The sequence below is a fragment of the Bufo gargarizans genome, chromosome 2, assembly GCF_014858855.1.
Source record: "Bufo gargarizans isolate SCDJY-AF-19 chromosome 2, ASM1485885v1, whole genome shotgun sequence".
Taxonomy (NCBI): domain Eukaryota; kingdom Metazoa; phylum Chordata; class Amphibia; order Anura; family Bufonidae; genus Bufo; species Bufo gargarizans.
The window spans coordinates 19,986,467-20,058,555 of NC_058081.1; the positions used below are offsets into that span (position 1 = coordinate 19,986,467).

Below are 72,089 nucleotides of genomic sequence, written 5' to 3' on the forward strand. Positions count from 1 at the left end.
TCTGTTACGGGACCTCTCTCCTTTGCCTGGGTGCTGGGCCTAAATATATGCCAATGGACTGTTGCAGTGGTGGCTGACGTGAAGCCTCATTCTCTGCTATGACATGCAGACTAATTCTCTGCTGACATGAAGCCAGATTCTCTGTTACGGGACCTCTCTCCTCTGCCTGGGTTCCGGGGCGTAAATATCTGAGAATGGACTGTTCCAGTGGTGGGTGACGGGAAGCCAGATTCTCTGCTATGGGACCTCTCTCCAATTGATTTTGGTTAATTTTTATTTATTTAATTTTAATTTTAATTCATTTCCCTATCCACATTTGTTTGCAGGGGATTTACCTACATGTTGCTGCCTTTTGCAGCCCTCTAGCCCTTTCCTGGGCTGTTTTACAGCCTTTTTAGTGCCGAAAAGTTCGGGTCCCCATTGACTTCAATGGGGTTCGGGTTCGGGACGAAGTTCGGATCGGGTTCGGATACCGAACCCGAACATTTTCGGGAAGTTCGCTCAACTCTACCCCTGAGTAAAATACATATTTTTTTGTGGGAATTTTTGCCATTGATCCCACTCTGGTATATCACTTTCCATGTTGTGGTGCTTTTTGTGTACTTCTAGTAAGTGTTTGCTGGCTGCAAATATGAGCTGAAGGTTTTTCAGGTTCGCCTGCCATTAAAGTGAATGGGGCCCGCCGCGAACACGTGGATCGCGAACATTTGGTCGCGTTTACGCTGAATCGTCCCAGACAATGTTTGTCCATCACTACCAATACTCCAGATGTTCAGTTCTTGCTCCTACTTCTTTTGGCACAGAGAATGAATATGAACTCAAGGACATTTTGGATATGAAGAAGGTCAGTGGTAGGATCTTCCTGGTGGATTGGCACTGAGGAAAGATCTTGGGAGCAGGCTGAAAACAATAATGCTCTTGTTCTTCTTTAGAGATTTTTTGCAGCAATCAGGACAAATAGGAAAGAGGGTTTAAGAAGGTATAGTGTTCTGGCGGTGGCCTGTTACCAGCTTCTGTGTTCTCACTCCTGGTGGCACAGAATCTCCTTCTGCTTTCCTTTTCTTCCTTGTGGGCCTAGTCCCCAGGGTTGGTAGTCCTGTTTCTCCATGCAGACTGTCGCCTGCTTGCCAACAAGGCCTCTCCTCCACCACACATTGGGCCAGCATACATGAACCCTAATTCACATCAGCCAATGGCTGCCCACCTTTGGGTGCTTAAGGCACATTCCCCTATGGGAAAGTAGCTGAGCAATAGGTTGTCTAGCTTGCTAGTTCTCTGCAAAGGTGCGCTGTATGTTGCCTGGCTATTGACTTCTGCGCATTTTCAAGATTTGACCATTGCTGCCTGACTTGACTTCTGCATGAGCTTGACTTGAACTTGACCTGCCTGAGCTCTATATTGACCATAAGCTGCCTGCACTGACCTCAGATTGTGTATCGGATAGCACATAATCTGCCTGCCTAGACCTTGGTCTGTCCCTGACAATGGTTTGGCCTAATCCCTCAGTGCTCTGCACCATTTTGTCTTGACCACATGGGTCAAAGACTACTCCAGCTGCTAACTCCCTGTTTTTCCCCAACAGTGAAGTAAGGGTGAAAACAAGGGAATGACAAAATAACGTAGGAGTTGACCCAAATTAAATATTGTTCAGTTGACAAAGAGGTTCCACACCCACTTCGTAAACATTATTTAATGTATGAAAGGCATTTAGTTGCTTAGAGGCTACCTTGGGTTCCTTTCTGACATAGACTAACACATGCCTTGCTCTTGGCATGATCTTCCCACTCTTGAGAAGGAGGATGTGTCAATGGCGTGAAATTCTCACAGACAGGACTTTTGTTCCCACCCAAAATAACGGAACCATGATGGATTGCTGGTTTCTGCTTTTTTTTTTTTTTGTCTATCCAACTCTGTTTGGAAGGATTAAAATTGAATGCCTTTTAAAGTTTTCCGTTTGGCTTCCCGTTATAGCAATTCCATTATTTTTGGTTTTAATCGCATTTGAACGGAGTGCTATAGAGAAAAGGTAAATGCTAATATGAATCCCTCTTAGGAGGTTTTAAGCAAGAGGATATAAAAGTGGGACATTACAACGTTCAGACTTGCTGACTAATAAAACAACTTACAACAATTTAAATCAACCTACAAGTGTTTTGAAGCACAACAATCAACTTCCACATGTTTAAAAAATAATACTTTTACAGTACTTACCTGTGTCGATGGACTTTGTTTAACCCAAAATTCTGCCTTAATGGAGGCAGATGCTTGATTACATTTACACAGACACAGATTTTGTCAGAAGAAATTGTGGTTTGTTATGAACCAGCCGTGAAAAATTCTCCCTTTTTGGCGGGGGAAGCAGCAGTTAGGTGTGGAAGTAGAAAGGATAAGGTGTGTAGGCAGGGCCTGCGTCATAACCCGGCATCCCCGGGCAAGTGCCGGGGCCCAATGCTCCTGGGGGGGCCCACTGAGCTGCTATGAGCACTTCCATCAATACAGATGGGAGCTCTCACTGCTGTCATTTACCTTACGCAGTACCCCCTGGTGGGCCCTCTGAGCTGCAGAGACTCAGACACGCCCCCTCTACACAGGACACATGCTGCCTGAGGAGAGAGACCGGAGGGCTGGAGGCTGGAGCTGGAGCTGGAGCAGAGAAGTGTGTAGACAGTCTGTGAGTGAGTCTGCACTGTGACTGTGTCTTGTCTGTGGGACAGAAGGGGGGGACTCTTCGATCGGCTGCTTCTTCATTCTATTTAGTTGTGTTACTGTTTCATTAAGCAGTTTGTCTCCATGACACCTGCCCGCCCCCCCACATATCCTGTCCTATCTCATCCTCATGGGGCCCCTGCTGTCTCCTTTCCTCCCTCGTGTATCCAGAGCTCCTGTTCTACCTTCCTGTCTCCTATTGCTGCCCTACACAGACCTCCTGCCCCTACTTCTTGTATGAATCCCCCTCAGAGCCCCTTCCACCTACTTGCTGTGTCCACCCCTCCTGTCCATCCAGTGCTCCTGTTTCACCCTCCTATCTCCTATTGTCCTGGACAGACCTCCTGCCCCTACTTCTTGTATGAATTCCCCTCAGAGCCCCTTCCACCTACTTGCTGTGTCCACCCCTCCTGTCCATCCAGAGCTCCTGTTTCACCCTCCTATCTCCTATTGTCCTGGACAGACCTCCTGCCCCTACTTCTTGTATGAATCCCCCTTAGAGCCCCTTCCACCTACTTGCTGTGTCCACCCCTCCTGTCCATCCAGGGCCCTGTCTCACTCCTCTGCCTCTCATTATGGTGGCATCTGAACAGCATTCACCATAAGGACCTTCTAACGTCACAGGGTTATGTGACTGTGCCCCCCACCCCGTACTGTGCCCCTTTATACCCTGCATTGTGCCCTCTGACCACGCCTTGTGCAGTGCCCATAGTCATTCCCTGTACTGTGCCCTCTTATACCCTTTTATCCGGTCACTGTATGGTGGTTTTATCATTGTATGGAGGTGTTATCACTATATGGCGGTGGTATCCAATAACTGCATGGCCATAACTGTATCCCTTTCCCTGCCCACACCACTTTTTTAGACCTGGCATGAGCGGGAAAAGATACAGATTGCGGTGCTAAGGACCTTTGCGCCACAATCTGTGTCAGAAATACGCCTAATATAGACGCATTTCTATATAATAAATGACCCCCTAATTGTATTATTATTTGGGGGTAGGGCTAATATCTTTATATTATATAGATTCAAGTGTATTATACTGTGCCCTGTATTTCCCAGTAGAAAATGATCCTTGGTAAACATAGTCCTCATCCCTGACCACCAGGACCAGGTAGCGCTCTGTCAGTACATGGCGGCCTCCCCTCTCCGCCACGCTGCTCCGCTGTGTACTGGGGCTTATTCTGACACTAGGGCTGGGTTCACATCCCATTTGTACCATCCATTTAAGGTATACCAAAAATGTATGCGTTAACACAAGGATGCTCAACCTGCGGCCCTCCAGCTGTTGCAAAACTACAACTCCCATCATGCCCGGACAGTCTACAGCTATCAGCCTACAGCAGGGCATGATGGGAGTTGTAGTTTCACAACAGCTGAAGGGCCGCAGGTTGAGCATCCCTGCGTTAACAGATGCCTCAGACTGATGCCGTACAGTGGCGTCCGTTCATCATACAATCCTCAGACTGATGCCGTACAGTGGCGTCCGTTCATCATACAATCCTCAGACTGATGCCATACAGTGGCGTCCGTTCACCATACAATCCTCAGACTGATGCCATACAGTGGCGTCCGTTCACCATACGGTTCCATTGTAAAAAAACATATACGTTAACGTATGCATTTTTTACTTGACTCTGCAGGATACAAAAACGTGGAGTGCTGCACATTTGTATACATCAAACCGATAGGAAAAACGTGATGTGAACACACATTGGGGGGAGGGGGCGTACTAAAATTTGCTGTGGGGCCCAGTCAGTTCTAGCTACATCACTGCACATCTCCTTCTCTCCTCCAGGCCGGGCTCACTGCTGCAGCGGGCCACCAGAGAGAAGGATGGACAGGACTGCCAGCTCCCCTGCAATGAAAGGTATGTGAGGGGGCCACTGAGGGGTCATTCATCACACTGTGAGGGCCCCTTACACAGTATAATGACTCCCAGTGCCCCCCATTTAGTATAATGATCCCCATTGACCCTCCATTTAGTATAATGACAACCAGAGCCCCCATTAAATATAATAACCCCTCCTGCCCCCTCCATACAGTATAACCCCCAGTGTGGGGGCGACTGAGGGTCATTATTCTGAATGGAGGGTCACTGTGGGGTCATTATACTGTGAGGGCCCTTTACATAGTATAATGACCCCAGTGTCCCCCATTTAGTATAATGATCACCAATAACCCTCCATTCAGTATAATGACCCCCAGAGCCCCCTCCATACAGTATCCCCCCAGTGTGGGGGCTACTGGGGGTCATTATTCTGAATGGGGGCGACTGGGGGTTATTATTCTGAATGCAGGGCCACAGGTGGTCATAATACAGTGGGGGGGGGATTGGGGGTTCATTATACTGTGTGAAGGGCCACTAGTAGTCATTATACTGTGTGAAGGGCCACTAGTAGTCATTATACTGTATAGGGGCCACTGGGGGTCATTATACCGTGTGGGAGCCACAGGGGGACATGTCAATGTAAAAAAATGCCTCATGGGGGCCCACTGGGATTTATCGCCCAAGGGCCCACATGATCCTGGAGCCGGCCCTGTGTGTAGGGATAATATTACCTTGGGGCAGCAATAGTAGCGGCTGCAGTAGCAGCATACCATGGAATAGACAAGACTATAAATGTGTGTGTGTAGTAGGAGGGGGAATTACGTAGGCATAATGGGAATGGCAGTACAAGGAATAACAGCATACGGTACAGAATGTGATGGTAGGCATAGAATGGCAGTGGTATGATGGGGATGGCGCTAAATAGCCACTGTCAGCAATGGCAGATCTATTCATTGGCCTCAGCCAGAGGTGGGTGAAAATCCCCACAGATCCTTGCTTCATTCACTTTTACAAAAGTGATGTTTTGTACACTAGAGGAAGACCACTTTATATGAGACGTCACCTGCTGCACTGAACATTCTCTGTGATATGACACTGGAGGCTGGGCAGGACAGTACAGCGAGAGCCAACTAGGCCTGTTCCAACCACTGTTCCAATGTGCTTCATAGGACGGAGCCGTCCCATAGAAGAGAATGGGATGACATACTTGTAATTACACCTGCTCACTGCTGCGGTTGCGAAGGCAAGCAGGTAAACAATGAAGGAAAAGCAGTGCTTGCACAGAACGCAGCCTTATGTTCAAACAGCTGATCTGCGAGGATGTTGGGAGTCGGACCCCCACCGGTCTTATATTGATGACCTATCCTAAAGATAAAAATAGAAATAAAGCGGACAACCCCTTTAATGAGAAGGTGTTACTCTCTGTACAATGTATATTAGCTATGAAAAACACATTCAACTCCAATATTTCAGTTTCTGATATAATATGTATTTTATTTGACATTTTCCTAGCAATAAAATTTACATTACATTATTACATTTTTATTGAATTTATAAAAAAAATATTCACATAATCATGATAGAATTTGATGCCTTATTGACTTCTGCCTTGAGCAGCATGCACCTGTGGAGGGTTTAGTAGGCCTCCTGCTCCTTCTCCTACTAGTCTAGAAGCATTGCATGGCTAGATATTGACTACAAGTCACACAAAGACTTTTTGAACACCCTCAATAGATGGAATATACATTTTTATTAGAACATGTAACCATCATAAATATAGCAGCAATCAAATTTGAAGAGTTTCGTTGAACATATAGGGTGCTATCTTAGTTTTTTCTCATTATATTTTCCTTGGAGTTTATATCAGGTCTAAATAGTATGAAAAAACACTTAGGAAAAAACATGCATAAAACCAAAGCCCAGCTGGATGCTAATATCGCAAAGATCTCCATAGCTACTGTGTACTTGCCCTGAGCACTGAGGGAGGCTGGGATATAAGACACCCAGACACTGAGGAAGGCCAACATGCTGAAGGTAATGAACTGGGCTTCATTAAAGCTGTCAGGAAGTCTCCGAGCCAGGAAGGCTACAATGAAACTAATGGTGGCCAGAAGAAAGAGATAACCCAACATGGTCCAGAAGGCAATAGGAGATCCTTCATTGCAATCAACAACGATGAGTTCAGGTCTAATGTTGGAGTTATATTGTGCAAAGGGAGGAGAAATGGACAACCAAGTGACACATAGAATGAACTGTAGCAGACAAAAAATGAATATAATAGAGTAAGAAACTCTGAATGTAGTCCATTTCCGTAGACTGCTCCCTGGTCTGGTGGCCATAAAAGCAAAAACCACCATGATTGTTTTGGCCAAAATGCATCCAACAGAGAGAGAGAAGACCAGACCGAAGGATGCTTGACGTAGGAGACATTTCTTGTGTTCTGGGTAACCAATAAATCCTAAGGAGCAGAGGAAGCAGAGACAAAGAGAGACCAACAGAAGGCAACTCAGGGAATAATTACTGGCTTTTACAATAGGGGTTTTTCTATTCTTTACAAAAAGTCTCAAAATAAGAAGAGGAACAATGGAAGAGATCAAGCTGCATGCAGCTAAGGAAGCTCCTAATGCTTCCTCATAAGACAGGAACTCGAAGGGTTTTGGGAGACATCTAGATTTTTCTTGATTTGGCCATTGGTCCCATGGACATTTGTAACAGTTAAAAGAATCTGCAAGACAATCAAGATTAAGTTTTTGTACAATAGTGCACATTTATTTTGGCTTAAATAATTTTGTATATAATGAGGGTTGGGTTTCTGACAGATACAGACATTTTGTTTTATAATTCATAACATTTTTATAAAAATACATGAAAAATACTAAATCTTAAAAATAATGGTGTGGGAGTTTTGTCTTTGGAGGTCCTATTGGAAGGATATATTTCAGCCTACGTTACAGGTATTCAAAATTCATATCCAGGTTGACCCCAAATAATGTTTCTTATGGATTTTGGATGGTAGGGATTTGGGGATGGCCCACTCTTACGAATTACTAGAATGTTAGACCAGGTTCTTAAGGTCATTGTCTTGCACTAGTTGCAAACGACTTCCCTAATCTGACCTGAATATATAGCCAGAATTAATAATTCCATTTGGTGGGAGAGGAAGGTCTATATGAAAAGCGGAACAGAGAAAAGATGTGAATCCATTTGTGTCCCATGGCTTGATACCTCAGGGCTGTCATCTACTTATCTCCATAAAAATATTGTTGGTGGTGCTTTTCCTTTTAAGCAGGGTACCTGATAGTATTATAGTAATATGTAATATGTCATTGCTTTCTCTTGCTGTTAATGTTTACTATTTGATTTCATGCTGTCCGTGTTAGGGGGTAAGGTTTGTTCTGGCATATAGTATGTTTAGAAAAGACTAAATTCAATAAAAATATTTAATAAAAAATTGCGTAAGCCAAAAAAGATCTTAGTAATAGTGCTTGCCTGTCTGATTGGAGATCTCTCCTTGTAGGCAGGGAACGCACTCAAAGCAGCAGGAAGGTTGACCTTGGATGGCTGATTTCCTAAATCCTAGATGACAGCTCTTACTACAGACAGAACGTGGAACCTGTTATTTAATAAAATATATTTTATTATACAAAGAATGATTAACATGTTAAATACACAGCTCAGAGTGGCATCTGTGCGTGGGAATATACATTTTGCTTAATAGAGAAGTAAATATCGTCCCTACTGATTGGCTGTAAGGATGACTACAAGGCATTTTGGACAAGCCTGCCAACAAGGGCTCTACCTAAGGCCACATGATCCTTCGTATTTATATCCCCTGCCTTTTTCCCCTCACTAGAGTATGGAAGTTGATATGCAAAATGGTGGGTGCTGATTTATATGTCTTCATGCCAAAGACAGAGTTATAATTGTGGGGGAGGGGAACACAGGCGCATGTGCCTCAGAAGGGTCACAAATAAGCCAATCCGGCATGCCCAGGAAACTACACTATATAGAGTCAGGTCCATAAATATTGGGACATCAACACAATTCTAACATTTTTGGCTCTATACACCACCACAATGGATTTGAAATGAAACAAACAAGATGTGCTTTACCTGCAGACTGTCAGCTGTAATTTGAGGGTATTTACATCCAAATCAGGTGAACGGTGCAGGAATTACAACAGTTTGCATAAGTGCCTCCCACTTGTTAAGGGACCAAAAGTAATGGGACAATTGGCTTCTCAGCTGTTCCATGGCCAGGTGTGTGTTATTCTTTGTCTGCGCGTATTGTATGGCATGGAGAATTCTGTATATATTATCTTTAGATTCCCTACCATCTGTAAAGCCGACTTGGTCGTTATGGATGATATTTGGGATCAAATTCTTTAGTCTGTTCGCCAGGGCTTTCGCATAAATTTTAATATCCACATTTAAAAGGGAAATTGGTCTGTAGTTGGAGCATAATGTTGTGTCTTTGTCTTCCTTGGGTATTAATGTGATATGGGCGCTGAGGGATTCTGGACGGAATGAGTCATTTATAGCAATATTATTAAAATAGGTGCACGTGGGGGGAGTTAGAGACGATTGGAATTTCTTGTAGTAACTTGCGGTCAGCCCGTCTGGGCCAGGGCTTTTACCATTGGGGAGATATTTTAGAACCGACTCTAACTCAGCTTGTGAGAAGGGGGTTAGTAGCTTCGATTGCTGATCCGTGGTCAATTTGGGTATTTCTACTGAGTTTAGAAACTCTCTGATTTTGGTTCTCATTTCTGCTTGGTCAGGGGTATATTTATTTATATTGTACAGTTTTTCGTAAAAGGATCTAAACGCGTTCGTAATACTCGTTGAGGTGCTACATAGGGAGTTGGTCTGGTCTCTGATTCTAGTTATATTTGACCTATTTCTTTGTTTCTGTAGGATTCTGGCTAGTCTTTTGTTGCAACCATTGTCTTCTAAATATTTTTTATATCTGATAATATATAAATACTTTTGGTTTTTCTGGTCCATTAACTCCAGGAGTTTGGTCCGCAAGATTGTGAGGTCTTTTATCACTTTTTTCTCCATTGATAATTTGTGGACTGTTTCCAGTCGTTTTATTTGGGAGAGGATGTCATTCATTTCCCTTTCTCTAAGTTTCTTTTTGTATGAGCCTAGCCTAATCAGTCTACCCTTGATCACTGCCTTATGCGTTTCCCATTCCAGAGAAGTGCAGGTTCTCCCCTGTAGATTGTCAGCAAAATACGATTGTATATCTGACTCGATTGCTGCTGAATCTTTGAAATACACGTCATGACATTTAATGACATGTAGACCAATCTTATCTACGTCTATGTTATAGTTTTCCATTATCATCTTGTTGTGAAACAGAATTATTTTTTGAACTTTCAAAACTTGAATAAAAAAAGAATTTAAACAGGTCTGTGTTATTCCCTCATTATCCCAATTACAATGAGCAGATAAAAGGACCAGGTCATTTCCAGCCTGCTATTTGCATTTGGAATCTGTTGCTGTCAACTCTCAAGATGAGATCCAAAGAGCGGTCACTGTCAGTGAAGCCATCATTAGGATGAAAAAACACAACAAACCCATCTGAGAGATAGCAAAAACATTAGGCCTGGCCAAAACAACTGTTTGGAGCATTCATAAATAGAAGGAACGCACCGGTGAGCTCAGCAACACCAAAAGACCCGGAAGACCTCGGAAAACAACTGCGGTGGATGACCGAAGAATTCTTTCCCTGGTGAAGAAAACACCCTTCACAACAGTTGGCCAGATCAAGAACACTCTCCAGGAGGTAGGTGTATGTGTGTCAAAGTCAACAATCAAGAGAAGACTTCACCAGAGTGAATACAGAGGGTTCACCACAAGATGTAAACCATTGGTGAGCCTCAAAAACAGGAAGGCCAGATTAGAGTTTGCCTAACGACATCTAAAAAAGCCTTCACAGCTCTGGAACAACTTCCTGTGGACAAATGAGACCAAGATCAACTTGTACCAGAGTGATGGGAAGAGAAGAGTATGGAGAACGAAAGGAACTGCTCATGATCCTAAGCATACCACCTCATCAGTGAAGCATGGTGGTGGTAGTGTCATGCGTGGGCATGTATGGCTGCCAATGGAACTGGTTCTCTTGTATTTATTGATGATGTGACTGCTGATAAAAGCAGCAGGATGAATTCTGAAGTGTTTCGGGCAATATTATCTGCTCATATTCAGCCAAATGCTTCAGAACTCATTGGACAGCACTTCACAGTGCAGATGGACAATGACCCAAAGCATACTGCAAAAGCAACCAAAGAGTTTTTTTTAAGGAAAATAAGTGGAATGTTATGCAATGGCCAAGTCAATCACCTGACCTGAATCCGATTGAGCATGCATTTCACTTGCTGAAGACAAAACTGAAGGGAAAATGAACCATGAACAAGCAGGAACTGAGGACAGATGCAGTAGAGGCCTGGCAGAGCATCACCAGGGATGAAACTCAGCTCCGTCTGGTGATGTCTATGCGTTCCAGACTTCAGGCTGTAATTGACTGCAAAGGGTTTGCAACCAAGTATTAAAAAGTGAAAGTTTGATTTATGATTATTATTATATCACATTACTTTTGGTTCCTTAACAAGTGGGAGGCACATATGCAAACTGTTGTAATTCCTGCACCGTTCACCTGATTTGGATGTAAATTCGCTCAAATTAAAGCTGACAGTCTGCAGTTAAAGCACATCTTGTTTGTTTCATTTCAAATCCATTGTGGTGTCGTATAGAGCCAAAAATGTTAGAATTGTGTCGATGTCCCAATATTTATGGACCTGACTGTATATGAGCAGTGTAGAACACATAGGCACACTCGTCATAACTAGAGATGAGCGAATCGAAGCTGACAAAGTGGAATTCGATCCAAATTTCAGGATAAATTCGATTTGAACCGAATCCGAATTTCCTCACGCTTCGTGGTAACGAATCAAATTTTTTCCTAAAATAGCTGCTGCACGTGTGAGGAGATGGAGCAAGGAACTCTGGGAAGGCGGGATCACGCATAATGCCATGCATGCAGCCAATCAGCAGCCAGCCAGCCCTGTGATGTCACAGCCCTATAAATAGCCTCATCCATCCTTGAATCTGCCATTTTCCCGTGAGTGCAGGGAGAGACGTCAGTAGGCGCTAGGGACAGTGCTAGGAAAGGGTTTATTATCCGTTGTGTGGTGAAGTGCAAAAATGACAGCCCTTTTTGTTGTGTATTAGTGATGAAAGAAAAATATATTTGACATTCAGCGGTGCAATTACCATATTTTTCACCCTATAAGACGCACTGGCCCATAAGACGCACCTAGGTTTTATAGTAGGACAATAAGAAAAAAAATGTTTTCATTAGACCTCAGCTCACAGCCCCAATCAGACCCCCAATATTAATCAGACCTCAGCTCACAGCCCCAATCATATCCCTAATGTTAATAAGAGATCAGACCTCAGCTCAGACCCCAATGCCTCATATACAGTACAGACCAAAAGTTTGGACACACCTTCTCATTCAAAGAGTTTTCTTTATTTTCATGACTATGAAAATTGTAAATTCACACTGAAGGCATCAAAACTATGAATTAACACATGTGGAATTATATACATAACAAAAAAGTGTGAAACAACTGAAAATATGTCATATTCTAGGTTCTTCAAAGTAGCCACCTTTTGCTTTGATTACTACTTTGCACACTCTTGGCATTCTCTTCATGAGCTTCAAGAGGTAGTCACCTGAAATGGTTTTCACTTCACAGGTGTGCCCTGTCAGGTTTAATAAGTGGGATTTCTTGCCTTATAAATGGGGTTGGTAACATCAGTTGCGTTGTGGAGAAGTCAGCTGATAGTCCTACTGAATAGACTGTTAGAATTTGTATTATGGCAAGAAAAAGCAGCTAAGTAAAGAAAAACGAGTGGCCATCATTACATTAAGAAATGAAGGTCAGTCAGTCCGAAAAATTGGGAAAACTTTGAAAGTGTCCCCAAGTGCAGTCACAAAAACCATCAAGCGCTACAAAGAAACTGGCTCACATGCGGACCGCCCCAGGAAAGGAAGACCAAGAGTCACCTCTGCTGCGGAGGATAAGTTCATCCGAGTCACCAGCCTCAGAAATCGCAGGTTAACAGCAGCTCAGATTAGAGACCAGGTCAATGCCACACAGAGTTCTAGCAGCAGACACATCTCTAGAACAACTGTTAAGAGGAGACTGTGTGAATCAGGCCTTCATGGTAGAATATCTGCTAGGAAATCACTGCTAAGGACAGGCAACAAGCAGAAGAGACTTGTTTGGGCTAAAGAACACAAGGAATGGACATTAGACCAGTGGAAATCTGTGCTTTGGTCTGATGAGTCCAAATTTGAGATCTTTGGTTCCAACCACCGTGTCTTTGTGCGACGCAGAAAAGGTTAACGGATGGACTCTACATGCCTGGTTCCCACCGTGAAGCATGGAGGAGGAGGTGTGATGGTATGGGGGTGCTTTGCTGGTGACACTGTTGGGGATTTATTCAAAATTTAAGGCATACTGAACCAGCATGGCTACCACAGCATCTTGCAGCGGCATGCTATTCCATCCGGTTTGCGTTTAGTTGCACCATCATTTATTTTTCAACAGGACAATGACCCCAAACACACCTCCAGGCTGTGTAAGGGCTATTTGACCATGAAGGAGAGTGATGGGGTGCTGCGCCAGATGACCTGGCCTCCACAGTCACCGGACCTGAACCCAATCAAGATGGTTTGGGGTGAGCTGGACCGCAGAGTGAAGGCAAAAGGGCCAACAAGTGCTAAGCATCTCTAGGAACTCCTTCAAGACTGTTGGAAGACCATTTCAGGTGACTACCTCTTGAAGCTCATCAAGAGAATGCCAAGAGTGTGCAAAGCAGCAATCAAAGCAAAAGGTGGCTACTTTGAAGAACCTAGAATATGACATATTTTCAGTTGTTTCACACTTTTTTGTTATGTATATAATTCCACATGTGTTAATTCATAGTTTTGATGCCTTCAGTGTGAATCTACAATTTTCATAGTCATGAAAATAAAGAAAACTCTTTGAATGAGAAGGTGTGTCCAAACTTTTGGTCTGTACTGTAAGTCCCCCATGACTCATATTAGCCCCCAGCCATATGTAATCAGCCCCCAGCCATAATTCAGCAGCCCCCAGCCATAATTCAGCAGCCCCCAGCCATATGTCTTCAGCCCCCTAGCCTCAGATCACAAAATAAAAAAAAAACACCTCTTCTGCTCCATACGTCGCTGCTCCACTTCTCCAGTGCTCTTCTTCCTCCTGCTGTCGGGTGTGCTGTGAAACGGCGTGCACAGCATGAGATCACAGAGCGCCCTCTTGCTGTGCGCAGCCACTGCATGCACAGGCGAGGACCAGGAAGCGGTGAGTACAGAGCCTTTACCGCTTCCCGGTCCTCTCGTACTAATGAGCGCTTCCATAATGGAAGCACTCATTAGTATTCACCCCATAAGACGCAGGTACATTTTCCCCCCACTTTGCGTCTTATGGGGCAAAAAATATAGTATATGTCCTAAAGCATTTTGTGGTGTGTGTAAGTGGCAAATATATATATATATATATATATATATATATTTGCCGTTCAGCGGTGCAGTTATATGTTCTAAAGTCCTTTTTGCCATGTATTAGTTGCAAAAGTAAAATATACTTGCCATTCAGCGGTGAAGTTCCATTGTACTACAACCATTTACAGGGTGTATTAATAGGATAGATATGTACATCCTATTAGCCGTTCTGCGGTGAATTGTGATTGTTATATAAAAAAATTGGGGTGTATTAATAGGAAAAAGAATACAGGAAAATTGATGGGTGATTGTAGACTTTCTTCTGTATGAACAATATTACGTTGATTAGCCATTCAGTGGTGACATGTTTTTGTGAAACAGCCGTTATAGGGAAAATTGATTGGCGATTGTAGACCTTCTTCTGTATGAACCGAATTCCATTGATTAGCCATTCAGTGGTAAAAATTGTTTGCTATACAGCCTTTTTTGAGAAAATTGGTTGGTAGCTGTAATTATGGTCAAGGACAATATATGTCCTTTACGGTCCACTGGGTAAATGTGGTTCCTGCCCAGCCACACCAGCAACTTGGCCAGATGATGCCGCTTCCACCTCCAGGTTCTCATGCCGTTGGTCCTGCGACAATGTCCGCCTCTACCTCCTCATCCTCCACTGTGTCCTCAGCCTCCACTGCATGGACAATTTACAGTGCTCCTCCAGCATCCCACATGTGCAGGGCACGACAGTGTCACACTGTTCTAAACCTCGTTTGCCTGGGTGAGCGGAGTCACACAGGGGAGAAACAGCTCTGTGTCCTTCATCAAGAAATCGAATCCTGCCTTTCACCATGACAACCCAAAATCGGAACCATGGTGACCAACAACGGGAAGAAAATGGTGTCAGCGCTGCCTCAAGGATGGCTGAGACATGTGCCCTGCATGGCACACGTGTTTTATCTGGTTGTCAATCACAATCAGTTCCTGGTCTTCCCCCCATCCGCAAGACATCCTTAAAATGGCCAGGAAACTTTGCATGCACTTCAACCACTCGTATACCGCAAAGCACACCGTCCTTGAGCTGCAGTGGCAGAACCACATCCCCCAACATAGGCTGATATGCAACGTTTCCACCCATTGGAATTCCACCTTTCATATGTTGGACCGACTATACAAACAGAGAAAGGCGATAAACGATTTCTTGATGATCCAAGCGGACAGGAGTACTCCCCTGTGTAACTTTGATGTCAGCCATTGACAGCTCATGCGTGACAACTGCTGTTTTCTCAGGCCTTTTGAGGAGGCCACATTATTTGTCAGTCGCCAGTAGAGATAAGTGAATCGACTTTAGATGAATCATCCGATTCGCATAAAACTTCATTTCAATACTGTACAGAACTGAGTCTCACGAGACTTCTCATAGAAACTTCAGAAATCGATTTACAGTATACTGTAAAAAAAATATTTTCCGAACTCTGGTTCAGTTACAAGGTACCACTTGGAACCGAACCCGAGTTCAGGAATTGTTTTTTTACAGTATAAATCTAATTCTAGATTTCGCAAAGTAATAACTTTGGCTCATCGGAGCCAATACATTCTAATAGTGTACGGAGCACACGCTCCATACAGTATTAAAACAATTTTATGCGAATCGACAGTGGATGTTTCATCCGAAGTCGATTCGCTTATCCCTAGGCGCCAGGATTACTGGATGTCAGAACCTCCCAGGGAGCCAGTAGTGGATGAGGAACCCACTGGCAGTAAGCAGCTGACAGCCCAGAACGCGGTACAAGTTTAGGGATAATCCAAGAGGGGTAGTCAATGTCCAATCCGGGTCGAGGCAGGCAGCGAAGGTTCAAGGCGGAAGACAGTCCAGGGGTCAGTAGCCGGGAAGGATACAAAGAAACAACAGGCAATAGATGGATCTGCAGGGAGGCTAGGTGTTCACCATAAGGTGGAATAACTCAGCAATGAGCCAGAGCTCAGGCCAGGTCTTTATAGCCAGGGAAGGTAGGAACCACCCTCCCCAGGAACCAATGGCAGGCGAGGAAGGTGTGTACTGGGAATCTCCCTCAGCAAGGCTCACACCTGACAGCCGGATAATGCAGGAACGCTATGCACCCAGAAATGTGCGAGCAGCCTGTGTACTGCGCACACGCCGCGCACCCGCACCTCGGGCACCAGGTGTTCTACCGAGCTGAAGGGGAACCCGTGCCCTGCGCCGTGCCCGTGGTCCCAGAGTAGGGGTAACACCCCCTGCTTACTGACAGAGCCCCCCACCAAGGAGCGGCCTCCGGACGCGACCCTGGGAAGGCCTCTCGGGGTGAGCCCGATGGTACGCCCGCACCTTGGCGGCCGCATGGACATTCCCCAAGGGCTCCCAGGAACGCTCCTCGGGACCGTACCCCTTCCAGTGGATGAGATACTCCAGGACCCCACGCCGGCGGCGGGAGTCCAGGATCTCCTGGACTTCATACTCATCATCGTTATTCACCTGGATGGGAGGTGGTGGAGCAGGTGCCCGGTCCGGGAACGGGTTGGCACGGTGTGGTTTCAACAAGGACACGTGGAATACCGGGTGGATTCCCAGGGAAGTAGGCAACTGGAGCTTGGCTGCAACGTTGTTGACCATACTCACAATCTCAAAGGGACCAAGGTAACGGGGTCCCAGTTTTCGGGAGGGACAGGACAGCTTGAGGTGCTGTGTGGAAAGCCACACCTTGTCCCCGTCTTTGTACCTGGGGAATTCTGTGCGTCTACGGTCTGCCTGCATCTTGTGCCGCTGCTGAGCGGCCTGGAGTTGTTGCGTTAGGGTCCGCCTCAGTTCTCGTAGGAGCCGGAGCCGTTGAGCCACTTCAGGCACCGGGACATCAAGGGGGAGATCCGGGAGAGTTGCGGGATGATAGCCATAGTTGGCATAGAATGGTGAGAGCCCGGTGGAGGAATGAAGCTGATTGTTGAAGGAAAATTCAGCGAAGGGGAGATGGCTCACCCAGTCGTCTTGTAGATGGGATGTGTAACAGCGAAGGAACTGTTCGAGGGTTTGGTTGGTCCTTTCGGTCTGCCCATTGGACTGGGGGTGATAGGCAGAAGACAGGCTGCGAGTGATATGAAGGCTACGGCAAAACTGGGTCCAAAAGCGGGAGGTGAATTGCGAGCCCCGGTCTGAGACGATGGAATCAGGGAGCCCGTGCAACCGGAACACGTGTTGGAGGAACAACTTTGAGGTTTGTTGGGCCGTCGGGAGACCGGAGGTCGGAATGAAGTGGGACATCTTGGTACATCTGTCCACCACCACCATGATGGTGGTACAGGCTTGTGAAGACGGTAAGTCCACAATGAAATCCATGGCTATGTTGCGCCATGGAAGGGTTGGCACTGGCAGAGGCTGTAATAACCCAACGGGTTTTGAGGTGGGACGTTTGTAGAGTGCACACACGGAACAAGACTCTATGAAGGAGCGTACGTCGGCTGCCAAAGAGGGCCACCAAAACTGACGTAGGATGCATTCCGTGGTGTTGCGCCTACCTCGGTGGCCTGCTGTGGGGTGGTCATGGTGATGCTGTAGTACAGGCAGTCGCTGGGAGACTGGGACATAGATCCACTGTTGGTGGTAACGAAGCCCCTGCTTCATTGGCAGATGGGCTGCCTCCTCTGGAGCTGGCGTGCTGGCCCGTCGGATCCTCTCGATCAAGGAGTGTTGGGTGGCTAGAAAGTATGCGGCTGGCAGGATCGGTTCCGGAGGTGCAGGATCGGCCTCGGAGGAGCACATACGGGACAAGGCATCAGCCTTGCCGTTCTTGGATCCCGGTCGATAGGTAATCTGGAGGCGAAAACGGGAGAAAAAGAGAGCCCATCTGGCTTGTCGAGGACTCAGTCGCTTGGCACTGCGGAGATATTCGAGGTTGCGATGGTCGGTGTACACCACCACAGGGTTTTCGGCTCCTTCCAGCAAATGTCTCCATTCCTCCAGGGCGTCCTCCAGGGCTCCCTCTCACCCACATCATAGTTGCGTTCGGCCCCGGTGAGTTTGCGGGAATAAAAGGCAACGGGATGGAGAAGCTGCTTCTCCCCTTGGACCTGGGAGAGAACAGCCCCGATAGCCCCCTCGGAGGCGTCGGTCTCCAGAAAAAACGGGCAAGAGGCGTCCGGTTGTACCAGTATAGGTGCCTGTGTGAACAGCCTCTTAAGGTGCTGAAATGCCTGTTGGACCTTCGGGGTCCATTCAAACAGGGTGTTGCTCCTGGTCAGAGCAGTGATGGGAGCGCAGATCGCTGAAAAGTTCCAAATGAATCGGCAGTAAAAATTGGCAAAACCAATGAACTGCTGCACCATCCGCCAATTGCGGGGGACAGGCCAATTCTGGACGGCCTGGATCTTCCTGGGGTCCATCTCCACTCGACCTGGGGATAGGATGTAGCCCAGGAACTCAATGGACGAGACTTCGAAGGTGCTTTTTTCAAGCTTGCCATAGAGACTGTGGGTCCGCAGACGCTGGAGCACCGATTTGACATGCCGTTCGTGTTATGGCAGTGATCTGGAGAAGACAAGGATATCGTCCAGATATACCACAACATGGGTATCCAACAGGTCACGGAAGACGTCATTGATGAAGCACTGAAATGTGGCAGGAGCGTTACAGAGCCCGAAGGGCATGACAAGGTACTCGTAGTGCCCAAACCGTGAGCGGAATGCTGTCTTCCACTCATCCCCCTCCCTGACACGAATCAGATTGTAGGCCCCCCGGAGGTCGATCTTGGTGAAGAAACGGGCATCCTTGACTCTGTCCAGCAAGTCGGGAATGAGAGGGAGTGGGTACCGGTTCTTCTTGGTGATGTCGTTCAGGGCCCGGTAATCGACACAGGGCCGGAGACCCCCATCTTTTTTCCCCACAAAGAAGATGCCGGCCCCAACTGGAAAGGTCGAGGGACGGATGAACCCCTTCGCTAGGCTCTCCTCTATGTAGTCCTTCAGGGCCCTGGTCTCGGGCTCGGACAGATTGTACAAGCGCCCGTACGGCAGTGGGGCTCCAGGGAGCAGGTCAATGGGACAATCATAGGGCCTGTGTGGCGGCAAGGCGTCTGCTCCTTTTTTTTCAAAAACGTCTGCATAGTCCCGATATTTGTCGGGTAGTCTGTGTTCAACGGTGCCCAGCACCGTAGGAGGGCTTGGAGCCCGAGACGCGTGAATAGGAGAACCGGAGGGGGGCGTGAAGGTGATGGAGCCAGAGGTCCAGTTAATCGTGGGGTTGTGTCTCCTAAGCCAGGGGATGACTAGAATGACTGGAAACAACGGGGACGGCACGATGTCCCACACGATCTTCTCGGAATGGTAAAGGCCGATGCGGAGGAACAAGGGATGGGATTCCATGGCGATAGGTCCCGTCTTTAGGGTGCTGCCATCCACCAGATGCAGCTGGGATGGGTTCTTCTTAGGGCGCAACGGGATGCCTAGTTGTGAAGCCAGATCCTTGTCCATAAAACAGCTGCTTGCGCCCGAATCAATGATGGCAGAGAGATCAATATTGTTGTTGCCCAGCTGCAGGGAAACAGGGATGGTGAGATGAGATGAGTTGTTATACATAGGTAGGTTAATGCATACCGTGGGTGTCTCCGGCCTACCTTCGGGAGGTTTGATGGGACAGTCCTTCAGGAAATGGCCCGGTTTTGCGCAGTATAAACACAGATGCAAGGTTCTTCTCCTGGTTCTCTCCACCGTGGACAGGGGACCCCGAACAGCCCCGATCTGCATCGGCTCCTCCTGGTTACCGTCTGCTGCCACAGGAACAGGAAGCCTTAAGGGTTCCGACCGGCGCTCCGTTAGAGGCGGGGTCTGTTGTCGCTCCTGTCGTCTTTCCCGGAAGCGGCGATCCAGGTGGGTTACTGAGTCCATCAGGCCCCTCAAGGAGCCCGACACCCCAATGCGGACGAGCTCATCCTTGAGCTGCTCGGACAAACCAATGCGGAACTGGTCAATCAAGGCCACTTTGTTCAAGCCCGTATCCGGGGCTACCTCGCGGAATTCCATTATGTAATCCTCCACTGGACGTCTGCCCTGGCGGAGGGTGCGCAAGGTACCCCTGGCGGTTGAAGAATGCAGGGGGTCATCATAAAGTCTTTGCATAGCTGCGGCAAAGGACTTCCAAGATGCCAGCACTGGGTCATCGGCTAGTAGGAGTTGGTGCGCCCAGGTCTGGGGAGGCCCTGAGAGCAAGGAAATTGCCATGCGTACCTTGACGAAGTCCGTGGCATATGTACGCGGCTTCAGGGAAAACAACAGCTCGCATGAGATGATGAAGGAGCGGTACTTCCTCCGATCTCCTGAAAACCGCTCAGGGAGGCTGACTGAAGGCTCGCTAGAGACCACTTCCAGGGTGCGCGCCGGCGCAGGGGGAGGCGAGGGTGGTAGCGCGGTGCGCTCTGCGATGCGCTGCTCCTGTGTGGCAACCCTCTGCAGCAGGTGCTCATGACTCGCTTGCATCTCCTGGAAGGCCTGCGTCATAAGGTTAAGTTGCTGGGTCATGGCCGTCATGGGATCCACTGCTTTTGCGGGTTCCATGGTGAAGGCTGAGTTATTCTGTCAGAACCTCCCAGGGAGCCAGTAGTGGATGAGGAACCCACTGGCAGTAAGCAGCTGACAGCCCAGAACGCGGTACAAGTTTAGGGATAATCCAAGAGGGGTAGTCAATGTCCAATCCGGGTCGAGGCAGGCAGCGAAGGTTCAAGGCGGAAGACAGTCCAGGGGTCAGTAGCCGGGAAGGATACAAAGAAACAACAGGCAATAGATGGATCTGCAGGGAGGCTAGGTGTTCACCATAAGGTGGAATAACTCAGCAATGAGCCAGAGCTCAGGCCAGGTCTTTATAGCCAGGGAAGGTAGGAACCACCCTCCCCAGGAACCAATGGCAGGCGAGGAAGGTGGAAGGTGTGTACTGGGAATCTCCCTCAGCAAGGCTCACACCTGACAGCCGGATAATGCAGGAACGCTATGCACCCAGAAATGTGCGAGCAGACTGTGTACTGCGCACACGCCGCGCACCCGCACCTCGGGCACCAGGTGTTCTACCGAGCTGAAGGGGAACCCGTGCCCTGCGCCGTGCCCGTGGTCCCAGAGTAGGGGTAACACCCCCTGCTTCCTGACACTGGATGAACAACGTCATTCCACTGCTTCATGTTCTGGAACAGATGCTGGCAAATCTGGCTGGTCAGGGGACTGGAAATGTGGCGCCTAGAAAGATGGCAGCAGAGTTTGATACATTTGTCTGTCAAGATCTCTGCTTACAGTCAGTGAACCGGAACATCATTTATCACAAGGATATGCAAACACCTACCGATGAGGTGTTAACCCCCAGAAGTAGGTCATCGGCACGAAGGAGCAGTCATTTTCACAGCTCGATGTATCCTTCCGCACGTCAATTGTCTGCATTGCGAAGCTTTTCTAAAACAAAAATCTCGCAGTGCACCCCCTTGGAGGAAACTCTTGATCCGCACAGGCTGCTTTGCTCCTTCAAAAACTACTGTACAGCGTGACACCGATGTATAATTTCGTATACAACAGACTAAAAGAGTATTCCAAGCACCTGTCTGCCCACATAGCTGCCGAGAAGCAGAAGGGTCTTGCCATTGAAGTAGGCTCAGAGCTGAACCTAAAAACCAAATTTTCCTGTTAACCTGGACTCAAAGGAAAAGACAGAGATCCACTGTGTTGGTTATTGCTCTGACTGATCAGAGAAAGGGCAAAATAATCAGTGACTTCAACACAAACTTACTGCTGACACCCTCTCCACTCTGTCAGGGGGGCTCTACTTGTATAAGCGTGTAAAAGAACAGGTTCTGTAGACATCTATGTGGAATCAGCTGACGACAGTGTAAAAGGAGTGTGCTCTTTCTTGCCGCTAACATCGACCTGTAAGGCTAAATTTACACTTGAGTTGTTTGGTCAGTTTTGGCCCCGTGACTGCCCAAATACGTGATGTCTTCAGTGATTCTAAGAGCGATGCCTGTCATCTCCATGTGATACTGACTCACAGTATTGTTTCACTACCACAGCAGACTCACTATGCATGTTACTGCAAGGCACAGTATTCTACACCATTAAAAAGGCACTCTGCAGCCAGGAAATAACTGTTTTTGAACGCAATTTGCCACGAATAAATTCGGATAGAACCACATTTTTTCTAAAAATTTGGCTAACCGGCCAAATCAAATTTTTTACAAATTTTCTCATCTCTATTTATAAGCTTAACATATGTGAGCAGTGTAGAATAAATAGGCAAATGTTATAATCACTGTACTATATTCAGTATTCCCATTTTCCTCATTCTGGGAGGTCAATGGATTTTTCTGGAGGTTGGGAAACAAATTTAGCTCAAAATATAAAATTTTCATTTGACTTTTTGTAACTAGTCTTACATCTCACCTGTTGTTCTCCAGTAGGCCATACAATCAAACTTGAGTTAAGAATCAGAGCTTTATCCGAAGTGCTAAAGGAGCCAATCTTAACTTGTACCACAGTGCCATCTGGATTCATTTGCCAGTTCACAATTCCATAAACATCAGGTGGATCTCCATTCTCATCAAAGTAGATCTCGTTGCCCATGGTCAAAGTTACTCTTACCTTTTGTATATAATAGTTGAGCTACAATGGGAAAAGCATAAGTCAGCATAAAGATGCCATGTCCAAAGAGGTTCTTCACGTTACAACTGTAGAGTATGCCATAGATGAGCCCACCAATTAATCACTTTACTGTCTGATTGTCTTGATTTTAGACCATTTGCTCAAAAGCATACAGTGTTATGTCTTTTTACAACCTCAGATTTTTAGATTTTTTTAAATGTCATACAGTCCTGATCAAAAGTTTAAGACCACTTGAAAAATGGCAAAAACTCATATTTAGCCTGGCTGGATCTTAACAAGGTTCCAAGTAGAGCTTCAACATGCAACAAGAAGAAATGGGAGTGACACAAAACATTTTTTGAGCATTCACTTTTATGAAAACAACAAATAAACTGAAACAGGCTGTTTTTCAGCTGATCGAAAGTTTAGGACCACACCTCCAAAAAACATAAGAAAACCCCCAAAACAGAAATCCAACTTCCAAACATGAACTCAGTAATGAGTAGCTCCGCCGTTTATCACTTCCAAAATTCGTTTTGGCATGCTTGATGCAAGCGTTTTCATGAGGTAAGTGGGAACATTTCTCCAAGTGGTGAAGACGGCCGCACGAAGGCCATCTACTTTCTGGAACTGTTGTCCATTTTTGTAAACTTCCCTTGCCATCCATCCCCAAAGGTTCTCAATTGGATTTAGATCAGGAGAACACGCAGGATGGGCGAAAAGAGTGATGTTATTCTCCTGGAAGAAGTCCCTTGTCCTGCGGGCATTGTGTACTGTAGCATTGTCCTGTAGAAAAACCCACTCGTTACCACACAGACGAGAGCCCTCAGTCATGCGGATTGCTCTCTGCAACATCTGGACACAGCCAGCGGCCGTTTGATGCCCCTGCACTTCTTGAAGCTCCATTGTTCCACTGAAGGAAAAATCACCCCAGACCATTATGGCGCCCCCTCCACTGTGCCGCGTAGAAAACATCTCAGGTGGGATCTGCTTGTCAAGCCAGTAACGTTGGAAACCATCAAGGTTAAATTTTTTCTCATCAGAGAATAAAACGTTCTTCCACCTTTGAATGTCCCATGTTTGGTGCTCTCTTGCAAAGTCCAAACGAGCAGTTCTGTGGCGTTCAAGGAGACGAGGTCTTTGAAGACGTTTTTGTTTTTTAAGCCCTTCAGTCTCAGATGCCGTCTGATGGTTATGGGGCTGCAGTCAGCACCAGTAAGGGCCTTAATTTGGGTCGAGGATCGTCCAGTGTCTTGACGGACAGCCAATTGGATCCTCCGGCTCAGTGCTGATGACATTTTTTTGGGTCTTCCACTACCCTCAGGATCATTTAAGAAATTCCAAATGACTGTCTTACTGTGTCCCACCTCAGCAGTGATGGCGCGCTGTGAGAGACCCTACTTATGCAGTTCAACAACCCGACCATGTTCAAAAAGGGAGAGTTTTTTTGCCTTTGCCATCACATCGTGTGACTACCTGACAGAAAATGACAATGAATCCACATCTTTGCACAGATTTGGCCTTTCAAAGGCATGTGGTCCTAGACTTTGATCAGCTGAAAAACAGCCTGTTTAGTTTAATCGTTATTTTCAATTATTGAATGCTCAAAAAATGTTTTGTCTCACTCATTTCTTCTAGTTGCATGTTGAAGCTCCACTTGGAACCTTATTAAGATCCAACAATGTAAAATATGATTTTTTGCCATTTTTCAAGTGGTGACTGAGACTGAGATTAGGAGTGAGACATCCAGTCCACAATGGAAAAAATGCAAAGTCCAGCACACGGTGTCTCTTTTAAAACATCATCATGTGATAAAGTCCATTAAAGTATAACTGTCGTATTTTTTTTTTTTTGGAGTATTGGATTGTGGTGATTAATATCTCCTTGGTGGCCCTATTTCAACTTTTCACTGTGCATTCAATTACCCCTTAATTCCACAGTTTTGTTACCTGTACTGCCTACTTATACCTGTGCTTAAAATAGGGTTGCTAGGCATGGTCTGTCCTCTGTTGAAGGACGGAGGACGCAGAAGCACGCTGCGTGCAAGGTCACATTACTGACAGCCAGGGACTGTAAGTAAATGATTAAAGCCAGGTCCTCCCCAGCAGCTGATAACAGTGCCTGGGCTGTGTGCACTTCTCCCTGTCCCTGCACTTGGCAGACGCTCCCTCACTCAGCAGACTGGGAGAATGCAGAGTGGAAGCAGCGCAGACCAGGGAAGGGAGATCTGCCGTCTGCTCAGTGTATAAATGAAAGCAACATGTGGTAAGAGGACCCCTTTGTGCTGCAGGAGATTAACCCTTTAAGGGGAGGGCTCTGGTTACTGACACTTTTGGGGGGCTATTGTTACTGGCTAGTCAGGGCAAGCGGGATTAGCCTCAGGATGAGGGCAGTGGCGGACATCTTAACTGAATAGTGAGATTGCAGTTTTATGCAGACTGGTTGCTAAGGGCTGAATCTTATTAAATATGGGGTAAGTCGGTCTAACAGTAACTGATTCTGGAATATCATGTTATTAGTAACTACATATATGAAAATTGAAATTAGGGTCTAAGTGTGACAGTTATCCTTTAAACCTTCATAAACCATGAGTATTGTACCAAGTGCATGGACAGAATAGGTACTGTGTAATTGAGGAAAAGAAAGTCCAGCACACTGTGTTTTTGTTAAAACATCATCATTTTATGAAATCGAACATTAAAAAGTCAGATACCATGAGTACAGTACCGCGTCCGCTGGATCGGTCTACATGATTCAAACTTGATAGTTCTCAGTCCTGCTCAGGCCATGATTAAGAACCATCAAGTTTGAAACATGTAGACCGAGTGTTATACTTGACTTTTTTCCATTACACAGTACCTGTCCGGTCTATGCACTTGCAGTGTCCTGTGACCGAGGGTTTGAGTGGGGTGTTTTTTGCATATTTTTCTTATCCAGTCCACAATGTCTTACTCTTTGTCCTCAATGATAATGTGGTGCCTACCAGAGGCGAGGGAGAACTGTGGCCGGCTGCTACTACTACTATTGGCAGGACATGTGGTGCTGCTACTGCTGTTGGCACTACCTTCTTCCATGTGCTGTTTCTTGTGTTGCATACTAGTCGAGGTGCAATGCTAGACTCTGATAACGGTGACATTGCATCTTGTGTAAGCAAAAAAAGCTCAGTCAGACACTAACCCTTGTGTTTTTATGGTGACTGGTGGTCTCGCAGAGATTGGGTCTGTAGTGATCACATATTGATGACATAGACTAGGAACCTTGTCTATGTTGAGAACACAGTCAGTTGGCCCACAGCAAAGTGAAAGTGCTGGTGATTTTGTAGCTCATCTCCAGTCTCTGTTGCAAAGATGTAACCGGCATTAACCCCATAAGGACCTGTATGTCATATCTGGACGAGACTTAAGGACCAGCGCCATACATGTACGTCACAAGGTCCGCAGGGAGCTGGGGGGGGGGGGGGAATCGGGGCACCATGGCTGCTCTTACCGGCAGGCAGCCAATGGCAGCGCTACAGGTGCACAGGAAAGTGCTGAACATTCTAGATGGTGACGGCATGCAGAGAGGTTCTGTGCCTTTCTGTGCTGCTGTTGGCTTGCTGGGACTTGTGGTGCACCACCACTGTGATTTTAACCCTTTCCTCAAAGAAGAAGAAAAGAAGAAGAAAGTAGAAAAGAAGAACATCTGGAATTGCTCCACTAATTTTATTTTTTTCATTTGCAGCAGTTCCAGATCCCTAAACCACCCTCCGTCACTGTCCCTTCTCGCTCCCCCACCCCTGTCATTTTTTTACAGACGCCATTTGGTCCGTCCGTGTTTTTTTTTCTAGTAGTTCTTTTGAGTGAAAAAAGTTAGTGGTAGTGTTAGTGTCAGTGCTGCTGCACTGCCATCGGCCGTGTCGTTTGTCCTGATCCGATCCTTAACTATGCGAGCGGAAGCGCCGCATAGAGGGCGGACTTGCTCCTCCTCCAGACCTCCCCTGTAAAGTTCTGTGATGTCACGCAGAGGCGGGGTCACAGCAACGCTAGGATGAGGCCCAGCCGTGTCACAGCGCCAGTGCCAGAGCAGAGCCCAGCGTTTTCTCCCAGAACAGGTCCCGGGCGGCAGCCAGGTAGAGAAAGTAAGTTTAACGCCCCTTTCACATGACCATATGGCTTTTTCAGTGTTTTGTGGTCTGTTTTTCACAGATCCGTTGTTCCATTTTTTTGCTTCCGTTGTGTTCCGTTTTTTCATTCCGTTTTTCCATATGGCATATACAATATACAGTAATTACATAGAAAAAATTGGACTGGGCATAACATTTTCAATAGATGGTCCCGCAAAAACGGAACAGATACAGAAGACATACAGATGCATTTCCGTATGTGTTCCGTTTTTTTTTTGCCAACCCATTGACTTGAATGGAGCCACGGAACGTGATTTGCAGGCAATAATAGGACATGTTATATCTTTCAACGGAACGGAAAAACGGAAATACGGAAACGGAATGCACATTCCGTTTTTTTTTTTGTGGAACCAGTGAAATGAATGGTTCTGTATACGGAATGCAAAAAACGGCCCGTAAACGGAAAAAAAAAAACCAGTCGTGTGAAAGAGGCCTAAAAATGATTTCTACTCCCTTCATGAGGCTGCAGGCCGGCTCAGCCGTATCATCTAACTGCCTACTACTGATTGATATTTTCTGACTGTTTTAATCTTGGAAGATATACACAGTCTGTTATCCTGAAAACAGTAATTGTGAGATGCAGAATTCCAAACTATAGATCGGTTTATGTGTGTGTGTATATATAATATATATATACATACACACGCATGCGCGCGCGGTGTGTGTTTGTGCTTTAGGGTACACACCCTAATGCAATAGGCTGCGCACGCCTATGATATATCAATTTCAGTTAGTTTCAGTTTAGAATTTTGCACGAACGCACCATCTGCATACAGTATGTGCATTTTGCAACCACTGAGCACCGATCAGTAGTGTCCATTACTGATCGCTTCTACTCAGTTTGCACTGCAATTTTTTTTTTTTTTTTTTTACAGAAAATACTTTTTTTTTCTAAATTTAATTTCAAATTTATTACAAGCCCCTTCACGTGTGAAAACACTACATACACAACCCTCACACTAAATAAAGGTTTACACATTTCACACGTCACATCACAATAAAAAAAATACGGCCCGTCCACCCCAAGAGTATACTCAACTGAAGAGGCATACGCCATGCTTGCCTCCGATACTGAGTCGGCCAGTGAGGGAAAAGAGGATGCCACTTTCCTCTTCTCCTCTACCCCCTCATCATCATAATCATCATCCGCTGATGAGATACCCTCTGGAAGGAGCCCCAGGGTAGCAGCGGAGGCAGCCCCCCAGAGTGTCCCCATATGGACCCCACCTCCTGATGATTATCAGCCCCAAATTTCGGATTTTGAGGGCAGCTCCGGAATACAGATAGATAGTGCGGGCTTCACTGAACTAGATTTTTTCAAAAATCTTCTTCTCTGAAGATTTTGTATATTTTATGGTAGCCCAAACCAACTCATATGCCCAAACATTCATTGATCAGAACCCTACGTTGCCATACGCTAGACCCCTAGGTTGGACCCCAGTAAGTGCAGCAGATATGATGATGTTTTGGAGACTCGTGCTGCATATGGGCGTAGTAAAAACACCAAACGTTGGACAATATTGGTGTTCAGACATTTTTTACCAGACTCCAATCTACAGTAAGATCATGACCTGGAAGCGATTTGACAACGACAATATAGAGTGGCCACCCCAAAACGACCCAACATTTGACTGCCTGTTCAAAATTAGGCCTGTCATCGACCACTTTAACACTAAGTTTGCTTAGGTGTACAATCCAGATAAAAATGTCAATGTAGATGAGTCCCTATTACTTTTCAAAGGGAGGCTTAGATTCCGCCAGTACCTGCCTAACAAACGGGCAAGCTATGGCATAAAGTTATACAAACTTTGTGAGAGTAGCTCTAGGTACACCCACAAGTTCCACATTTATAAAGGGAAAAATTCCCAGATAGAACCCCCAGAATGCACCCCATCCTAGGAGTGTGGGACTTACTGCACTCACTGATGGATAAGGATTACCACCTCTATGTGGATAACTATTATGCCAGTGTCGTGCACTAGGGAGAGGGGAAGAGGTAGTGCACCCACTAGCTGCCACCCACCCCTCTGTCCCTGCCTACTTACACTACCCGGGGCGTAACTGGGTGACGTTCCCTAACCTCTATAAGTGCAGAGAGGCAGAGCGGACAGAGACAGAATATAGCCAGGCAGAGGCAGTAGGAGGGAACCCTGCAGATGGATCCAAAGTCACGTAAAGTGTCAGGAGCAATACTGAAATGCCAGAGATCAACACTAACTTAGGCGAGCAGGGGTAACAAGGATGGTAAACAGGGTAAAGGACGCCTAGGGTCAAACTAGGATGTCACGTCAGTACATAAGGAATAGCAAGGACGGGTCAGAGTACAAGCCGAGGGTCAAACCTGGAGGTCACGTCAATACACAAGGGCAGGCGAGGTCGGGTTAGGAACAAAAGCCAAGGGTCAAAATCCAAAATAGCAGAAGCACTAAGTAGTAGCAGTAGGCACAGGACCAAAATCGCAGGCAACCTGTGGCCAGCAGGCTGCCTGTATAAATAGTGAAAGGCTAAGGTCATGTAACGTGGCCAGCGTCACATGACCCGCTCAGACACAGAAGCCGAGCACCGAGTGGCCAGCTTGATGCTCAGCCTGATACTGTTGCCAGGGGAACGGCGGACACAGACCGCACAGCCAGCAGGAGCGCGATCGGGTCCGCTCTGCCCCCTGTTACCTGGGAGACGGGGATGCCGCGTGCGTCGCCGCTCAGGGAGAGAGGCAGGACGCCAGCGGCGCAGCGCAGGAAGATTGCGTCGCCGTCACCCTGTGACAGCCAGCATACTTCTATTCATGTCCCTAACTGCCAGAGGTACTGTGGCTTGTGGCACAGTACGCAAAAATCAGAGAGGCCTCCCTAGATCCCTGGTAGGGCAACCACTGAGAAAAGGGTGAAAGCAGGGCTCTCCTCCATGAGAACATGCTGGTGGTTAATGGGAACCTGTCATCAACTTTATGCTGACCTCACTGAGGGATTCATAAAATAGTGACAGAAATGCTGATGTCAGCGGTGTGTCACTCATGAGCTAAAAGTAAGTGGTTGCCGAGAACCAGCATCATAATCATTGCAGCCCAGGCCTGGAAAGGAGTCAAATCTACCTGAGAAGAGTCCTGGTTATTCCTAATCTCCTGCTCTCTCACCCATCTGCTGATGATTGGCAGTTCTCTCCTAGAGAGAAAGGGAGAAAACTAGGTATTAGACTGTCAATCACCAGCAGGTGGGCAGGAATTCATGAATAACCAGGACTCTTCTCAGGTGGCCGTGACTCTTTTCCAGGCCCAGTCTGCAATGATTCTGATGTTGGTTCTCGGCAACAACTTACTTTTAACTTATAAATGAAAGACTGCTGAAATCAACTCACCTGTCTCTACTTTATGCTGCCGTCAGTATGGGCAGCATAAAGTTGATGACAGGTTCTCTTTAAGTACAAGGGCAAGATGGACGTCCTTGTACTGACCACCATTCACACTAACGTCCCTGCTCTTGTAAGAGGGTACCACAACCACTAGCACCAAACCAGTTTGTATCCTGGACTACAAAGGGCATATGGAAGGGGTGGATCTTTAAAGGGATTCTGTCATCAGATTTGTGCCCTATAAGCTAAACATATGGCCATGTCGGTGCTAATAACATGAATCCTAAACTGCCCTTATTAAACCTGCTTGTGGATCTATTAGCCCAAAAAACAGGTTTTTATAAGCTGTCACTCACCTACCTAAGGTGCCCAAGGGGTTTTACGTTAATCTAGGGTGCCCGCCTGCACCCCTCGCCGTCTGGTGCCCAGCGCCGCCTTCCTCACCTCAGCGCCGCCTCCTCAATCCACCGGTCCCTCTGTCAGATCCTGCGCCTGCGCTTGCGCACTAGGCTCAGCCTGATGCGCCACGGACTCCTGGCAGCGGCTTAGTTCAGCGAAGTGCGCATGCGCATCAGGCCGGCGCATGCGCACTTCGCTCAATGAAGCCGCTGCCAGGAGTCCGCGGCGCATCAGGCTGAGCCTAGTGCGCAGGCGCAGGATCTGGCAGAGGGACCGGTGGATTGAGGAGGCGGCGCTGAGGTGAGGAAGGCGGCGCTGGGCACCAGACGGCGAGGGGTGCAGGCGAGCATCCTGGATTAACGTAAAACCCCTTGGGCACCTTAGGTAGGTGAGTGACAGCTTATAAAAACCTGTTTTTTGGGGCTAATAGAGCCACAAGCAGGTTTAATAAGGGCAGTTTAGGATTCATGTTATTAGCACCGACATGGCCATATGTTTAGCTTATAGGGCACAAATCTGAAGACAGAATCCCTTTAAGATCAACTTCTGAAGCCCTACAGTGCCACACGAAAATCTAAAGTGTGGTACAAAAAGCTGGCCATACACATTGTACAGATGGCAATGTGCAATGCATAAGTTCTATTTCAATCTGCAGGCCACACAGGAACTTTCCTTCATTTCCGAGAGGTGGTTATCAAGTCCCTAATTTTTCAAACCCAGGCTGGGGAGGGTCCCAGTACCTCAGGAAGTCATGGTGCCCATGTCGTACCAGGGCAATATTTTCCAGGTCAAGTCCCCTAGATAGCAAGGAAGGGAAGGACCAAAAATAGATGCAGGGTGTGTCACAAAAGGGGGGTAAGGAAAGACACCATTTACCACTGCGAATCCTGCCCTGAAAAACCTGGCCTGTGCATGCAGGAGTGTTTTAAAATCTACCACTCATCCATGGAGTATTATTTTAATTTCATCCATGCCGAACCCTGTAGTTTTACCACCTTATATCTCTGATTTAGTCCGCATAGCTTACAGATCCACTTTTCACCAACCACTACATATTCATTTCTGTGAAACACCTGTTAGGTCAAAAGTACCCTTTCCACCACTTAAAATGATCGTACATGGGTGCTCTTTTTAAAATGGGGTCACTTCTTGGGTTTTTTAATTTATGGGGACCCCAGGAATCTTTTAGATGCGACATGGCACCTAAAATCAATATCTGCCAATTCAGGTCATCAAAATCCATATTTTGCTGTTTGACTCTAGGGCCCTGCTGTGCGCCCCCATACATCATTTTTTGAGCACATATGGGGTGTTTCCATATTCGGGTGGAAATGGGGAACAAAATGTGGCATGCACTTTGTTCTGTTACCCCTTGTGAAAGTGAAAATCGTGGGTGTAAAGCAACTTTTTCTTGAATTTTTTTTTCTTTTTCCTTTTCACAGCCAAATGTTTCGTAATTCTGTGAAACGCCTGATGGGTCAAAGTGCTCACTACACATTTTGAAATACTCCTTGAGGGGTTTAGTTTCTGGAATGGGGTCACTTTTTTGGGGTTTCCACTGTAGGGCCTCCTCAGGGTGTCTTTATATGCGACATAGCTTCCAATTACCATTCCAGCTAAATCCGCTCTCCAAAATCAATATGGTGCTCCTTCCACTCTGAAGCCTGCAGTGCGCCCATACATCAGTTTTTGAGCACACATGGGGTGTTTCTCTAAACTCCAGATTCAGGGTAATAGATTTTGAGTTTTGTTTGGCTGTTAACCCTTGATGTGTTTCAGAAAAAAATTGATTAAAATGTAAAATCTGCTAAAAAAAGGGACATTTTGAAATTTCATTCCCATTTTCCTTTAATTCTCGTGGGGCACCTAAAGGGTTAATAACATTTGTAAAATCAGTTTTGAATAGCTTGAGGGATGTAGTTTCTAAAATAGGGTGATTTATGGGTCGTTTTTTAATATGTAAGCCCCAGAAAGTGACTTCATAACTGAAAGAATTGGGTTTTGGAAATTCTTAAAAATGTTAAGATTTGCTTCTAAATTTCTAAGCCTTCTAACGTCCCAAAAAAATAAAATGTAATTTTCAAAATGATCCAGACATGAAGTAGACATAAGGGGAATGTAAAGTAATAACTATTTTTGGAGGTATTACTATCTATTATAAAAGTAGGGAATCGAAATTTGGAAATTTGCTAATTTTTCCAACTTTTTGGTAAATTTGGTATTTTTTATAAATAAAAATGAAATATTTTTTATCAGTTTTACCACTGTCATCAAGTACAATATGTGACAAGAAAACAATCTCAGAATGGCCTGGATAAGTACAAGTATTTTTAAGTTCTTACAACATAAAGTGACACATGTCAGATTTGCTAAAAATGGCCTGGTCCTTAGGGCTAGTTCACACGACCGTGACGTTTTTTGCGGTCCACAAATTGAAAGTCCGCAAAAAACGGATGCCGCTTGTGTGCCTTCCGCAATTTGCGGAAAAGAACAGAAGGCCCATTATAGAAATGCCTATTCTTGTCCGCATCTTTTGCGGACTTATTGAAATGAATGGTTCCGTATACGGACCGTATGCAGAACGCAGAAAATGGCCCGTATATGGAACGCAAAATACGTTCGTGTGAACAAGCCCTTAAGGTGAAAACTGCCAGAGTGCTTATGGGGTTAAAGTCATACCTGTGTTACAACACTAGCTTATTGAGCTGACTTCTTAAGCTTTAGGCTCCATTCACACATCCATAATAATGGTTCCACATCTGTTCCGCAAATTGCGGAACTGGTGCGGACCCATTTATTCTCTATGGGGACGGAATCGATGCGGAGAGCACACTATCTGCTTTCCGCATCTGCATTTCCGGAGCGTGCCGACGATCTTCCGGTCCGCGGCTCCCGAAAAAAATAGAACATGTTCTATTCTCGGCCGCAATTGCGGACAAGATTAGGCATTTTCTATTATAGTGCCGGCGATGTGCGGTCCGCAAAATGAGGAAATGCACATTGCCGGTGTCCGTGTTTTGCGGATCCGTGGATCCACAAAACACATACGGATGTGTGAATAGACCCTAGAGCTGATATCAAGTTACACTGACAGGATGCCGCGCTAACCCACTGTTTCTGGTGCTTGCTACATCTATCATACCCAATCATGTTTCTGAGAGAAGAATGATGGAGATGAATGATTCTTGTTGTGTGTAGCCTAAAAATACATTCATCAAAGATTTTGAACCAACCAATTATCTTAGATTTCATTGTTGAGATCCTGATTCTAGATTTTACCTGCCATGGTTTGAGGTTCCAAATGTTTGCACAGGTCCCACCAGAAAATGGTCCCTCTCCAGGCTTGCAGATTTTCAGATCATCTAAAGCTTTAGCCAAGGTATATACAGCAGCATACATAAACCTAGTAAACTTGAGACTGTTGTTGAACACAGAACTGTCAATGATTTCATCTATCTGTTCAGTTCCAGTGCAGTTTCTCATTGGGGTCTTCACAGAAGTTAAAACATTGTCACTGAATGAAAATGTGCAGTTAAAAAGTTTTTCCCAGTATTGTTTCACCCAGTTTGGTCCTCCTGTAGATGATAGTGGATGAATATTCTTCAGGAACTGCTTTAAGCCTGGTATAATATAATCATTGCTAGCAAAACCAACTGCCCCCCTTAAAACCTGGAAATGATTACTTGTTGACAATATGACCGACCTGGTCCAACCAGCATTGCCAATAAAAATTCTCCCTGTGACATTTTGCTTCAACATCTCATTTGCAATAGGAACAAAATCTACTTCATAAGCAAACACAAGGACTACCACAGCTGTAGACTCTTTGATGGTCTCTACTACTCGAGGAGCATTGCGATCCGGTAGACCTAGACGAATATATTCAGTAAAAGCCACACATGCTCCAGCCTTGACCAACTCCTCTTTAATTGGGTAAATTCCCTGAAGACCATAATCACTGTCACTTGCGACAAGACCAATCCAAGTCCAACCAAAGTGCAGAAGAAGCTGAGCCAGTCCAATGGATTGCAATTTATCACTTGCTACTGCCCTGAAGAAGGATGGAAATATTTTCCTGTTGCCCAGGAGAGAGAGACTTGATAAATGACTGACCTAAAAAGAAAAAGAAAAATTAAGAAATTTTAACATACTGTGGCAATGTGAATAGTGATGGGTGCAGTAAAGTCCCGGGGAATCATGAAAAGGGGTGTTGTTTGCACCAGTAGCGTGTCACCAAAGGGCCCGGCCTTGGTGGAGTAAAGGCCCTAGATATAGGTGGCCACCAAGTTAGTTGGTGGACACCAAGATAGTTAGCTTAGCTGGCTCCAGCTAGTCCAGGGCGGCCTTTTACTTGGAACAGGCAATGTGTTGGGTGGGTGCCTGTTCCCCATGCTCCAGTCCGGGATTTTGGAATATGCCCATGTCCAGGGATGCTATTTAATCCTGTTGCTGGACTTGGGTGTGGCTCCCAGTCTAGGGGAAGGAGACAGAGTCTTTGTGAAACAGAGTCCTGCTGGAGGCTCTGTACAAGTGGTCTTAGCTGGGCTGGCTGAGGGGCCACGGGGCCAGGTACTAACCGGAACGTTGGGAGATGCCGTGACGCCTGGGCACAAGGGTCACAAGGTCAGAGTCGGGGAGACTACTGGGCCACCCTACTCCATAAAGGTACTGGACTTGAGACCGTGTGTGAACAGTGCTCTGTACAGCCAGGAGGCTGATGGACATTGGGCTGGGAAAGCCGCATGTTATAACCGTGTGTGAACAGTGCTTTAGGTGAGTCAGGTTATGTTATGTTCAGTAAAAGCACAGTCGGGCAGGTGTTTATTTTGTATCATTTATGTTTGTTTTGCTGAGGTGCCAAATAAAGCGATGTTTGGACCTTAAACTTGGTGTCTGGCGAAGATACTTGTGTGAATGACCCCCGGAGAAGAGCTAACCCCCCCACAATTGGTGTCGGATGCGGGCAAGCGTCCCTGCTAAAAAGTCACCGACTTGTGAAAAAAATAATAATAATATTTTTTTTGGGGGGGGTCTCTGGCTAAGTGGACTTGGTTGCCGAATTGTCTGTTAAAGTGACTTTCATGACGGAATATGCCAGATGGTGGCAGCATATCAAACGGCAAGATAACCTGGCCAAGGAGCTGGGTTGTGGCCTCAGTGGAATGGCGTGCTTTGATGTAAAGCGGGAGGCGTTGAGGGCGCAATTGCAGTGGGCCAGCGAGACAAATTCTCCAACGCTGTATGGACCCTTTGTAAACGTCCAAGGTCTGGGTGGTGTTCCTGGATTTCCAGAGAAAAAGCAGATCTATGCTGTTGCCCAGGGCAACCGTCTGGAAGACAAAGAGGGGGAGAGCGGTGCGGCTTTCAGGAGTGCCTGCATTTCCTGCGATTGTGTACAAGGTCCTAAATGGTGCGCCTGGAGTGCCCGTCCGGGAGAGGTCTGGACTCCAGGCCATGTGGTTTCCGGTAGCAACGGTTGCAGTGAGGAGTCTGCTGGTGGTAGTGGTACCAGGAACCCAGAGCAGGCTGGAGATCTCGGTAGAAGTGATCTTTGAATTTCTTCATCTCCAGAGACTGCCGAATCTGTGACGTCATGCGGTAAGAATGTTCCTGTATTTATTGGGCTGGCAGACCCCGGGACAGTATGCCGACAACAGTTGCTACCTGCTGGGCCGGCAGGTGGTAAGTCCCAGAGGAAAGGAACTGTCGCAAGGGGTGTGTCTCTGTGGAAACCGCAGTGTCTGAACAGGTGGGTAAGCCTGTTGCGGTTGCTCCCTTGCGAGAATCCGCAGGGGAGAAGGGTATTGTGTGGCCCAAAATTTGGGGTCGTGAAAGTTAGAGACCCTATGCTAGTCCGGGTAAGGGGTAGCACGATGCTGAAAACTGGTATAATGGTAAATATGCTGGATAGACCTGCGATTTAAAAAGGACTGTCAGATAGTTCCCACCGGACGCGAGGCTATGGTGACAACTAGAACCAATGGTGCCAAGTTATCTGCATTGCCTAATGAAAATGTGAAGTTATGTAAATTAAGTGATAATAATAAAACCCCTTTTCCTTTGCAGGCTGTGATCAGGAAAAAAGCTACCCCTGCTGGTTTAATTGTATATGTAGTAGGGATGTTGATTAAAAGTGAGGCAATGCTAGAAGGTGTACCACATGTACTAGGTGCAGATAAGCAGTCTCCCCAGGGTTCTATGGTTAGTGACAGGGTCGGCATCATAACCCGGGCAAGTGCCAGGGCCCAATGCTCCTGGGGGGGTCCACTGAGCTGCTATGAGCACTTCCAGCAATACAGATGGAAGCTCTCATTGCTGTCATTTTACTTACGCAGTACCCCTTTGGTGGGCCCTCTGAGTCACATGAGGCTGGCTGCTGCAGAGACTCAGACACGCCCCTTCTACACAGGACATGCTGCCTGAGGAGAGAGACCGGCAGGAACACAGGTTGTCAGTGAGTCTGCACTGTGACTGTCTCTTCTCTGTGGGACAGGAGGGGGGGGGGGGCTCTTCGATCTGCTGCTGGATGCTGCTTCATTCTATTTAGTTGTTTTACTGTTTCATTAAGCAGTTTGCCTCCATGACACCTGCCCCCCATATCCTGTCCTATCTCATCCTCACGGAGCCCCTGCTGTCTCCTTTCCTCCTTCATGTATCCAGAGCTCCTGTTTCACCTTTCTATCTCTTATTGCTGCCCTGCACAGAACTCCTTCCACTACTTGTTATATGAATCCCCCTCAGAGCCCATTCCACCTACTTGCTGTGTCCACCCCTCCTGTCCATCCAGGGCCCCGGGCCCCTGTCTCACTCCTCTGCCTCTCATTATGGTGGCATCTGAACCGCATTCACTATAAGGACCTTCTAACGTCACAGGGTCTTGTGACTGTGCCTCCCACCCAGTACTGTGCCCCTCACCCCGTACTGTGCCCCTTTATACCCTGCATTGTGCCCTCTTACCACACCCTGTACAGTGCCCCTAGTCATTCCCTGTACTGTGCCCTCTTATACCCTTTTATCCGGTCACTGTATGGTGGTTTTAGCATTGTATGGCGGTGTTATCTGGTCACTGTACAGAGGTGTTATCCAGTCACGGTATGGCGGTGGTATCTGGTCACTCTACAGAGGTTTTATCCGGTCACTGTATGGCGGTGGTATCCAATAACTAGATGGCCATAACTGTATCCCTTTCCCTGCCCACGCCACCTTTTTTAGACCTGGCATGAGTGGGAAAAGATACAGATTGCGGTGCTAAGGACCTTTGCGCCACATCTGTGTCAGAAATACGCCTAACATAGACATATTTCTATATAATAAATGACCCCCTAATTGTATTATTATTCGGGGGTAGGGCTAATATCTTTATATTATATAGATTCTAGTGTATTATACTGCGCCCTGTATTTCCCAGTAGAAAATGATCCTGAGGAAGCACAGTCCTCATCCGTGACCACCAGCACCAGGTAGCGCTCTGTCAAAACATGGCGGCCTCCCCTCTCCGCCACGCTGCTTCGATGTGTACTGGGGCTTATTCTGACACTAGGGCTGAGTTCACATCCTATTTTTGCCATCCATTTAATGCATACCAAAAATGTATGCGTTAACAGATGCCTCAGACTGATGCCGTACAGTGGCGTCCGTTCACCATACAGTTCTATGGTAGAAAAACATATACGTAAACGTATGCATTTTTTACTGGACTCTGCATTATACAGTGTGGGGGGGCATTGGGGGGGGGTCATTATACTGTGTGAAGGGCCACTAGTGGTCATTACACTGTATAGGGGCCATTGGGGGTCATTATACGTTGTGGGAGCCACAGGGGGACATGTAAATGTAAAGAAATGGCTCAAGGAGGCCCACTGGGATTTATCGCCCAAGTGCCCACATGGACCTGGAGCCGGCCCTGGTTAGTGAGCCCGGGTGCAAGATAAATGGTGGTGTGACCTATAATGTGAACCAGGCACCTGAAAGAGCCTGAGGAGGTGCAGGTGGTTCTCACTGAGGGGGAGTCTCCAGTGAGAACTGGGTCTTGTGGACCTGTTGTTACAAATATGTTCATATATGATGTGATGTTGGGCTGTGATATTGTTTTGTTGTTGTGGGGTAAGGTAGACACTTCTGCAGATCGTGACGAAACTCCTGCAGAACCTGCACTTTCCTGTTTAAATTAAAGTCTAAGCGAGTTGCACATTGACCGCCATGGGGAAAGAATATTGCCTATTGAAAACAATGGTGCTGATGAGGTGCAAAACGATTGTGCCAAGTTTGCGGAAAGGCATAATGAAAAGGTGATGACAGGTGAAATATGTGATGATGACATGCATTTTGCAGGAGGTGGTCAGGGGAATAGCGCCCCCGGGTGGAAAACATGTGAAGGATGCAGAAGTGCAGATAAATGTTGTGAGCACTGAGTGGAGAAATCCTACTCTGGTGAATGTGCAAGAAATGGTAGCAGTCCTAGAGGGTGTATCACACGTACCAGAGGTGGACATGCAGTCTCCACAGTGTTTTATGGTCAATAAAGTAATGTCCCAGGTAGGAACTAACTTGGCAGTGCCCCTAGAGGTCAGTGTTAATAATGAAACGAGTGACATAGGCGATGTATGTGCTGTGACCATTAGCAACTCTCAGAGGGAAGCTACCAGGTCAAGGTATTGCCAAATTCAGACGGTCACTAGTAGCGACCAGACGACAGTTATACCTGATGTGACAAGAGCTGAGTGGGGAGACGGCAGCCTAGTGTCTGAGACCCATACCCAGGCAGGGGTAGATGACCTGACACCTCAGTACAGCTGAAATCCTGAAGATTTTTCTCTCTCCACACAGTCCCTAGATATGATAGAGAAGGGACTAGATGTCTTCACAGAGTCACCAGTGAAGACTGCAGTAGACACAAACAAAGTGTTTAAAGGGACCCTGGGTGGAACCCCCACAGGGCAGCCAAAAGAGAATGGTGATACTCCTACATCCTACACCCCCACAGGGTCCCTTTAAACACAGGGGGGGGGGGGGGGTGGCAATGTGAATAGTGATGGGTGCAGTAAAGTCCCAGGGAAGCATGAAAAAGGGGTGTTGTTTGCACCAGGAGCGTGTCACCAAGGGGCCCGGCCTTGGTGGAGTAAAGGCCCTAGATATAGATGGCCACCAAGTTAGTTGGTGGACACCAAGATAGTTAGCTTAGCTGGTTCCAGCTAGTCCAGGGTGGGCTTTTACTGGGAACAGGCAATGTGTTGGGTGGGTGCCTGTTCCCCATGCTCCCCAGTATTAAAAGCATTGGTGGCCAGTGCGGCCCCCCTCTCCCTCCCTGACCAAGATTGCTCTGGCACCTTCCTGGGGCAGGAAGCGCCATTAAATACTTCCTGCAACCCAGCCATAGGCTGGGAAGATAGAAGGCGTGGGGGGGGGGGGGGTGGCAATGTGAATAGTGATGGGTGCAGTAAAGTCCCAGGGAAGCATGAAAAAGGGGTGTTGTTTGCACCAGGAGCGTGTCACCAAGGGGCCCGGCCTTGGTGGAGTAAAGGCCCTAGATACCAAGCTGGCCCTAGATACCAAGCTGGTTCCAGCTAGTCCAGGGTGGGCTTTTACTGGGAACAGGCAATGTGTTGGGTGGGTGCCTGTTCCCCATGCTCCAGTCCGGAATTTTGGAATATGCCCATGTCCAGGGATGCTATTCAATCCTGTTGCTGGACTTGGGTGTGGCTCCCGGTCTAGGGGAAGGAGACAGAGTCTTTGTGAAACAGAGTCCTGCTGGAGGCTCTGTATGAGTGGTCTGTGAGGCGCCACGGGGCTAGGTGCTAGCTGGAACGTTGGGGAACGCCATGACGCCTGGGCGCAAGGGTTACAAGGCTGGAGTCAGGAGGACTACTGGGCCACACTCCCCCATAAAGGTACTGGACTTGAGACCGTGTGTGAACGGTGCTCTGTACAGCCAGGAGGCTGATGGACATTGGGCTGGGAAAGCCGCATGTTATAACCGTGTGTGAACGGTGCTTTATGTGAGTCAGGTTATGTTATGTTCAGTTAGAGCCCAGTCGGGCAGGTGTTTATTTTGTATCATTTATGTTTGTTTTGCTGAGGTGCCAAATAAAGCGATGTTTGGACCTGAAACTTGTGTGAATGACCCCCGGAGAAGAGCTAACCCCCCCACAATTCACAGACATTATAACAGGATTCGAATGCTGAAGAGGAGTTGTAACATTATGATATTCTTAAAAAGAAAAATTAAATAATTCAACAATTTTTTAGCAGCTTGTAAAGTAGGCAAAGAAATACTGCACTTTCCACGGATCGCTTAAAGGAGATATTTCACAAAATATATTCTTCCTTTTTTTAAACCAGCACCTGGATCTGAATACTTCTGTTATTGCATGTAATTTAAAAGTTAGCATAGCCAGAGAGCTAAAATGTCCAGTATCTGTATAGTGCCACCTGCTGTTTGTTCTTTGCATTATGTGTTGTCCGTCACACTGAGCTGGTCGAACGTGATAGTTACAGAGAGAGAGCTACAGCAGAAAGGACACAACCCCTGAGTTGCTAGGCTGAAGATAATCTAGCAGAGCACTTGACGCATTGAACACCGAGATCTCTGGATCCATATTCTGTACAGAGCTGGTTCTAGCTGTTATGCCAGCAGGTGTGGACCCACTGTGCCACTGACTGGCTATACCCTGGATGGGCGTGACTAAGTGACTACCTGATGGTGAGGATAGGCATGGACCGTTAGGGTATTCACCAGGTGCAACTCCAGAGCAGTCCCTGCGTAAGTGGCAGATAACCAGGGGGGTCAGAGATACTGGTGCAAAGCACTGAGGGAAATGATGCAGTCAGGATGTCCGGGCAGGCAGCGATCAAGCAAAGTCCAAAAACAAAGTCCTAGGTCGGAGGCAGGCATAAGGCTACTTTCACACTTGCGTTTGGGGTTCCGCTTGTAAGATCCGTTTGAGGGCTCTCACAAGCGGCCCCGAACGGATCCGTTCATCCCCAATGCATTCTGAGTGGATGCGGATCTGTTCAGAATGCATCAGTTTGGCTCCGTTCCGCCTCCATTCCACTCAGCAGGCGGACACCCAAACGCTGCTTGCAGCGTTTTGGTGTCCGCCTGGCCGTGCAGAGCCAAACGATCCGTCCCCATTGACTTACATTGTAAAGTCAGGAGTCCCTATTAATATACCATTGGATCGGAGTTTTTTCCAATTTTAACTTGAAGCGTCCTCATCACCATGGGAACGCCTCTATGTTAGAATATACCATCGGATTTGAGTTAGAGCGTGAAAATTCTGATCCAACAGTATATTCTAACACAGAGGCATTCCCATGGTGATGGGGACGCTTCAAGTTAGAATATACTAAGAACTGTGTACATGACTGCCCCCTGCTGCCTGGCAGCACCCGATCTCTTACAGGGGGCTGATCAGCCCCCTGATCAGGTGCTGCCAGGCAGCAGGGGCCAGACCCCCCTCCCTCCCCAGTATTAAAAGCATTGGTGGCCAGTGCGGCCCCCCTCCCCAGCATTAAAAGCATTGGTGGCAGTGGCCACAGGCTAACAACCCCCCTCCCCCCCATCATTGGTGGCAGCGGAGAGGCATTTCCGATCGGAGTCCCAGTTTAATTGCTGGGGCCCTGATCGGTTACCATGGTTACTTAGCTTATACTTACCTGCGCTGTCTGTGACCGGCCAGCGCTCCTCCTACTGGTAGGTGACAGATCTGTGCGATGCGCCGCACAGACCTGTCACCTACCAGTATGAGGAGCGCCGGCCGGCAGCCACAGACAGCGCAGGTAAGTTTAAGATAAGTAACCATGGCAGCCAGGACTGCAGTAGCGTCCTGGCTGCCATGGTAACCGATCAGAGCCCCAGCGATTAAACTGGGACTCCGATCGGAAATGCCTATCCGCTGCCACCAATGATGGGGGGGGGGTTATTAGCCTGTGGCCACTGCCACCAATGCTTTTAATACTGGGGAGGGAGGGAGAGGGGGGCCGCACTGGCCACCAATGCTTTTAATACTGGGGAGGGAGGGAGGGGGGAGCCACACTGGTCACCAATGCTTTAAATACTGGAGAGGGAGGGGGGGCCACAGTGGCCACCAATGCTTTTAATACTGGGGAAGGAGGGGGGTCTGGCCCCTGCTGCCTGGCAACACCCTTCAGGTGCGGCACCTGGGTGGTTAATTGTGCGGATCAAAGCCCCCTGTAAGAGATCGGGTGCTGCCAGGCAGCAGGGGGCAGTTATGTACACAGTTCTTAGTATAGTCTAACTTGAAGTGTCCCCATCACCATGGGAACGCCTCTGTGTTAGAATATACTGTCGGATCTGAGTTTTCACGATCGTGAAAACTCAGATCTGAAAAATCTGTTATGCAGACGGATCCGCACTGAACGGATACCATCGTTTGCATTTATAGGTGCGGATCCGTCTGTGCAGAAACCAGACGGATCCGCACCTAGCACAGGTGTGAAAGTAGCCTAAATCATACAAAGTCAGTAAAATAAAGAATCAGGGTCCGGTACACAGAAAAACAGAACTAAAAAACACCTTCACGCAAGAAACTAGACAAGCTAGTGACCAAGATTGCTCTGTCACCTTCCTGGGGCAGGAAGCGCCATTAAATACTTCCTGCAACCCAGCCATAGGCTGGGAAGATAGAAGGCGTCTACGTGCTGCCTCACGAGGGAGGAGAGACACACCCATGCAACAACAGTTCAGGATTACAGCAGGAGGTAAACTCTGGCACGGAGCACAGATAGAACAGTTAAGCTACCTGCTTTCCGCGCTTGTCGGTATGGAGCATGGCAGCAGGAGGTAATGAGCGAGCCTGACGCCTGTGCCCGCGTGTAGGACCAGTGGTGCAGGCACAGAGCGCTCAGCTAATGTCACGGCTGAGGATGGGGAAAACCCTCAGCCGTGCGATGATGGAAGATGGTCGCTGCTTGACCAGGACGACAGGATTAGGGAGCAGGTCACCTCCTAAAGTGTCACTAACCTGACCCTAACTCCTAGCTGCATGGGCCGACCTTTAAGGTAGGAGGACCCATGCTCAGGAACCTCGGATCCCTAACTCACCCTCCGAACGGTCCCTGAACTAGGAGTCAGGGTAAGTCGGCCTGTTCCTTCTGGACATGGAGGAACAGGAGTCTCACTGGCCAAGCTGCAGGGAAAAGGGGAACACTAACAGTCTTACGGATATGGCAGGTGAACTGTACTAGTTCCACCTACCTGCCACAGCCTTGCTGACTAGATCCCTGTGCTGGCAAGCTGATGTCCACACAACCTGAGATGAACCCAGCAACCACACATCCACGCACAGGAACCCAGATCCATAAGCTGCAATAAAGACAAACACATCTTCCAAACAGAAAACGACATTATTTTATGACCAGAAGGGTGGCCCCCACTGGCAGTTGGTAAATAACCAGGAGGATGTCTCCAGCAAGCATGGCTGAAGCACCCTCTCTGACTACTGCCTTCAACTGAGGCTTTATAGGGCCTAGCAAACAACACTACTCCTAAAGTCAAATATACTGCAGCCTTCTCATTGGCCCACAAGCTAGAAGCAGGGAGGGATCATGTGTACTGATTAAAAAAAATAATATTGAATATTCGAAATTATGAATATATATCACTATATTCAAAATATTCGCAAATTTTTGAAGTACCTATATTCGCGATAAAAATTAAAAATTCGAATATTCGTCATCAACACTATTTCTTACACCCCTTTAGCTTTATTCTCTCCCATTACCGTGTATAGACAGGGCTAGGCATCTCATCTAGACCAGTCCTCTTGAGCATGTGCCGCGTCTCCTATGCACACTCAATTGGAATCTGCTTCCAATGTAATGTAGGAAAAATTGTGTGTGTGTGTGTGTGTATGGGTGGGGGGGAGGACTGCGATGATTTGTTCAAAGGCTGAAAAACATCCTCCTTAGGCCTCATGCACACGACCGTTGTGTGCATCCGTGGCCGTTGTGCCGTTTTCCGTTTTTTTTCACGGACCCATTGACTTTCAATGGGTCCGTGGAAAAATCGGAAAATGCACCGTTTGGCATCCGCATCCGTGATCCGTGTTTCCTGGCCGTGAAAAAAATATGACCTGTCCTATTTTTTTCACGGCCAACGGTTCACGGACCCATTCAAGTCAATGGGTCCGTGAAAAATCATGGATGCACACAAGATTGTCATCCGTGTCCGTGATCCGTGTCCGTGATCCGTGTCCGTTTTTTCCTATCATTTCAATGGCAAACTTGACTTAGATTTTTTTTTTTCATTTTTCATGTCCGTGGATCCTCCAAAAAACAAGGAAGACCCACGGACGAAAAAACGGTCACGGATCACGGACCTACGGACCCCGTTTTTGCGGACCTTAAAAAAAAACGGTCGTGTGCATGAGGCCTTAGGGTACTTTCACACTAGCGGCAGGACGGATCCGACAGGCTGTTCACCCTGTCAGATCTGTCCTGCCGCTATTTTGCCGTGCCCCCTGACCGCCGCTCTGTCTCCATTGACGATAATGGCAGTGCAGCACGGCAGTGCGCGGTGAAAGGCCGCCGGACTAAAAGTACTGCATGTCTGACTTTTTAGTCCAGCGGCCTCTCACCGCGAACTTAGCAATTATATATATGTGCGGGTTTATTAAATGTGTTGCATATACCACTAACACTTTAGGGAAATAATGTAATATACAGTATAGTAGAGGAAGAAATGTTGCCACCTTTCCCGAATTGTTGTACATTGCTGTTGTGGGCAGGATATTAATCACAATACAAGTTTGCAACATGCGTGTTATAGTTTATCAAATCTCAGTTTTGACTTGCAGAAGCGCTGTGACATGCAAGTAACATAGTATAAAAATATTACACTGGCTTTTCCTGCATTGTTAGGCCTCTTTCACACTATAGTTTTTTTTTTTCGTTCCGTATATGGAACCATTCATTTCACAGGGTATGCATTCCGTTTCCGTGTTTCCGTATCTCCGTTCCGTGCAAAGATAGAACATGTCCTATATTTGGCTGCAAATCACGTTCCGCGGCTCCATTAAAGTCAACGGGTCAGCAAAAAAAACGGAATGCATATGGAAATGCATCCATATGTATTCCGTATCCGTTCCATTTTTTGCAGAACCATCTATTGAAAATGTTATGCCCAGCCGAATTTGCTCTATGCAATTACTGTATACTGTATATGCCATACGGAAAAACGGAACGGAAAAACGGAACCGAAATGGAAACACAACGTAAAACAAAAAAAAAAACGGAACAACGGATCTGTGAAAAACAGACCGCAAAACACTAAGGCCCCATGCACACGGCCGTATTTCACGGCCGTGTGCGGGCCGTGGAACCACGGCCTGGATCCCTCCTGAGAGCAGGAGCGCACGGCATCACTGGTTGCTATGACGCCGTGCGCTCCCTGCTGCCGGCACAGTACAGTAATACACTGGTATAGATCATACCAGTGTATTACTGTACTGTGCCGGCAGCAGGGAGCGCACGGCGTCATAGCAACCAGTGACGCCGTGCGCTCCTGCTCTCAGGAGGGATCCAGGCCGCGGTTCCACGGCCCGCACATGGCCGTGTGCATGGGGCCTAAAATAGCCATACGGTAGTGTGAAAGAGGCCTTGTGTCAGTGTGGTTAAGGGGGGGGGGGAAATTAATCACATTACAAGTTTAAAATGTGTGTTTTGGGGTAGAGAAAAGTATTTCTTGAAAGTGTTTGGTAGGGAACTTTCACACTCGCTTTTTTCTTTTCCGGTATTTAGTTCTGTCGCAGGAGCTCAATACCAGAAAAAAACTGATCAGCTTTATCCTAATGCATTCTGAATGGAAAGCGATCCGTTCAGGATGCATCAGTTCAGTCCCTTTTATGTTTTTTGGACGGAGAAAATATCGCACCATGCTGCAGTTTTCTCTCCGGCCCAAAAATACTGAACACTTGCCGGAATGAAGTGTATTAGTGTCGGATCCGGCATTAAGTGTTGTGGAAAAACAGATCCGGCTTTTGCAAAATACCGGATCCGTTTTTCTGGATGACACCGGAGAGATGGCTCCAGTATTGCAATGCATTTGTCAGACAGATCCGCATCTGGATTTCTCTGGCAAACGCCATCAGTTTGTGTCCGGATTGCCGGATCCGGCAGGCAGTTCCTCTGCCAGCATTATTTAAAGCCATCCTTGCCTTGTACTCTCCTGTCGCGGTGGACACCTGAAACTGCTAGTATAGGTAGGGACATTACATGTCTTTCACGGCCCACTGGGTCAACGTTTTTAATAGCAGCGGTTAAGCAGCACCCTGGCAACAAGGCCAGTTCCTTTTGACCCCTCCACGATTATCTCTGCCCGGCTCCCACACCAGGCATCTATCAATCTCCTCCGCCTCCTTCTCCATGAACATCATTCCATCCCCTACAGCAGTAATTCACAGCATTGCTCCTAGTCCCCCTCTCTCCTATCACATGTGTCAAGTGTTGTCATGCAGTGTTAGGGCTGATCGACCTGGAAGGGAGTAGCCACACAACCAATCACTTGCTAAAGGGCACCAAGCAGCGAACATCCCGCTGGTTGTAACCCCACCAACTCGAACTGGGCAAGGCTGCAACATAATAACTGCACTGAACCTGGGGGAAATAACACATGCTTAATGCATGGTGCACGTCATTAACCAAATTGTACAATGCTTTTAAAAAAAGTACACTTGTAACACCCCGGAGTGGGGTGGTCACTCCGCTACTGTCTTTTATTGCTAACACCAATGGCATTCTTGTATTTATTTCCAGGTCCTTCATAAGTGTGCATTGATATTATTATTATGCAAGTGTTTTGTTCATGTAATATGCCTGGTTCACCAGCAGGTGGTAGCGTATATGGCAGAGAGAGAGACAGATACTTCGATAGAATGGAACTTACCATTCCATTCTCCCCCCTTCAGGCAGAAGTGGGCCAGTCCTGCTTCCTACTAGAAGGGAGTAGCAGCAGTTCTAGAGAGTTCTAGTCTAGTCTAGACACAGTGAAGTGTAAGCCTGGGCACGGTCACAGCCTGACGTGCCTATAACAGCCAGTGTAGGCTAAGTTATGCTTGCCATGGAAGCAGACGTATGGAAGCAGTAGCAACCAGAGGAAAGTGTTCTTCAGTTGCCAGAAGATATAGCAGCCAGAGGAAAGTGTTCTTCAGTTGCCAATGTACACTTCCGATCCCGGTGTTCTGCCAGATCTCTATAGATTGCCGAAAGTCTATAGCGGAAGTCACGTGGTGCGCTGCGCAAGCGCACAAGCGAACTTCCACGAATCATCCCTGCAGCCTCCATTGAAGTACTTCGCGCACGGTGCGTGCGCACAATTAAGGGTATAGTGACGTCTTAAAGTGACAGTCATCTCCAGTAAAATACAGCATCTACATTAATTTGTACCATCGCGGGCTCGCTTCGCTAGCCACGTATCGGGCTCGACCTCGCTGTGCTCGGCATTTAGTAAAACTAGCTCTATGCCGCCATTGATAGTAAAGAAGGAAATGGATGGTAAAGAAAGAGACTATCTGTCGCGAGCCCGCGATGGTACAAATTAATGTAGATTAATGAGCGCTGGTTGGGGGGGTGGCAACGGAGCTGTATTTTAATGGAGATGACTGTCACTTTAAGAAGTCTCTATACCCTTAAGTGTGCGCACGCGTGGTGTGCAAGCTACTGCAGTGGAGGCTGCAGGAATGACTCGCGGAAGTACGCTTGTGCGCTTGCGCAGCGCGCCACGTGACTTCCGCTATAGACTTTCGGCAAACTATAGACTTTCGGCAGAACACCGGCAAATACAAAAAAATACAACAAAATGTGTTGTTAGTAATATAGGGAGGTTTCAGATAAAACAAGGAGCAAAATGGTTCAACCTCTTACAATGGGATGATCCTAAGTGTTCGCACTCCACACTGGAACACAAGGGAGTTGGCTGAATCCACGAGCGCCATAGTGGGAGGAAGAGAGGAATCGGAAGTTGTTTGTGTGTTCCAAAGTGGAATGCGACTCGATCTGCGCTCCAGCTTGGACCTCAAACCAGGAACGGAAGGGCCCTATTCGGGACATAGAATAAGTTCAGAGAAATATTATAGAGTGAGCAAATAGTATTCCTACTGGTTCAATTAAATTGATAAAATATACGGAGCTGCAATAGAGGCTAGTAAAAATATACATATATGGATATTGGAGTTTAAAGATTAATATAAATAATGATAATTATTAGTTTTAAATAATGACAGGCTATAAATGGTAAAAAAAATCTATACAAATCTATACTATACAGTATGTAATATGTATGAAAACACCTGAGGAAAAATATATAAATATATATCTATAAGATCAAATAAATATTAGTGTTGATCACGAATATTTGAATTTCAAATTTTTATCGCGAATATAGGTACTTTGAAAAATTTACTAATGTTTTGAATATAGTGATATATATTCGTAATTTCGAATATTCAATTTTTTTTTTTTTATCAGTACACATGATCCCTCCCTGCTTCTAGCTTGTGGGCCAATGAGAAGGCTGCAGTATATTTGACTTTAGGAGTAGTGTTTGCAAATTTTCGTACTGTGAATTTTCGTAATGCAAATTTTTCAACTTACAACTATTAGACAAAGAAGATTATAGCACTATATTAGCTAAATTGCTCTATATTCGTTTTTTTCCCAATATTCGCTATATTGCTATATATTCTTGTTTTAGAATATTACAAATATTCGAAAAAACTAAGTTATAGCAATATAGCGAATATTCGAAAAAAAAAAAAAGAATATAGAGCAATTTAGCTAATATAGTGCTCTAATAGTTGCATTACGAAAATGTGCATATTACACGATCATTACCTTGCCGATTTGTCAATTAAAAAAATCGTAGAATATAACGAATATTCGAATTTGCGAATATTCAACGAATATTCTACAAAATATTTGCTAAATATCGCGAATTTGAATATGACCCCTGCCGCTCATCACTAATAAATATGACATAAATCTAATTATAAATAAAATATAATATATAAAGTCATTCCATATATCAAAAGTTATGATGATTTATATGACATTTGTAATCATAAATATAAATAAATAAAATGGTGGTATAAAAGCCCATTTGTCGGCAAAATATATATAGATATTTATAGATGGATGAGGAATTTCAAAGGTCTTAATGATTATTGTGTTCCAAGGATTCAATCAAGCCAAATGGTGTAAGTGTGTTAAGGCGAAAAATCCAGAACATTTCTTTGCGACACATCGTCTGGTGTGATTGGGGTATCCATTCAATTGGAGTAACTCTTAGGCCCCTTTCACACAGGCGAGTATTCTGTGCGGGTGCGATGCGTGAGGTGAACGCATTGCACCCGCACTGAATCCTGACCCATTAATTTCTATAGGGCTGTTCACATGAGCGGTGATTTTCAAGTATCACTTATGCGTTGCGTGAAAATCGCAGCAAGCTCTATTTTGTGCATTTTAACGTAACGCAGGCCCCATAGAAATGAATGGGGCTGCGTGAAAATCGCAAGCAAATGCGGATGCGGTGCGATTTTCATGCACGGTTGTTAGGAGACGATCGGGATGGGGACCCGATCATTATTATTTTCCCTTATAACACGGTTATAAGAGAAAATAATAGCATTCTGAATACAGAATGCATAGTAAAATAGCGCTTGAGGGGTTAAAAAAAACCTCACCTTAGTCCACTTGATCGCGCAGCCCGGCATCTCTTCTGTCTTCATCTTAGCTGTGTGGAGGAACAGGACCTGTGGTGACGTCACTCCGGTCATCACATGATCCATCACCATGGTAGAAGATCATGTGATGACCGGAGTGACGTCACCACAGGTCCTGTTCCTCCACACAGCTAAGATGAAGACAGAAGGAGATGCCGGCTGCGCAATCAAGTGGATTAAGGGGAGTTACATTATTTTATTTATTTATTTTTAACCCCTCCTGCGCTATTGTACTATGCAGTCTGTATTCAGAATGCTATTATTTTCCCTTATAACATGGTTATAAGGGAAAATAATAGCAATCTACAGAACACTGATCCCAAGCCTGAACTTCTGTGAAGAAGTTCGGGTTTGGGCACCAAACATGAGCTATTTTTCTCACGCGAGTGCAAAACATTGTAATGCATTTTGCACTCGCGCGGAAAAATCGCGCATGTTCCCGCAACGCACCCGCACATTTTCCCGCAACGCCCGTGTGAGAGAGGCCTTAGGGAAGTGGGGTCTCCTTCGTGGGACAACGCATAGTGGCTTGAGACACTATGTATCATTACTTTTCTCGTGATGTTTTGAATGATGTTCGTTCGTCTTCTCACAAAAAGTCTGAGAGGTGCGTCCCACATAAAGGAGGTTACAGGGGCATCGTAGTAAGTATAGAATATTAGTGGTGCTACAATCCATCCTATGTATAATTTTACTGATTTCCTTATTAGGGGGAATGGTGATAACCTTTGTATTGTGGGTGATCATAGTACAACATTTGCGTCTTCTAGTTTTACATCTGAAGGATCCCGTATTTTTTCAATCCATGGAATTGATAGCTGCCATCACAAAAAAAGGAAACAAAATATTCCTTTCAGCTAAGGGTTCTTTCACACTTGCGTTGTGAAGATCCTGCAGGCAGTTCCGTCGCCGGAACTGCCTGCCGGATCTCTGAAATCCGTGTGCAAACGGATAGCATTTGTAGATGGATCCGGATGCGGATCCGTCTAACAAATGCATCAAAACACCGGATCCGTCCCTCCGGTGTCATCCGGGAAAACGGATCTGGTATATTTTTATTTTTTTTTGCATTTTTTAAGATCTGCACATGTACAGATCAGAAAACCGGATCCGCAGTAGGCCGCAGTATGCTGCAGTATTTTCTCCAGCCAAATACCGTAAGAGTGACTGAACTGAAGACATCCTGATGCATACTGAACAGATTGGTCTCCATTCAGAATGCATTAGGATAAAACTGATCTTTTTTTTTTCCGGTATTGAGCCCCTAGGAACTCAATACCGGAAAACTTTAACGGAAGCGTGAAAGTACCCTAAATGAAAATAATTGGGTGGAATTGTTCTGATGACCGGGAAATGAAAATATAATTAAGGACCCTAAAACAATAGATTCAAAAACAAAGGTTATCAGAGAGGACTTTTTTTTAAAAGAATCGACTAAAGGAAGTCTAGGGTGGCCAGAGGTCTGGTTTTAGGCCAGGGAGTCCGTCTTTCAGACTCCCTGTCCTCCGTCCAGCGAAGGGCCTGGACGTACACAGGGATGTCCTTTTGAACAGCTCACTCTCGGACAGCAGCACTTTGCTGTCTCTCATCTGCAGGGAGAAAGTCACGCTCCCTTCCACCCTTGCAGCTGACAGACGTTGATTTTTACCTTCATTTTTTCAATCCCCGTTGGCTGCAGAGTGGGAGGGGGCGTGGCCCAACTGGTCAGGGTTTTTTAAGTCCGTCTTTTGAGGGTGGCCTGAATGGCCACTCTACCTGCTCCCTGAACTGTGACCTCCACAGCACTCCGCTCCCTTAACAGTGTCATTCACAACGCCCTGCCCCTTTAAAGCTGACCTGTAGCATTGAAGAAAAATGGCTGGGTTGTTATGGAAACCTGGTGTAAAGCTGTGTGTATGTGGAGACTAAGGGCCTCTATTGGCTAATGGAACGGCACGTGCTAGAGAGCTAAGACCCGGTCTAACACCTTCCCGGACAGCTGATGTACCTGTGTGCCAAATTTCGTGATTGGAAATGTGACGGTGCTTATTCCTTTAGTGGACATACATGAAAACACACACACACATACACTCAGCTTTATATATTAGATATATAGATTTATATATATACAGTATATATATATATACCATTTATAGAGTGTCAGTATTTAAAACTAATAGTTAGCATTATTTATATTATTCTTTAAATTCCAATATCCATATATGTATATTTTTACTAGCCTCTATTGCAGCTCCGAATGTTTTATACATTTAGTTGAACCAGTAGGAATATTATTTGCTGACTCTATAATATTTCTCTGAACTTATTCTATGTCCCGAATAGGGCCCTTCCGTTCCTGGTTTGAGGTCAAAGCTGGAGCGCAGATCGAGTCACATTCCACTTTGGAACACACAAACAACTTCCGATTCCTCTTTTCCTCCCACTATGGCGCTCGTGGATTCAGCCAACTCCCTTGTGTTCTAGTGTGGAGTGCGAACACTTAGGATCATCCCATCGTGAGAGGTTGAACCATTTTAATCCCTGTTTTATCTAAAACCTCCCTATATTACTAACAACACATTTTTTTGTATTTGCCGAGACTGGAAGTGCACATTGCGCTCCACTGTGGAATGCACAATCTCGGAAGTTTAACGTCACTTCTGGCTTTCGGTGTTCCCCGCTTAATGGCATATGCCAAACGAAGTCTATCAAGTGGAAATAAATATGAGATATGTAATGTAAGTGTGATATATTGTTATATATTTTATCATTCCTTAAGAAGGTTTTTTTTAACCTGTTGGACCCCTGAAACGCGTGGAGGGCCGTGTGTTTTTTAAGAATAAAAGGATTTAAGATTAGAAGCTGGAACTTCCTCTGCCATCTTTCCTACCACTCTAGAAGCGAACTCGGCCAGGGGGCTCTGTCTGAAGGTGACTTGAGTTTATCCGACAGACAACCTCCCCAGTAAAGTGAGTACCTTCTATGCTAAGTTTTTACGTCCTTTTACGGTCAGTTGCATATTTTGGGTCACCTTTACTCCTTATGGTCACCTTACTGTCACGGAAGGTGTACAGAAAACTAGAAGACACAAAATGAAGATCCGACTGACTGGATCCAAAACTAAGGAACCAAAGGGAGAGCCCTGCAACAGACCTGGCTCTCTCCCTAACTGCTCAGCCTATGCAAAAATCTCAATGGTAGATGATCGCATATCCTCGTTCCTCGACTGTATAACACCTGAACACCCTATAATAGTGAGGGGACATGACCACCGGCTCCCTACACTTGATACGGAGGGAGTCAGGGTCACCTGGGATCCAGCAAACAGGAAAACACAAATGAATGAACAAAACTTATCTGTAGAAGACTCAGTAGTAACATCCAGCATGCACACACTCCAGGAAGTTGTATAAACCACAAAGTGATGCAGTATGGGAAGGGATTTAAAGGGATGCAATCAGTGCAACTACATGACAGGTGAGAGAGGCTAACGAGATGAGAAAATGAAAGCAAAACAAAAGGAACCTCAAGGAGGAGGTTCTGAAGAACGTCTGTCAGAGCTTCTCAGATGTCTGGTGGTAACACTTACTATGTGAGATGTATTATCTTATTCCTGACCAATTTTTGTAAACAATTTATTTTATTCTTCAATTTATTTAATATGACATCACTTGATTCACTTATTACCCCCTACCCTGTCGGTGCATCTATTGGGCTATAATATTGTATTCCTGTCACGGCTGAGGATGGGGAAAACCCTCAGCCGTGCGATGCCCGATGATGTTGTGGCTGCTCGGCCAGGAGAACAGGATAGGGAGCAGGTCACCTCCTCAAGCATCCCTAACCTGACTCTAACTCCTACCTGCATGGGCTGACCTTTAAGGTAGGAGGACCCATGCGCAGGAACCTCAGAGCCCTGACTTACCCTCCGCAGATCCCTGAGCTAGGAGCTGGGTAAGACGACCTACTCCTCCAAGGTACGGAGGAGCAGGAGTCTCAATGGCCAAGCTGCTGGGAAAAAGGGGAACCGAAACAGACTAATGGAAATTGCAGGTGAACTAAGGAGTTCCACCGACCTGCCACAGCCTTACTGACTGGATCACTGAGCACACACAGAATCCAGAACCATTAGCTGCACAAACCAAACAAACAAAAGGTCCCAACAGTACATCCCATGGACATCACATACAACATGACATAAAACATAAAGTGACATTCTCTTTATGACCACAGGGGTGGCTCTCACTGGCAGGTAGAATAGACAGGAGGCTGCTCCAGCCAAGCATGACTGAAGCAACCCTCAGACCTGAACTAACAGTGAGGCTTTATAGGCCAAGGAGCCACACCCCACAGTCGGACACACCCAGTGACACAACACACACTGGGAAGGGAGTTAACCCTTCCAGCACCACAGAAGGGAAACACACATTAAAGGGGAAGTGACCAAACTAAGATCACACTGTGGCTGTTGCCTCAGGCAACGATATGGGTGGCAGCCGTCCTGGGAGATAGCCCGAAGGCCGGGACACTGCCACCACATGTACAACATACCAAACGTTGCCACGGGCAGCCACAGTGAAGGGAAAGTGTCAAAGTGCACACCAGACAACACAAAGTGCACACCAGACATACAAACACAACACCCACATAACGGTTGTTAAGTGCAACCGCATGCAATACAACAAGTTGCCCGAGGCAACCACAAGTGAGGCCACACACAGCAGCCCTCACCAGTGATTGAACATAAAAACCAAACCGCAGGCAACCGCATGCGGTTAAGGAGTCACGACCATAGCCATGGCCGTGACAATTCCATTTATTTGACCCCATTAGACTTTATTACGGCCTACCTCTTTATACGCTCCACCTCTGGGATTGGCGCCTATCTGTGAGTCACTTTTATGGCCGATCTGAGGGGTTTTAAGATCTGTCTGAACTCAGAGCCCCAACACCCTTAATTTTTGGCCACACTATTTCATTATCCCATAAGCAAAAGATGCAGCAGCAGCAGCTTGTTCAGTCTCCTCAATGTGATAGAAGAGTTTTTTCTTGTGCAGCACCAGGCTGTGGCAAATCCGCAAACAGAGACCTCCTGTCTTAATGCCCAGGACTTGTCTCTGGTGCATACCCTGTTCCCTGACCCCATGGACTTTTGGGTAGGCAGACTAGAACAGTTTTCTAAACTGGTCCAGTATGCTCTCTGTATTTTTTCTTGCCCAGCTTCCAGTGTCATATCGGACAGGGTTTTCAGTGCAGCAGGAGGCATGGTGACGCCCAAACTGATCAAGTTTTCCTCCTCCATTGTCCAAAACATTACATTTGTCAAAATGAACCAGGCATGGATCCGGGAGTATTTTCACATTCCACTGGCTGAGGCCTATCTGTACTTCTGGTCTTGCCACTCTTTCCGTCTGCCTTCCTGCCTACCTTTATGTTCCATATGGCTGAGGCTGCCATCATTCCACTGCCACCATCAGGCTACTGCCGCTGTCCGCCTTCCAACATCTACAATATGGCTATTGCTCATCACTGCTAATCCCCAACTGTCACCAATGGTAACTCTACACCTCCTCGACTACTGCTACTCATAAACTTCTCATCTACTGCTTTGTATGTTGCTACTGCTGCCACTACTGTTGTGGCCACGTACCGCACTTTACCTTACCCTTTCTATTTTGTACTTCTGCTACTCTTAATTAAAAGGGAGAGTTTTTCTAGTCTCGTTCAGAACGAGCCGCTTTGTTGCCAGACAATTATCTTTTGTACATGCATTCTGCCCCCATGAAGGCATAATGTTTGGGATGCATGGTCCACAAACAAGCCACTGTTCCTCTTCTATGTGTGCTTCAAAAACAGGAAGGCCAGAAAAAGCATAACACCTGTGACAGTACGGTGTTCTTAAACAAACATCTTTCCTATTTTGCTTCTTTCCTATTTTCTTTGTCTTCTCTTTTTTCCTTTGCCCACTGGGACCTATTAGTTATGGAGCATTTGATAATATATGACTGAAGCTCTTTTCTCATTTCCTCTGATAGGACTGCAATAATGACCCGTTGAACTGAATGATTCTGCATACGGTCCGCAAAAAAACGGAATGGACACGAAAAGAAATGAAGTTCGTGTGCATGAGCCCTTTGTTTCTATGTTCTTTCAAAGAAAAAAAAGATATGGTCATGTTTCATGGCACCTACCCTACCCTGAAAAGCAGCGACCTCTATGTATGTGCTAACTATACTCCCTTACTTGCCTTGTACATTTCCATTTGTTTTCCTATTAGCCAGTAATCATTATCAATGACAGAAATTCCAGTTTTTGTCAACATTTGTACTTCTTACCTGCGGATACTTGAAAGTTCCCAAGAAATGAGCCAAGATTATTGAGTTGGTTGAAACTGTAGATCCAATAATAGCTGCGAAGGATGATCTAGAATGGCACTGGTTGTTAGTGAAAGTCGTACTAGCGTCAGTCAGGAAGTGTAAAGCTCCTTGCAATTCATAGTGAGGTATGTTACACGTGTCATACATCTGATATCCTAACGTAATGTTTGACAGAAGATAGGGATCACTGTTGACCTCCTCAATGGTGAACATCAAGGCCTGAAGCATTTGATATAATTCCAGACTAAACCTTAAGGACACAAAAAAATATATTTTTTTTATATCTTTATTTATTAAACTTAAAATTACAGTACAGTAAAAGAACAATATACAAAAAAAGTTTTACAAAAAAAAACAACAACAACCCAACCTTATCCTCAAAGCTGTGCTGTGGGAGTGAAGAAGAATGTTAGCCTATCCACTTATTCCATTTTTTTTTTAGCTATCTAGCAGACTGAGAAGTTCATTCAAAAATGTTTTTCAAGTTTCTCACCCTACCAACTTGACGTTTTCAGTCATTTAAAACTAGGAGTCTTTTATGACATCAATTTACAGTCAGTCAATCAATATTGGGACATCGACACAATTCTAACATTTTTGGCTCTATACACCACCACAATGGATTTGAAATGAAACAAAAATTACAACAGTTTGCATATGTGCCTCCCACTTGTTAAGGAACCAAAAGTAATGGGACAGAATAATAATCAAAAATCAAACTTTCACTTTTTAATACTTGGTTGCAAATCCTTTGCAGTCAATTGCAGCCTGAAGTCTGGAACGCGTAGACATCACCAGACGCTGGGTTTCATCCCTGGTGATGCTCTGCCAGGCCTCTACTGCAACTGTCTTCAGTTCCTGCTTGTTCTTGGGGCCTTTTCCCTTCAGTTTTGTCTTCAGCAAGTGAAATGCATGCTCAATCGGATTCAGGTGGTCAGGTGATTTACTTGGCCATTGCATAACATTCTACTTCTTTCCCTTAAAAAACTCTTTGGTTGCTTTTGCAGCATGCTTTGGGTCATTGTCCATCTGCACTGTGAAGCGCTGTCCAATGAGTTCTGAAGCATTTCGCTGAATATGAGCAGAAAATATTGCCCGAAACACTTCAGAATTCATCCTGCTGCTTTTGTCAGCAGTCACATCATCAATAAATACAAGAGAAGCAGTTCTATTGGCAGCCATACATGCCCACGCCATGACACTACCACTACCATGCTTCACTGACGAGGTGGTATGCTTAGGATCATGAGCAGTTCCTTTCCTTCTCCATACTCTTCTCTTCCCATCACTCTGGTAAAAGTTGATCTTGGTCTCATCTCTCCTTAGGATGTTGTTCCAGAACTGTGAAGGCTTTTTTAGATGTTGTTTGGCAAACTCTAATCTGGCCTTCCTGTTTTTGAGGCTCACCAATGGTTTACATCTTGTGGTGAACCCTCTGTATTCACTCTGGTGAAGTCTTCTCTTGATTGTTGACTTTGACACACATGCACCTACCTCCTGGAGAGTGTTCTTGATCTGGCCAACTGTTGTGAAGGGTGTTTTCTTCACCAGGGAAATAATTCTTCGGTCATCCACCACAGTTGTTTTCCGTGGTCTTCCGGGTCTTTTGGGGTTGCTGAGCTCACCGGTGCGTTCCTTCTTTTTAAGAATGTTCCAAACAGTTGTTTTGGCCACGCCTAATGTTTTTGCTATCTCTCTGATGGGTTTGTTGTGTTTTTTCAGCCTAATGATGGCTTGCTTCACTGATGGTGACAGCTCTTTGGATCTCATCTTGAGAGTTGACAGCAACATATTCCAAATGGAAATAGCAGACTGGAAATGAACTCTGGACCTTTTATCTGCTCATTGTAATTGGGATAATGAGGGAATAACACACACCGGCCATCGAACAGCTGAGAAGCCAATTGTCCCATTACTTTTGGTCCCGTAACAAGTGGGAGGCACATATGCAAACTGTTGTAATTCCTGCACCGTTCACCTGATTCGGATGTAAATACCCTCAAATTAAAGCTGACAGTCTGCAGGTAAAGCACATCTTGTTTGTTTTATTTCACATCCATTGTGGTGGTGCATAGAGCCAAAAATGTTAGAATTGTGTTGGTGTCCTGATATTTATGGACCTGACTGTATGTAAAATACAAAGATGACCCAGGAACAATAATTGTAATTTATCCTATATTTCGACGTTTCTACAGTACCTTCAAATCATCAAATACAAAAACAAGAGGATCAAGCTTTAATTCTTCGTTTAGGATCATATTAAATAGGTTTTATGAGACTTAAACATCAGTATCTGATCAGTGGAGGTCTGACACCCGTGACCCCCACTGATCAGCTGTTTGAGCTATGACCTTTTCTCAGCTTTCCCTAGACCATGTGACATCATGTTCATTAGTCACATGGCCTAGGTGAAGCTCAACCCCATAGACCAATGTACAACGTTGTGCTTGGTGAGCAGAGACAAGGCTGCAGCTCTCACAGGAGCACTGGTGCCTTCTCAAACAGCTGTTCAGTCTTTTCCGGCATTGAATTCCGTCTTAGGGACTCAATACTGGAAAAGAACTGATCAGTTTTACCCCCATGCATTCTGAATGGAGAGTAATCTGTTCAGGATGCATCAGGATGTCTTCAGTTCAGTCTTTTTGCCATTTCAGGACGGACAAAATACTGCAGCATGCTTGCCGGAATGCCAGATCCGGCATTAATTTACATTGAAGTATATCAGTTCCGGATCTGTCATTAAGTTTTTAGGCAAAGCGTAACCGACATTCCGGTCTGCGCATACACAGACCGAAAAAAAATGCAATTTTTTTTATTTTTATATACCGGATCCGTTTTTCCGGATGACACCGGAGAGACGGATAAGGCATTTCAATGCATTTGTCAGACGGATCCGCATCTGACAAATGCCATCGGTTTGCATATGCTTTGCCGGCGACGGAACTGCCTGCCGGAATCCTCAGCCGCAAGTGTGAAAGTACTCTTAGATGGACATTAGTGAACCCTCAAGTGTTGCTGTGAAAGGAAATACCTGTCTTAACTTTCTTACAGACAGAAATCAATTATAGATATCTAAGCCAATCCCGGCGGGTGATGCCAAATTTCTTTTTAACAGTTTAAAAGGCTACATTTTCCCATTTAAAAAGGGTGACCAGCAAAATAAATACCTTTAGAAATCCAAAAATCCATATCTACAATTTTATTAAATTCTCCAAAGCAGTGATTCTTCCATAGAGGAGTGAAATCTAAGCACTCATTTATCCTTTCAGTGTTCTTAATATTAAGCCAAATCTTGTGTTGTAACCTAAATTTGTGCAATTCCTTATTGATATTGAAGAGGCTTTGTCACCAGGATGGAGGTGTCAATATGGAGCACCAGGGCTCAAACCGTATGATCCCACCCCCTGGTGCTCCAATAGCTGATATGCAAAAAATAAAAGTGCTAATTTCTTCTGAATGCTGACACCTACACTGCAAAGAAAGGTGTCGTTTTAATCAGCTTCATCAACCCTACCCGGCTATATTCCTGGTTGTATAGGGTTGATCCTGGTGACAGAGCCTCTTTAACCGCCTCCGGACCGCCTAATGCAGGATCGCGGTCCGGAGGCGGCTGTCTCAGGCAGAGTTACGCATATATGCGTCATCTCGCGAGACGCTAGATGACGCTCACAGCCGGTCCGCGCATGTGCATAGCGGGCCGGCAAAAGTTAGAGGAGTGTTACATCATCAGCCTGCCAGCCAATGATCATCGCTGGCAGGCTGATGATTTTTAAAAAAACTAATCACAAGCCATTTAACATATAAATCTGGTTTGCCAGGGCATACGAGCTAAGTGGGTATGGATGTTGGGCGGAGCTCCTATGTCCTGGCAGACGCCTTTCCCCTCCTTTTTTTTTTTGGCAGAGATTTTTTCATCCACATTGATCGATGCGAATGAAGAAATCTGTGCCGTTCATTTTTTCCTTCAGCCCAGAGGCTGAACGGAAAAAAAATCTCATTACCCGTATGCTCAATATAAGGAGAATAGCAGAAACCCCTAATGCTGGCCATACATGTAATGACTGCGGAGACCCTCAAATGCCAGGGCAGTACAAACACCCCACAAATGACCCCAATTTGGAAAGAAGACACCCCAAGGTATTCTCTGAGGGGCATATTGAGTCCATGAAAGATTGAAATTTTTGTCCCAAGTTAGCGGAAAGGGAGACTTTGTGAGAGAAAAAAAATCAATTTTCGCTAACTTATGCCCAAAAAATTTTTTTTCTATGAACTCGCCAGGCCCCTCATTGAATACCTTGGGGTGTCTTCTTTACAAAATGGGGTCACATGTGGGGTATTTATACTGCCCTGGCTTTTTAGGGGCCCAAAAGCGTGAGAAGAAGTCTGGGATCCAAATTTCTAAAAATGCCCTCCTAAAAGGAATGTGGGCCCCTTTGCGCATCTAGGCTGCAAAAAAGTGTCACACATCTGGTATCACCGTACTCAGGAGAAGTTGGGGAATGTGTTTTGGGGTGTCATTTTACATATACCCATGCTGGGTGAGAGAAATATCTCAGCAAAAGACAACTTTTCCCATTTTTTTATACAAAGTTGGCATTTGACCAAGATATTTCTCTCACCCAGCATGGGTATATGTAAAATGACACCCCAAAACACATTGCCCAACGGCGATACCACATGTGTGACACTTTTTTGCAGCCTAGATGGGCAAAAGTGGTCTGGTCATTAAGGGTGTTTAAGCTAGGGGGGCTGAGGTGACTAAACACCCCAGATTCCAAAAAAGTGAAAATTTCCTGTTTAAATCCTATTGTCAAGTTAGTGATCCGTGTACGGCGCTGCCATGCTACTCACCATGCTGCCTGGCGTCCTCTGCAAGCTGCTCCCTGAGGGCACACTCACCTGTGGCCTCTTAAAGAGGCTGTGTGCTCATTTGAAAATCCTTCCCCAGCCAGTGGCTGAGGGTCCCTGGGTATTTAAGGCACCTTCCAGGCAGAGGGTGCCTGAGCTTCAAGCTTCCCTTTGACCAGCGAAGGTCTTTGGAAGACTTTATGCTTCAGTCATTTCCTTGCGATTTATCCAGCCTGTGTTCCTGTCTGTGTTCCTGCAATGTACCCATCCTGCCTGTCTACTCCTGACCTCACTGTTCAGTTTCAGTTCAACTCTATATTTAAGTTTAGTGATGGACGAACATTGGCCGGGACAGTTCACAAATGCGCATTCGCGATCAAATGTTCGCGAACAGCGCGTTTGCGGTGGGCCCCATGGACTTTAATGGCAGGTGAACCTGAAAAACCTTCAGGTCATATTTGCAGCCACCAAATACTTACTAGAAGTGCACAAATAGCCCCACAACATGGACAGTGACACCAGAGGCGGATCATTGGCAAAAATTCCCACAAAAAATATGTAATTTTTATCAGGGGCCATTTTTATGCGTCTAAAAGGGATACGCTCAAAAATGTGCCATGCTGGTGGTTCACCTGATTTAGTGCTGCCAAGCACTTGTTATTGCCTGCCACATCTATGCTTTTTGCTTAACTTTAATAATTCAATGTATTTTCATTTTGAGGGATATCTTTTCCATTCACACGTTTGCAAAATGGGTCCGCATCCGTTCCGCAAATTTGTGGAACGGGTGCAGCCCCATTCATTTTCAATGGGGCCGGAATGTGCTGTCCACAACTGCATTTGCGGATCAGCATTTTCGGATCCGCACTTCAGCGTCCGTGCTTCCTTTTCCCCAAAAAAATAGAACATGTCCTATTCTTGTCCACAATTGCAGACAAGATTAGGCATTTTCTATTATAGTGCCGGCGATGTGCGGTCCGCAAATTGCGGAATGCACATTGCCGGTGTCCGTGTTTTGCGGATCCGCAAAACACTTACGGACGTGTGAATGGACCCTCATAGTAACATTATTAAAGGTTACTTTTTATCTTCATATATATTCTAATGGATTGCCTTCCTTGTACAATGTTATAATATACTTTCTAGGTTAGACGGTATATTATAGTGCATTTGTATTGTGCAGCAGTTGTGTGCGGTTCTGCTGCGATACTGCAGGTATATAGAGGGACAAGCGTTATTGGAACAAATAATTTCTACTGGTGTGATATACCAATCGCCCCCCAAAAAAACTGATTGAAGCGGGGTGTTATATACCAATATTCTTTCTTTATAGTGCATTTGGGTACTGTATAGTGCATTTGCGCATGCACGTACGCGAAAATGATATTGCCGATATTTTGGAATGGAGATCGCAAATTCGAATAATATATCTGGTATGTCACTGTCCATGTTGTGGGACTATTTGTGCACTTCTAGTAATTATTTCTTGGCTGCAAATATGAGCTGAAGGTTTTTCAGGTTCGCCTGCCATTAAAATGAATGGGACCTGCCAAGAAACTTGCAGTTCGCGAACATTTGATTGCGTTCGCGAACCGTCCCGGTAGATGTTCGTCCATCACTACTCCCTGGCTTCCTGAACCTGTTTAGAGGAGAGGCTGTCAGCAATTTTTACTCCGGCAACTGCTTCTCTTGCATCAGACCGAGGGGCCTGAACCTCTTCTTCTAGAAAACCTGGCCGAAGGCTGTCTTCAGTAGAGGATTCCCTATTTTTCCATGGTTTTAGTAAATTCACATGGTACATCTGCTTCGACTTTCGCCGCCCCGGCTGGTGTACCTTGTAATTTTCCTCAACAACTTTCTCAAGTACCTCGTAGGGCCCCTGACACCTAGCTAGGAACTTACTGTCTATGGTTGGTCCCAGAACTAAAGCCCGATCACCCGGGTTAAAGTTCCGGACCTGAACCGGCCAATTATAGACCCTCCTCTGGGCTCGCTGCGCTGCCTCCATATGTTCTCTGACCAGAGGCAACACTGTCTCCATCCATCCTTGCATCTGGGTGATGTACTCAATAACACTTTTGTGTGGTTTGGGTTGTTGTTCCCATGCTTCTTTGGCCAACAGACCACGAGGGTGTCTGCCGTTCGAAGGGCGAGAACCCAGGACAGGCCTGGGGCACTGCGAACATTAGATAGGGCAGAAGAAGGTCCTAGTTCCTCCCATCCTTAGACACCACTCTTTTTAACATGTTTTTTAATGTTTGATTAAATCTTTCTACCAGGCCATCCGTTTGCGAATGATACACTGACGTTCGTAGCTGTTTTATGTGGAGCAACTTACAGAGTTCCCTCATGACCTTGTATATAAAAGGGGTTCCTTGGTCGGTCAGAACCTCTTTAGGTAGTCCCAACATCTCCATTAACTCCTTAGCTATGAGTTTGGCTCATGTATGTCTCAGTGGTACCGCCTCCAGGTACCGAGTCCCGTAGTCGAGGACGACTAAGATGTGTTGCTGCCCTCTAGCGGACTTCGGTACTGGGCCTATAAGATCCATAGCGATTCGCTTGAATGGGACCTCGATAATCGAGAGAGGTACCAGGGGACTCCGGAAATGTGGCTGAGGGCTAATTATCTGGCAGGTTGGGCAAGATTTACAAAACTCTTGTACCTCTCTGAACACATTGGGCCAGTAAAACCGCTGTAGTATCCGGTCCTGCATTTTATACCATCCCAAGTGACCCCCAAGAACATGTTGGTGGGCAAGCACCAATATGAGCTTGTGATACGCCTTGGGCACCACCAGCTGTTCAACATGCTCACCCCGTAGTTAGCTTACCCGATACAGCATTTTCTGGTGAGCGACAAAACGGGAAAACATTGAGTCGGGCCCAGGTTTTTGTGGTTCCCCATCAATTATTACAACATTCTTCCAGGAACGGTATAGGTTGTGCGTTTCTAAGGCTCCTTTCACACTAGCGTTCGCTGGTCCGCTCGTGAGCTCCGTTTGAAGGAGCTCACGAGCGGACCCGAACGCCTCCGTCCAGCCCTGATGCAGTCTGAATGGAGCGGATCCGCTCAGACTGCATCAGTCTGGCGGCGTTCAGCCTCCGCTCCGCTCGCCTCCGCACGGACAGGCGGACAGCTGAACGCTGCTTGCAGCGTTCGGGTGTCCGCCTGGCCGTGCGGAGGCGAGCGGATCCGTTCAGACTTACAATGTAAGTCAATGGGAACGGATCCGCTTGAAGATGTCACCCTGTGGCTCAATCTTCAAGCGGATCCGTCCCCCATTGACTTTACATTGAAAGTCTGAACGGATCCGCTCAGGCTGCTTTCACACTTAGATTTTTTTCTAAGTTATTAATGCAGACGGATCCGTACTGAACGGAGCCTCCGTCTGCATTAATATGATCGGATCCGTTCAGAACGGATCCGATCAAACGCTAGTGTGAAAGTAGCCTGAAATTGACGTCTGTCAATTCAGACCCGACAGAAAGTCCTCTATGTCTCCTACCAAAACACTCAGCGGGGTTGTCTCCCCCTCTTCCACCGAAGTGGCAATCACTCCTATTGCAGGCCCTTTGGCCTTGGGTTTCCAGGGTTCTGGCCTCCCGCCCGAGCCAGGCTACTCTGCTAGAATTACCCCTCACTCAGGGGCACCAACAACGCTCACAGCCGGCCACAGGGCCGGGAAGCCCGAAAAGTCTCTCCCTATTATTAGTTAATAAGGTAAAGTGGTGGCAACGGCCACTTCGTGGGTCCACCTGCTGCATACCATGGATAGAGACACCAGGGCGATGGGATAGTCCTTTAAATCTCCATGTATGCACACAACCCTGATTTTTTTGGCCAGTATACTCGTCAGGCCGCACCAGGTTTGCTCTTACCATGGACAACAGACTCCCTGAGTCCAACAAACCCACTGTCAGAGTTTCTCCCACTTCTACCTGGCACAGGTGGTTATTGTTTATAGTCTCTGGGATACCTGATGCACACAGCTCCCTGGAGTACAACGAGTTGCAGTATCCATAGTTAGTCTCTATAGGTTCGCCCCAATGAATATGCAAATTTTCGTAATCGCAAATTTTTCGATTGCCAAGCAAAAACATGATTCCTCCCTGCTTCTTGATTGTGGGCCAATGAGTCATAGCACTATATCGAAAATATATTAGTTTTTTCAAATATTCGTAATATTCTAAAACAAGAATATATAGCAATATAGCCAATATTCAGAAAAAAAACGAATATTGAGCAATTTAGCTAATATAGTGCTATATTCTTCTTTGTCTAATAGTTGTAATTATTTTCTCATCTGAAGTCCAGATTGGAAAAAAATTTCAACTATTGAAAAAAAAGACTATAGCACTAAATTAGCAAAATTGCTCTATATTCTTTTTTTTTTTTTTTTTTTCGAATATTCTCTATATTGCTATATATTCTTGTTTTAGAATATTACAAATATTAAAAAAATGAATATTCATAATATTCTAAAACAAGAATATATAGCAATATAGCGAATATATAAAAAAAAATAATATAGAGCAATTTAGCTAATATAGTGCTATAATCTTCTTTGTCTAATAGTTGTAATTTTTTCTCATCTGAAGTTCAGATTGGAAAAAAATTTCAACTATTGAAAAAAATAGGACTATATTAGCGAAATTGCTCTATATTCATTTTTTTTTTTCGAATATTCGCTATATTGCTATATATTCTTGTTTTAGAATATTACGAATATTTGAAAAAACTAATATATTCAATATAGTGCTATGAGTCATTGGCCCACAAGCAAGAAGCAGGGAGGAATCATGTTTTTGCTTGGCAATCGAAAAATTTGTGATAAAAATTTGTATATTACGCGATCATTACCTTGTAGATTTTTCGAGTAAAAAAATCGTAGAATATAAAGAATATTCGAATTCACAAATATTCTACGAAATATTTGCGAAATATATTGCGAATTCGAATATGACCCCTTCCGCTCATCACTAATGTCCATCGACACGTCATCATCGTCACATTCACCGCCACTGACATTAGAGATCTAGGAGTAAGCAGCATCAGCGGGGACATCCCTCCTTGGGCTGATCTGGGTACTGTTGTCAGACCGCTTGGTGGCGTCGTTGATACCTCTTCTTCCTTGTCCGATGTCAAGAATGGCCTTGCATCGGTAAGGTCTGGGAATGGATGGGAAAATAATTTCTCTGACTCGAGTGGAGGGACTATGGTGGTGGTGGTGTATTTGGGGGTGCACACAGCAGAGAGCGAGGAGGGTGCAGATACAGAGGATGAGGAAGGTGCAGAAGAATGAGTGAGCCACTCAACCAACTCTGGTGTGCCCTTTGAAGTAATCACATGCGCCTTTTCCAACTTCTTACTTAGGCTCCGGCCTGGTGCACCTGCCCGATCCCTACCTCCCCTGCGGAATGGCCTGCCTCTTCCTCTGCCTGTCATTTTCTAAATTACCCTGTGCCTAAGTCCCTAGAGAAGAGCAGTATTTGTGGAAGCAGTTATATCGAACCCCATAATCAGTATTGTGTGGAAGCAGGTATATCAAACCCCTTAATCAGTATTTTGTGGAAGCAGGTATATCGCAGGCCTCAATCAAAATTTGGTGGAAGCAGGTTTATCGAACCCCTTAATCAGTATTTTGTGGAAGCAGGTATATCACACCCCTCAATTATTATTTTTTACAGTTATATCACACCACCCTGTTTATTTGGGGCAACAGGTATATCATAGCCCTTAATCAGTATTTTGTGGAAGAAGGTATATCACATTACTCGATCAGTTTTTTTGGGGGCAACAGATATATCACACCTGTTGCAAATAGTTGTTCCAATAGTGCTTGTCCCTCTATATAGCTGCGATATTACAGCAAAACCGCACACAACTGCTGCACAATACAAATGCACTATAATATATGTTCTATGTTAGAAAGTATATTATAAGTATATCACACCCCTCAGTATATCGCACCTATTGATAGCACACCTATGCCAGTCCCTAAAAGGACTTTTGTGTCCCTATTAGCTAGCATTTGGTGTCCCTAACAGCCTGTCCCTGCTCCACTACACTGACAAAATACAGAATGTAAAATGGCTGCCGGATCGGGTACTTTGATAGGGTGTGTCAATGTGCTGAAACGTCTCAATTGGCTGTCCTGTCCCACCTGAGGGATGTGTCATGGGTCAAAATTCATTGCGATGCAAAAGAATATGGCGCCGGCGGACATAACCATATTTGCACGTTCGGCGAATGGCGAACGTGCAATGTTCGCTGCGAAATGACCGCCGGGCGAACTGCAAGGCCATCTCTATTTAAGTTCTCCTAGTTTGTCTGTCTGTACCACAGCCTTGGTTCTTGTCTGACTTGTTCCTGCATCCACCACCACCCCACCCACAAGCTCTCCTTGTTTCTCCTGTTCAATGTTGTCAGATATCTGCAGTTCTAATATTAGTGACTGTCCAGACTGCTTCTGCGATTGTGGTGCGGTTTCCCAGCATCCCAGCCATCCAGTCAAATTTACTACTGTCAAGTTTTGCCTAGATCCCTATAATCTGTATAAGTGACTGTTTTAGATTGCATCTGCAGTTTTGGTACATTGTTTGTTCGTTTTCCATGCCTCGATCTTCTGGTGCTTGCACCAGTGCCCCTGACTGCAGTAGGTCAGCTTCCAACTATACTGGGACTATCCCAAAAGGTAGCATTCTGGTTGCTCTCCTAAGGCAAAGGCCAGATCCCTGTACAGAAGTTAAAGGATGAATACCAGGAGAGCGCCAGAATAAAGCCCTTAGGCTGTACCCAAAAGCCAAAACTGTTAGTTGGCACTGACTGATCCGTGACACCTATATCATTGATCCTTGAAAAAGATCTATTTAAATTCATGGAATACCAATCAACAAAAACAAAACCCCTCATATAGTAAAATAGTAACATAGTTTATAAGGCCAAAAAAAGACATCTGTCCCTTTTTAAATATTGCCACCACATTTGCTATGCGCCAATCCTGTGTAACACTCCCTGTCAGTAAAAAGTCCTTAAATATCAGAAATAAGGGTCTGGCTATGACATTTCTTAATTCTCTTAGGATACGGGGATGTATGCTATCTGGTTCTGGCGATTTGTCTATTTTAATCTTTTTAAGTCGCTGTTGTACTTTTTACTGGGTCAGACAGGGCACTTTTAATGGAAAATTTACTTTTACATTCTGCATTTCATCTGACAGTTTATTTAATAGCTTTGCTTTCTCCTCATCACTCTCTGCAACTCCCCCCTCATTACTCTGTAGAGGGCAAATACCTTAAAGGGACACTGACAGGCCAAATAAGCATAATTAGCTGTATATATGCATGCACAGGTCTTCTATTGTGTATTAAAAACATATAAGTCTAACCCCTGTCCACCTTATGAAGACTGTAAACTGTAAAGTTTTATAACCTGATAGAATTGCTTGTTTTTCTGCCCAAGGGGCGGCGTTTCAGCTTTACTTCTGCCCAGGCAGCCTCCCCCCAACCGCAGTTTTGAAGCGCCGCCCAGCTCATCAATATTCACTTCGCTGGGCGGCTTCTGCGCTGCTGAGAAAAGTGCCCGGCGTAGGGGACGCAGGCGCGATGTGATCCCGGCCAGTGAGGGTGCCGGGCGTATGCGCTGAAGCTCAAATGGAGTCCGATGCCCATAGCTTTGTATTGAGCATGCGCCGGATCTCGGAACATTGGGGACAGCAGAAGCCGCCCAGCGAAGTGAATATTGATGAGCTGGGCGGCACTTCAAAATGGCGGTTGGGGGAGGCTGCCTGGGCAGAAGTAAAGCTGAAACGCCGCCCCTTGGGCAGAAAGAAGAGCAATTCTATCAGGTTATAAAACATCAGTTTGCAGTGTTCATAAGGTGGACAGGGGTTAGACTTGTATGTTTTTAATACACAATAGAAGACCTGTGCATACATATATACAGCTAATTATGCTTATTCGGCCTGTCAGTGTCCCTTTAAGATTTATACCTTTTACCATTTATATAAATGAAGAACATTTTAGGGTTAGTTTTGCTCTCTTTGGCAATTAATATCTCGGTCTCTAGTTTGGCTGCTTTTATTAGTTTTTTACATATTATATTTTTTTCCTTATAGTTTTTCTGTGCTTCCTCGTTACCCTCCTATTTAAGTGATTTAAATGTTTTCTTTTTGTCATTTATTGCGTGTCCCTTAAACTTTTATTACCGTAAGGTATGTACCTCTCACAATTAGATTTTAGGATGCTTTTAAAAATATTAAATTTTCTGTCTGTATATTTATTTTGGAGGACTTTGTCCCAGTTAGTTAGGCTTATGGCCTATCTTTGTTTGCTAAATTTAGCTTTTTTGAGCCATCCAGAATGAGGAGACCACAGAGTGGCCCAGTGACATAGTGTTGAGGTGGCAGTAGCTTAAGGAGACCACAGAGTAGTGAGGTGGCAGAAGCATGAGGAGACCACAGAGAGGCCCAGTGACATAGTGTTGAAGTGGCAGCAGCATGAGGAGACCACAGAGTAGTAAAGTGGAAGCAACATGAGGAGACCACAGAGTGGCCCAGTGACAAAATGGGGAGTGGCAGCACCATAAGGAGACCACAGAGTGTAGAAGAGGCAGCAGTATGAGGAGACCACGGAGTAGTGATGTGGCAGCATAAGGAGACCACAGAGTGGCCCAGTGATATAGTGTTGCGTTAGCAGCAACATGCAGGAGACTACAGAGTGGATCAGTAACAGAGTGGGGAGGTGGCAGCAGCATGAAGAGACCACAGAGTGGCTCAGTGACAGTGTAGAGATGGCAGCAGCATAAGGAGACCACAGAGTGGAGAAGTGGCAGCAGCATGAGGAGACCAAAGAGTAGAGATGTGTCAGCTGCATAAGTAGACCATAGAGTGGCCCAGTGACATAGTGTTAAGGTGGGTAGCAGCATAAGGAGACCACAGAGTAGTGATGTGGCAGCAGCATACAGAGACCACAGAGTAGTGATGTGGCAGCAACATGAGGAGACCACAGAGTAGTGATGTGGCAGCAGCATGTGGAGACCACAGAGTGGCCCAGTGACATAGTGTTAAGGTGGAAGCAGCATGAGGAGACCACAGAGTACTCATGTGGCAGCAGCATAAGGAGACCACGGAGCGGCCCAGTGAAATAGTGTTGAGGTGGAAGCAGCATAAGGATACCACAGAGTGGTGAGGTGGCAGTAGAAGACCACAGAGTGGCCCAGTGACATAGTGGTAAGGTAGCAGCAACATGAGGAAACCAGAGTAGAGATGGCCTTGCGGATCACCCGGCAGTCGTTTCGCGGCGAACGTTGCTTGTTCGCGATTCGCCAAACATGCGAACATATGGCGATATTCACACAAACCATATTTTTCTGCAGCTGCACAGAGTGACAAACCCTATTGGAACAAATAATTTCAATTGGTGTGATATACCAGTTGCCCCCCAAAAAAACTGATTGAAGCAGGGGTGTTATATACCAATAATATACTTTCTATATAGTGCATTTAGGTAGTGCAGCATTTATTTGAAGGTTTGCTGCGTTACCGCAGCTACATAGAGTGACAAACGCTATTGAAACAAATAATTTATATTGGTGTATTATACCAGTTGTCCCCCCCAAAAAAACTGATTGAAGCAGGGGTGTTATATACAAATAATATACTTTCTATATACGGTAGTGCATTCAGGTAGTGCAGCATTTGTTTGTGGTTTTGCTGTGTTACCGCAGCTACACAGAGTGACAAACGCTATTGGAACAAATAATTTCTACTGGTGTGATATACCAGTTGCCCCCCCAAAAAAACTGATTGAGGCACGGGTGTGATATACCTTCTTCCACAAATACTGCTCTACTATAGGGACTTTTGTCACAGGGTCATTTTGAAAATGACAGGCAGAGGATGAGGCAGACCTTTCCGCAGGGGTGGTAGGGGTCGTGCCGGTGCACCAGGCCGAAGCCTAAGTGGGAAGTTTCAGAAGGTGTGTGTGATTACGTCAAAGGATGCACCAGGCATCTGGCAAAAGGCAGGCTTCCGTGGCCCAAATGTTCAAGCCTAAAAAGATGATGACGCCGGACAACCCTCTTGCCCAACTGCTGACGGCTGGCTTGTCGGAACTGCTAGCCCGCCAACTACTGACATATAAACTGGTGGACTCTGAGGCCTTAAGAAAATTTGTGGCCATTGGCACACCGCAATGGAAGGTCCCTGGAAAGGAATATTTCTCCCAGAAGGGCATCCCAGAGCTATATGGCCACGTTCAGCGGCAAGTGAATGTATCTCTGGCACACAGTGTCGGTGCCAAGAAACATCTGACCAAAGACACGTTGTCTAGAAAACACGGGCAGGGAAGGTACATAACTTTTACTGCCTACTGGTTTTACTGCCTACAGCCATCAAGCATGTAACCCGTGGCACCCATGTGGAATTGGTGTTACTGCCACAGATTGCATGCAGGCCTGCCTCTTCTTCTCCTCCTCGGCTGACTCCTCCTTTTCCACTGCTACTTCCTCTTTCGCTGCGCCCCCCAAGCTTCCCAGAACCTATTTAAC

At 45.9% G+C, this 72,089-nt stretch overlaps 1 protein-coding gene across 1 annotated transcript; it reads right to left on the bottom strand.

Moving 5' to 3' along the window:
• Positions 1-6,364: 6,364 nt before the first annotated feature.
• Positions 6,365-56,902, bottom strand: LOC122925505 (extracellular calcium-sensing receptor-like). Its single transcript, XM_044276859.1, has 5 exons — positions 56,648-56,902; positions 34,384-34,710; positions 22,491-22,709; positions 8,028-8,151; positions 6,365-7,263 (listed from the first exon to the last, which is right to left on the bottom strand). The coding sequence occupies exons 1-5, from the start codon at positions 56,900-56,902 to the stop codon at positions 6,365-6,367; spliced, it is 1,824 nt and encodes a 607-aa protein (XP_044132794.1).
• Between the last annotated feature and the right edge of the window lie 15,187 nt (positions 56,903-72,089).

Coding starts and splice junctions, on each gene's coding strand:
- LOC122925505 (XM_044276859.1), bottom strand. CDS start 56,902: ATGTTCACCATTGAGGAGGTCAACAGTGATCCCTATCTTCTGTCAAAC. Junction 34,711..56,647: donor GAACTTTCAAGTATCCGCAG/GTAAGAAGTACA, acceptor TTTTCTTTTTAG/GTCAGTCATTTATCAAGTCT. Junction 8,152..22,490: donor GGCCTACTGGAGAACAACAG/GTGAGATGTAAG, acceptor ATTAAATAACAG/GTTCCACGTTCTGTCTGTAG.